Source organism: Solanum stenotomum, unplaced genomic scaffold (assembly GCF_019186545.1).
Source record: "Solanum stenotomum isolate F172 unplaced genomic scaffold, ASM1918654v1 scaffold33796, whole genome shotgun sequence".
Lineage (NCBI taxonomy): Eukaryota > Viridiplantae > Streptophyta > Magnoliopsida > Solanales > Solanaceae > Solanum > Solanum stenotomum.
In genome coordinates this window covers 1712-73800 of record NW_026032633.1, presented here as the reverse complement: position 1 = coordinate 73800, position 72089 = coordinate 1712, and the positions used below count along the sequence as shown (strand labels likewise).

At 35.4% G+C, this 72089-nt stretch overlaps 4 protein-coding genes across 4 annotated transcripts; 3 read left to right on the top strand and 1 right to left on the bottom strand.

Annotated features, from left to right (window-relative positions):
- Window positions 1-2181: 2181 nt before the first annotated feature.
- LOC125852321 (ethylene-responsive transcription factor 9-like) lies at window positions 2182-2727 on the top strand. The gene has a single exon (XM_049532073.1). It carries the CDS (start codon window positions 2182-2184, stop codon window positions 2725-2727), a length of 546 nt encoding a protein of 181 aa, XP_049388030.1.
- A 20081-nt stretch (window positions 2728-22808) lies between these two features.
- LOC125852320 (ethylene-responsive transcription factor 9-like) lies at window positions 22809-23159 on the top strand. Its single transcript, XM_049532072.1, has one exon. The coding sequence runs from the start codon at window positions 22809-22811 to the stop codon at window positions 23157-23159; it is 351 nt and encodes a 116-aa protein (XP_049388029.1).
- Window positions 23160-37475: 14316 nt separating this feature from the next.
- Window positions 37476-41151, top strand: LOC125852318 (ethylene-responsive transcription factor 9-like). Its single transcript, XM_049532071.1, has 2 exons — window positions 37476-37653; window positions 40874-41151. The coding sequence occupies exons 1-2, from the start codon at window positions 37476-37478 to the stop codon at window positions 41149-41151; spliced, it is 456 nt and encodes a 151-aa protein (XP_049388028.1).
- A 19753-nt stretch (window positions 41152-60904) lies between these two features.
- Window positions 60905-62494, bottom strand: LOC125852317 (uncharacterized). The gene has a single exon (XM_049532070.1). The coding sequence runs from the start codon at window positions 62492-62494 to the stop codon at window positions 60905-60907; it is 1590 nt and encodes a 529-aa protein (XP_049388027.1).
- Between the last annotated feature and the right edge of the window lie 9595 nt (window positions 62495-72089).

The following is a 72089-nucleotide window of genomic DNA, read 5'->3' as shown; positions in this document are numbered from 1 at the left end:
TTTCATTTAATTTGTATAATATTGATTCTTTAGAAGTAAGTTCAAGATGATAATGTCATAGCTAGTGTGCATCTTGACCCATTTTTTATATCCCTTTGTATTTGTTGGTGTGCATTTTATTGGAATATGATTGTTTTTAATTTGGGAGTAGATTTTGAGTTGTATTCAGATTCATATTGTCACTCCTCGAGTCTACACCCTAGACGTGGCCGACACGGGAGAACCAATGTTGGTCCCCAAGCTAACCCCTGGGCTGACTCATTAATCAGTGAAAGACTTATGTCATTCCCCGAGCCTACACCATGGGCGGGACTGGCACTCGAGAACCATTGCTGGTCCCAAGCAAACCCTTGGCCTGACTTACTTACTCAGCGAAAGACTTTACTCAAGATAAATATACTTTAAAAGAATAACTGAACTGCTCAATAAATAACTTAGAATGTAACAAATAACATTCACTACCAAAGTGGCAACTCAAGTCTCAACTTAACTGAAAAGGGAAAGTAAAGACTCATGAACTAACATCAACTAACTATGTCTATGAAGCCTCTAAACAACTGATATGGACGTCGGGTCAAGACCCACGACGTCCTAATGAACTACAATACTAAAATCAATAAAAAGGATCCTCCGGAAAGCTAGGAGGCTCACCAACTGACTCTGAGTGCTCAACTGGATCAACGATGCGCAGGATGCTGACCCTGGTTATCAGCGTCTGCATCATAAAACGATGCAAGCCAACTGGCATCAGTACATTGAATGTACGAGTATGCGAGTTAGAATGCTAAACATAACACATGCTTGAAAAGAATCTGAAAGAAACAACTTACCTTGGCTTTACTCAACTCATGAATAACTTAACTCAATATAAAGCAATAAAACACATCCAATCTATAAGAAAGCTTTTTAAAACAGTACAAACCAACTCAGTTCTGTAAAGAAATGCAATAACAAACTCAACTTTACTTATATAATAAAGTAATATAATTTCTGTGGGAGTTTCTCTAATCGACAACCACCACTATGAACCTAAGTGGTGATACAACGTCTTACCCACGCTGCCAGAACTGTCATATAGTTTGCCATCATATAGAACGCTTAACTAAGTGGATCCACTACTCACCTCTTTTAACAACAACAAAAAACTAAAAAAACTATAGTACTCACAATGAAGTATGCATTGAAAAAAAATGTTTGCAATGAGATCTTCTTCATGAACTTATATTTCTCCTTCTTGATTTCTGACCTTAGAAAATTCAACAATCTTAGTTTGCAACTTTTCAATTAATTATAAGAATCATTTTGCAACTGAAATAAATAAATAAGAAAGAAGGTGACACCATCTAGTAGAACAAACGGAATGGAAATAACTCCTCAATAAGGAATTAGGAAATGCAAAATACATAGTCTACTTTTATAAGTCAAGATATTCTATTATTAAAAAATATTCCTAGTAATTTGACAAAACCTGTATTTTTCTTTTTTACAAAACGTTATTAAATTTTAACCTATCAAATACAAAATGCAAATTAAACTTAATATATATTTGTAAATGGATTAGTGTTTCACCAAAAAAATCTTTATGAATTTATTTTGGATCTCCTTATTTCATTGAGTTGAGAAAATATTTTAAAAACAAGAAGGAAAAAATTATACATATCTTTTCCTTTATTTGATGAGAGTGGGTGGGGTGGGGTCTATTGGAAAAATAGAAAAAGATACTTAATAAAACATGCAATTTTATAATGTCAGTCATGTATTAAGAAATAAAACAAAATTAAATGTGAATATATCATTCACACTTATCAGAATAAAATAGAAAAATATTGTTTTAACTAAGAGTATATTTAGTTCAAGGGATGAACTTTTTGTTTGTTTTGGAAAAAAAGTAAATTTAAAAATTACTGGTAGCCTAACGAATAATAAACGGAATGAGATTTATTATTTTTACTATTTTTTTTGGAAGAGTCAATTTATTTTTTATTTTCAAGCAACTTATATCTTCAATGTATTTTACTAAAATAACTCAAATGCCATGTAAATTAATTACTAGACCAAATGTATCCCCTGAGAAACGACTATATAAATCCGTCTTCATCATCCTTTTTCACTCACTAAGTCTTCTCTATATATAAAATATTCCTTCCATATTTTCATATTAAATTTCGTCTATATTTTCAGATGACAGAGGGAGGAAATTGCATTGTAGTTGTAGTAACAACGACTGTCACCGCAAATGAGGTTCCATATAGGGGTGCGAGGAAGAGGTCACACGGGAAGTACAAAGCTGAATTTACAAACCAAAAATTATGTGTCTGGCTTGGGAACTTTGATACACAAGAAGAAGCCACAAGGTCTTATGATAAGGCTGCCAGAATGTATCACGATGCTAAATCCAAACTTAATTTCCCGATGTCAAATGAGGATAACCTAGAAAATGGCATTGTAGCTATAGTGACAATAGTTGTAACCCCAACTGAGATCCGATATAGGAGTGTTGGGAAAATTCCATGGCGTAAGTACAAAACTGATATTACAAATCAGAAAGTATGTGTCTGGCTTGGGACCTTTGATAGAAAAGAAGAAGCTGCCAAAACTTATCCTAAGGCGATGAGGATGTATCGCGGCCTTAAAGCCAAAATCAATTTCCCGACATTAAATGAGGATAACCTAGAAAATGAGGAGCTCAATCTTGAACTCATCCTTGTTCTATCAGGGAGAAAATGAAACTATATGACACATCAAGTATTGATTGCAGTTATTAGAAGCAACAATTTAATTTCCATTTTTTAATTTTGGAAGAACAAAAATATCAGGAAACTTAATTATTTCTTGTTCGTAATTGTATAAATCATTTTTTTCCATTATAGAATTCAGTTGAATGAATTTTTATTTGGTTGCATTGTTTATTTTCCATGTTAATCCCCTTTCTGTGCTCTTCTTCTATTATATATTTCTTTTAATTAGTATAATATTGATTCTTTAGAAATAACTTCAAGATGCTAACGTCAATAGCTAGTGTGCATCTTGACCCATTTTTTATATTCATTTGTATTTGTTGTTGTGCATTTTAATGGAATGTGACTGTTTTTAATTTGGGAGTAAATTTTGAGTTGTATTCAGATTCATATTGTCACTCCCCGAGTCTACACCATAGACGTGACCGACACTGGAGAATCAATGTTGATCTCCACGCTAACCCTTGATCTGGCTAATTACTTAGTGGAAGACTTACTAAAGAACATAGGAACTCAATTACTGCATTAACTCATAAAGCCGGTCTCAATAGAAGTCTGAAAGTATATAATTAAACACAAAAGATTTACTTCAAGTCTCAAAACATCACAAAGGAAGATAAGGAAAAGACTCCTCAAAACTTTTGTCTATGAAGCCTCTAAAATACTATGATGGAAGTTAGGTCAAGAACCATGACATCCTAAATAAACTGAAATCTAAATGTGTAACCCTCTGAAAGGCTAGGAGGCTCACCAAAGCTAGCTGGAATGCGACTAGATTAACAAAGCGTCGGTTGATGATCCTGAGTACCTGTATCTGCATCATCAAATGATGCAACCCAAATGGTGTTAGTACATTAAATGTACAAACATGTAAGTGGAACACTAAAACATAACATATAACTTGAACTAATAGAAAGGAAGACATACTCACCTCGTCTCAACTCAACTCAAGAATACTTAACTCAACTCAGCTCAAGAATACTCAACTCCACCCTGTATAGATGCAAAAATAAAAGATGCAAGATGTATAAAGCTTTTAAAACTGTTGATAACAACTCAATGTATATAAAAATACAATAATAGACTCTTTACTCTTATTTGTGAGATTCTCTAACCGACAACCATCACTATGAGCAACGTGATGATGCATCGCCTCACCCACGATGCCAGAACTATCATATAACTTGCCGGAGTATAGGACATCCTCAACTAAGTGGTTCCACTAAGCTATTCTTAAAAGCAATAAGGGATCATATAAAAAGTATGATCTTTTACCCATATTAACATACATGGGTTATGAGGATTTTGAGTTGTATGAACTCATCCCCATATCGGTGCTCTGTACTACTTCCAGTAATATATATAGCTCAGGCTCATATGTTTAAAAACATAAATCCTCCTCAATTTGAGATAACAAGAGACAAAACTTAAAACTCTTCATGAACTCGTTTAGAATCAAGGTTTCTTCTCATTTTAAATGTAAAAATATATATACTTAGGAATACTTAGTTCCCTTATAATTATTTTGAAAAATGACACTCAACTTTCCTCATCATATTCATTTACTCAAGTCTTAAAACAAGCTATAAATAATTGAAGAAGACTTCTCAAAAGGACTTTCTCGAACTTTACTCTTAATATTTACTTTGAATTTGAAATGTGAATTCAAGAGTTATGATTAGCATATGTAGGATCTCTCAATGATTAATGAAGACTTAGATAAGTAGTAATAAGAAGAGAGCAAAGAAACGATTCAAAGGAACGCATACGGGTTGAAAGACGGAGGTGGAAGGGGCCTAACACCCTGGTGCAATAGTGGCACACCGCGCCATCCCTAAATTGCTTAAGGCTGGTTTGGGGTGCACTGCAGGCTCAGGGTGCTAGCCCATTTGACGCTACCGGGGGGGGGGTGTAACACCCCTAAATACTAACCAAGAGTCCATGTCGATTTACCATTGCTTAATTACTAGAATATGTTTTAGTCTCATTTTGGGAACTTGAAGTGTTGTGATAATTGCCAACTTGCTTAGCATAAATTCTTATCGTAATTTAAGGATTTATGATGGGGTGTTTAGGTAATATCCTAATTAGAATTATGTATAAATTTAAAAGGAAGGTAAGGGATATACATATAGGTATATATGTATGCTTTTTGGGCAGCCAACTTTTTGTTTGGGCAGCCCCTTTTGGTGACATCTGTACAGGTGATAAGTATCACCTTTGTAACTATATATTTTCACACCTCCTTCAATTAAATTCATTTCCCTCAAGTCTAAGAACATTAGAACCTTAGCTAAACAGTTTATTCTTCAAAATCACAAAAAAACGTGGCCCTTTTTGGCTGGAATTCAAGAACACACACTTCTTGTTGGTAAGTGACAAAATCTGTTTCTAAGCTGGGTAGTGTTTGGTATTTTATGCATATCTCTCTCTCTAGAACTTAGTTTACAGTGAGTAAATATGATTTGGAAAGATAATTCATATACCTACAAGTCGTATGTTTATGTCAAACTCTAATTCAGCTGTTATAGACTCGAAATATGGGACGCAACATAGAACAAGTTCTGTCCAGATTTTGGAATTACAAATTCTGTATGAACAGCTGTTAGTGGTTTGACTATATCTTGTTGTACAAAATATATTTTGCGGTGATTCTTGTTTGTTTGCAACCCTAAGAGATGTATATACATATTTCATGAAGGTTATAAAGTCTAGTTTTGCTGTTTTCCATTTCAAATCTAAGTTGCAACATGAGGTACTAGGCTGGCCAGAATCACTGTTTTGGGAGCATTGTTGTGTTTGTGCAGGCTAATTTTACTTGTGATGATGATCCTATTTTACATCAATATTATTGAGCTGCTAGGGATTAAAGAATTTGTTTAATTGTATTTTAAAGGTTGTATATACTCGTGAACAAGTTGAGGACATTGATACATTGGTTGGACTGTTTCTTTGTTAAAGCACTGAGGTTTGTGTATAAACTTGTACTTGCACTCTTTTAACCTCTAGTATATTTGAAATTGGATCTTGGTACCTTGGTTACCTCTTGTCACTTTGCATTGTTGTGTTGGTATCCTTTGAGACGTTAAAGATGCTTGTGTAACTCACCCACTTGTACGGATTGTTTGATCACTTGGCACTCTTGTTGGGACCTCGTCCTTCTTGTGGCTGTGACTTTGTCACTATTGGCATGCCTCTTGATTCGGATCATTTGCCATCTTGACTTTGGATTTTTAGTCCGTCTTAAGAATGGAAGTTGTCCATTTTTAAGTACGAACTAGAAAGCCATTTTTAATATGGTTCTTGGTTCTCTTGATTATTGGGCTTTGACCCTTCTTGATACAGGGCGTTAGCCCTTCTTGATTCTTGCTTGTGCTTGGTGTGAGGACATGATGTACATATTGGGCGAGCCTTGTTGTTGAATCTCTTGGAAAATGATGCTATAAACGTTCTTGACATTTGGGTCTTTAAATATCGAGCTTGATACTCTTTATATATTGTTTACTTGATTTATTAATTATGTTCAATTATGTTACCCATGACTTGAGAAGGTTTGTTTTGTGAATCGGATGACTCCGAAACTATAGTTTTGCACCACTAAGCTATATGCTTAGCGATAGTTGTTTCTATCGTAGGGGAATGATCGAGTGGATGCATGAAGCTGGCCATTGGAGATGAAAATTTTGAGAGCCTTAAGGAAGATCACATTTGCATACAGACATCTATATTTTGTATAAACCTTGGGACTTGTACATGATCTATGTGTTGTATATTTACATGAAATTTTGAGGACTAAATTGATCATGTTGCTATGGGTTGTAATATAAGTATGGCTCTATGTTTTGACCTTTTGGGGTGTGTAAGCCCAAGTCTTGTAATATATTAAATTTATCATTAATTTTGTATGATTGTGTGAAGCATGAAAGATCTAGTTCGGGTACTTGGAAGTTGGTGGTATTCTTTACATCATTTTCGTCTAGTGTGAGGGCAATATATGTATAAAAATCTCGTAAGTTATTGGCTTATATTATTTCGGAAGGGTCGTTATAGGGGGAGGGCGCTGCCCCAGCCTATTCCGAAAATGTTTTGACAAATTTTTCTTCTCGATTTTTGGTCCAAATTCACCTAGAATCGATTAATTTCTTCCAAACTCCCTTAGATTCATAAACCTAACATAATTCCTGGAAAACCCACTCAAATCACATCATGAACAACACTAAAACGCAAGACCCTCACCTCAATAACTCAACAAAACTCCATTGTTAAAGAATAAAGCACAAAACCTCAAAAATTTCTCAAGAATTCAAATCAACCAACCTGAAGAATGAATTCATGGATAAAAATCACATGCTCCGGAGATGGTTGCGGATATGAGTAGCAGAATGAGTGTTTTTGTTGCTGGGTTATCCCGTCTATCAAACAAAGAGGGAATTGCAGCCATTCTTATTGGGGACATTGATATAGCAAGGTTCATGGTCTATGTGCAGTAGGTTGAGGAAGAGAAGCTGAAGGATAGAGAGAAGTCTAGAAACAAGAAAGCGAAGACAGGGAATGAGTCAGGGCAGTAGAGAAATAATGTGAACCGGTCTTCTTTCCAAAAAAAGCAAAATGAACCTGCTCCATCATCTGCTAGTGCACCTACACCCAGAAAAAAAGGTGAATATAATGGTCAGAATTCACAGAACTTCCGAGCTAGACCTGCACAGTCTCAGGGTAGTGTGGCACAAGAAGGTAACTGGGATCCTACATGTGCTAAGTGTGGTAAAACTCACCAAGGTAAGTGTCGCGATGGCTCCACAGGTTGTTTCAAGTGTGTACAAGAGGGTTACTTCATGAAAGAGTGCCCTAAGAACCGGCAAGAAAATGGGAATCAGCGCAAAATCCCAATCTTCATCAGTTGCTCCACTAGACAGGGCTGCACCTAGAGGAGCTACTTCTGTTACTGGCGGAGGGAAAAAGTGGCTTTATGCGATCACTAGTCGTCAAGATCAAGAGAACTCTCCAGATGTTGTCACTGGTATGATCAAAGTCTTTACTCTTGATGTTTATGCTTTGCTAGACCCAGGAGCAAGTTTATCTTTTTTAACCCCTTATGTTGCAAATAATTTTGATGTTCTTCCTGAGAAACTCGGTGAAACCTTTTGTGTTTCTACACATGTTAGGGGAGTCTATTCTAGCTGAGCGAGTATATCGTGATTGTGTCATTTCCATCAATCAAAAGAGTACCATGGCTGATTTAGTTGAGTTAGACATGGTAGATTTTGATTTCATTCTTGGTATGGACTAGCTTCATTCCTGTTATGCCTCAGTTGATTGTAGAACTCGAGTTTTCAAGTTTCAATTTCTAAACGATCTAGTCTTAGAGTGGAAAAGTAGTTCAGCAGTGCCTAAGGATCATTTTATTTCGTACCTTAAGGTAAGAAAGTTAGTTTCCAAGGGGTGTGTCTATCACTTAGTCCGAGTTAATGACTTTAGTGTTGAGATACCTCATATTCAGTTAATATCAGTAGTAAAAGAGTTTCTAGAAGTCTTTCAAGATGATCTTCCCGGAGTTCCTCCTAAGAGAGAAATAGACTTCGGTATAGACATTCTTCCAGACTCTCGTCCCATATCTATTCCTCCATATATAATGAAACCAGGAGAGTTGAAAAAGCTAAAAGAGCAGTTGAAATATCTCCTAGATAAAGGTTTCATTTGAACAAGTGTCTCACCTTATTAAGCTCCGATATTATTTGTGAGGAAGAAGGATGGTTCCCTTAGGATTTGTATAGATTATCGTCAGTTGAACAAGGTTACCATCAAGAATAAATATCCTTCTTTGTGAATTGATGATCTTTTCGATCAGCTTCCGGGTGCTACTTGTTTCTATATGATAGACCTCAGATCAGGCAACCATCAGTTAAGAGTAAGGGAATGTGATATTCGAAAGACAACATTTAGAACCCGTTATGGTCATTATGAGTTCTTTGTTTTGTCCTTTGGTTTGACCAATGCACTTGTAAGATTCATGGACCTTATGAATAGAGTATTCAAGCCTTATTAAGATATGCTTGTTATCGTGTTCATTGATGACATACTAATCTATTCGAGGAATGAGGAAGATCATGCTAGCCATCTCAAAATAGTTCTCCAGACTCTAAAGGATAGAGAGTTGTGTGCTAAGTTCTCAAAATGTGAGTTTTGGCTTGAGTCTGTGGCATTCTTAGGCCACATTGTGTCTGGAGAGGGAATTAAAGTTGATACTCAGATTATAAAGGCAGTGCAGAATTGGCCTAGACCCACATCTCCAACTGATATTAGAAGTTTCTTAGGGTTGGCTGGCTATTATAGAAGGTTCGTATATGGGTTCTCATATATTTCGTCTGCTTTGACCAAGTTAACTCAGAAAATAGTGAAATTTCAATGGTTTGAAGCTTGTGAGAAAAACTTTCAGGAATTGAAAAAGAGGATGACTACTGCCCAAGTATTGACCTTATAGGAAGGTACTTAAGGTTTTGTCGTATATTGTGATGCATCTAGAGTGGTTTTGGGTTGTGTGTTAATGTAGAATGGAAAGGTTATAGCTTATGCCTCCTGACTGTTGAAAGTTCATGAGAAGAACTACCCAACCCATGATCTAGAGTTGGCTGTCGTAGTATTTGCTTTGAAAATATGGCCCCATTATCTTTATGGTGTTCATGTAGATGTGTTCACCGATCACAAGAGCCTTTAGTATGTGTTTACTCAGAAAGAGCTTAATCTCAGACAAATGAGGTGGTTAGAATTATTCAAGGATTATGACATGAGTATTATTTACCACCCAGGTAAGGCTAATGCTGTTGCTGATGCCTTGAGCAGGTTGTCTATGGGTAGTACCGCCCATTTTGAAGAAGATAAGAAAGAGCTAGCGAGAGATGTGCATAGATTTGTATGTTTGAGAGTTCGACTAATGGATTCCACAGAAGGAGAAGTAGTGGTGATGAATGAGGCTGAATCATCATTAGTATCTGAAGTTAAAGAGAAGCAAGACCAAGATCCTTTTTTGCTTGAATTGAAGGCAAATGTTCATAAGCAAAAGTACTGGCTTTTGAATAAGGGGAGATGGTGTATTGAGGTATGAAGGTAGATTGTTTGTACCAAGGGTGAATGAACTCCAAGAGATGATTATGGAGGAAGCTCATAGCTATAGATATTCTATCCATCCAGGTTCCACAAATATTTATCGCGATTTGAGAGAAGTCTATTGGTGGAGTAGTATGAAGAAGAGCATTGCATAGTTTGTTGCTAAGTGTCCGAATTGTCAACAAGTTAAAGTAGAGAATCAAATGCCCGATGGTTTGACTCAAAATGTAGAACTTCCAGTATTTCATATCTCCATGTTAAAGAAGTGCATGGACGATCCTTTGTTGATTATATCAACTAAAGATATTGGGATCAAGGATAGCGTATCTTATGAGGAGATACCTATTCAGAATTTAGATTGCCAAGTTTGCAAGTTCAGAACAAAGGAGGTAGAATCAGTCAAAGTTCTTTGGAGGAACCAATTTGTTGAGTAAGCTGAGGAAGATATGAAGAATAGATATCCACATCTCTTTGAACCCGGAGAAATTCCAGATCAAGGTACTAATTCTCTTCTTAGTACTCCATAATTTATATACTTGATGTGTTAGATTTGCTTGTTGGTTCTTTGAACTGAATGATTGATGTTACACCCTTAGCCTAATAAGAGTAATCTCATTCGAGGTCGAATGTTCCCAAGGGGGAGATATTATAACACGTCACCTTTTGAAAGAACTAAAAGGAGTTAGAATTGGAAATACTCATTTTAGGAAAGAATGAAAATCTAGAAATTGTTAAGTTATGTTAAGTTTGAGTTTTGTGTCAACTTCGAATGAGCATAAATTCTAGATCAAGATGAGTTAGGTGTTCTTCCAGATACTGTAGGAAATATCTTGGAATTATTTTTCCAACGCCGCCGAGTTTGCATGATTTCAAGTTCGTATGAGTGAGATATGCCCATTTGAAGTTGGGCTATTCAAATAAGGAAACTCTAAACCGGATTTTGGAAAAGTAATGTCACGCCCCGATCCTACACCCTGGACGTGGCCGGCACTCGAAGACCATTGCTGGCCCCCAAGCGAACCCTTGTCCTGGCTTTTTTAATTCAGCGGAAACTTAACTCAACAACATAGCTCAACGCAATGCAAGGTTATAAAATAACCCAACTGATAAAAAAATCTGGCCAAAAAGGTAACTCGAGTCCCAAAATAGAATATTTACATATATACCTAGATGAGAGACTCAAAACCAACTGACTGACTGTCTATGAAGCCTCTAAAATACTGAGATGGATGTTAGGACAGACCCCACAACATCCTAATAAAACAAAACTAAGAGACCAAAATAATCGAGTCCTCCGGACTGCAAAGAGGCTCACCACTGACTCTGGAGTACTCAGCTGGATCAACGGTGTACCGGATGCTGGCCCTAGGTACCTGTATCTGCATCATCATAAGATGCAGGTCAACTGGCATCAGTACATTGAATGTACGAGTATGCGAGCTGGAAAGCTAAACCACAACTTAAGCTTGAAAGGAGTACAAAGGAACTCTTACCTTGGCTCTGTTTAACTCTTGAATAACTGAACTCAATATATAAAGCAATACGACACATGCAATATATAAAGCTTGTAACCAGTGTAAACAACTTAGCTTGTTAAAGATAAAACAATAACAGCTCAACTTTACTTATATAAAAGTAATATAACTTTAGTGGGAGATTCTTTAACCGACAATCACCACCATGAGCCCTAGTGGTGATACAACGTTTTACCTCACGTTGCCCAAGGACCATCCTATACCTTGCCGTGATATAGGAAGCTAACTTTACTAAGTGGATCCACTAGCTTAATCTTATGAATTCATCTAAACAGTATGACCCGGTAACTCCCATATTGACGCATGGTTCTTATGGAGAGTTGAGTTTATATGAACTCGTGTCCCCAATTTGGTGCTCAAGACTACTCCCAAAAATACTTAGCTCATAAGTGTTTTAAACACATCTTTCTTTATTTGAGATAATTACTCAAAACTTTGCCCGAAGGCTCACTTGGAAACAATGTTCCTTTTTCTTGAAAACTAGCCCAAAGGCTCTTTTGGAAACATAGTTCCTTTCTTACTCAAATGTAAAAAACATTTAGAAACTTCTTTGGGAATACATAGTTCCCTAATACTTTTGAGAAATGAACTCAACTTTAACCTCTTTACTCTTTACTTGACTTGAAACTCTTGACTCTTTACTCTTTACTTGACTTGAAACTCTTAACTTGACTTGAAACTTGAGCCTTAAAATGAAGTTAAAACATTCAACAAAGACTCTTGGAAAGCTTTAAAGACTTGCTTTGACTCCCTTCTTGAACTTCTAGACTCAGCTCTTAACTTCCCTTGACTTGGAAACTTACTCTCCTTGAATTGGAATCATGGATTCAAGGTGTTTGATCACGTGTTATGGACGAGTTCTTGACGTTAAAATGTACCCTGGGGGTGTTGGAAACAACTAGGGAATATAGGTACAACACCTAGGAACATGTATGAGAAAGTGGGGAAGGAATGGGAAAACTTGGCGCTCTGAGCGGCGCAGAGCGCCAGACCTCAAACTTCAGAGAGGTCTGGTTGGGGCTCTGGTAGGGGCGGCGCCCCAAGGGCTGGACCTCAGAGTCCCTCTTGGGGCACACTGGCTGGCGCGACGCCCTAGCCCTTTTCCCCGAAAACTTGACTTTTCTACTCCTTTTCTCCAACTCCTAAACCTTCTAAACTTCAAAACTTTATCCCCCAAACACTTAGGATCATCAAAACCCTTAACATACACTAGATTCAACTCAAAAACACCACCGGAAACATACACCAAACCAACAAGAACTACAACACAACACAACTACAACTTCAACAATTCCAACCAACAACTTCAACAAACATATTCAATATTTTCTCGAAATTAAACGAGCTTAGCGTGTGGGGGAAAGAATCAACCCAACACTATGAACTCACATACCTAATAGGGATCACCCCCGACGATATCCACGACGATCTTTGACGAAAACTTGCTTTTAGTTCTCCTGTCTCTCATTTTCTCTCAAGAACCCTAACTCTTACTCTTTTAAAAAGGGAAAAACTGATCACAAATCAGTCTTACAACTTAATATATATCCAAAGACAAGGCTAGGGAAAAGACCAAAATACCCTTACAAATTTTCGGACGGATTCCCTGCCAACTTCCCAACTTTCAAAGGGCATAACTCGCTCATACGAACTCGGAAACGAGCAAACTCAATGGCGTTGGAAAGACCAATCCACGAACTTTGCAAACATAACTGGGACTACACCTAGATCATCCTGAGCTAGGAGTTATAACTGTTTAAAGTTGGCCAAAAACTCATTATTTTCCATACTTAGCCAAATTTTCCAGATTTTTTTGAAATCTTCACATTTTTCCAAAAATGACTATTTCCAATTTCAAGCTTTTTCAAAGTTATTTCAAATTGTCAGATGTTACAGGTAATTTAGTCTTTTCCTTACCCAATTATTTTAATTCGTTTTTAGGAGTTTATTTGGGGTCTATTCAGAAATATATCAGTTTATTGGAAATTCACTCTAGGGCTTGGAGAAAAGAGAAAAGAGGAGAAAGGAGAAGAAAGTTCAAGATTCGTCGAATTCTTACAGTTTTCCAAAAGTCTTTTACAAACGTTTTAACTTTGTTTTAAGACTTAAGCTTTGAGTTGATTAAAGAATAAGAGTAAAATTTCATTTCTTGAAAGATTATAGGGGAACTATGTATTCCCAAGAGTTGAAATGTTTTCACATTTGAGTAAGAAAGGAAACACTGATTTCCAAGAGAACTTTTAAGCTAAGTTTTGAGTAATTATCTCAAACCAAAGAAATAGTTTTGTTTTAAAAACATATGAGCTAAGTACATTTTGAGATTAGTATTAAGCACCAATATGGGGACGCAAGTTTATAATAACTAAAGCTCCATAAACCATGTAGCCATCATGGGTAGATATATCATACTTTTTAGATTTGTCCTTAGAGCTTTTTGGTATAGACTAGTGAATCCATTTAGTTAAGGCGTTCTATATGATGGAAAAGTATAGGACAGTTCTGGCAGTGTGGGAAGACGCTGTATCACCACTTAGGCTCATAGTAGGGGTTGTCGGTTAGAGAAACTCCCACAATATTATATTACTTTATTATATGAGTAAGTTGAGTTGTTATTGCATTTCTTTAACAAATTGAGTTGCTTCCTACTGTTTTAAAATCTTTCCATATATTGCATGTGTATTGTTGCTTTATATTGAGTTAAGTTATTCATGAGTTGAGCAAAGACAAGGTAAGTGTTCCTCTCATATTCTTTTCAAGCGTACGTTAGGTTTTAGTATTCCCCTCACATACTTGTACATTAAATGTACTGACATCATTTGGCCTGCTTTATTGTTATGACCAGGATCATCATCCAGTGCTTCGTTGATCCAGTTGAGCACTCAGAGTTGGTTGGTGAGCCTCCTTGCTATCCGAAGGACTCGGTTTTATCATTTATTTTAGTCCTCTAATTGTTAGGATGATCGGGGGTCTTGTACTGACATCCCTCTTTGTTTTAGAGGCTTCATAGACAGTCAGACAATTAGTTACGAGTCCTTTAGCTTTGTATTTCAGACGTTTTTCTATGAGACTTGAGTAGCCATTTTGGCTAGTTTGAATGCTTTCTTTAAAGACATTCTAAGTTATTTCATAAGTTCCTTATTTGAGGTATTTGTGATGTTTAAGTCTTCCGCTGAGTAAGTAAGCCAGACCAAGGGTTCGCTTGGGGCCATCAATGGTTCTCGAGTGCCAGTCCTGCCAAGGGTGTAGGTTCGGGGCATGACATTATGAATCAATAAAATGAATAATTTGATATTCTTCTTTAATTTATATCAATATAAAGTATTTTTTTTAAAAAAAATAACGGCCCATGTCCATGGGTATTTAAAATTCAATAAATGTTAAATAAAGAAAGTTTTAAATAAAAATGCAATAAAATAATAACATAAAGTGACAATGAAACAAAAATATCCTATGTGAAAGATAAACAAAAAGAAGGAAGAGAGATTATTTTTTCCTTACATATAATGTTATATAATTTATAATTTAGGATTTATTTTAATCAATTAAATCTTAGCCATTAAATTTAATTTATGTCATCTGTTAATAATCTAAACAAGAATTTGAGAAAAATAAAAATATTAGAACTTTGATTTCAAGCAGGACCCAAAGGTACACGGTTACACCACATGTCGCCCTACTTATTTAAAAAAAATTATTGTTTGACTAAAGATGATGTTGTAACTAAATTAATAAATTTCCTTTTTAGCAATTTACTTACCTTTGAGTATTTTCTAATTGGGTATGAACTTATGATTAATGAAAATATTATTTTTTGATATGCAAACTTAGAGGACATTAAGAGAATTTCCCTAGTTAAAATTCATATAATCTTAGTCATGTTGTAAAACTAATGCAAAATAAGACAAGAAATATAGAAGATGAAAGTAATAGAAATAGGGAGACAAGAGATGAGAGCTTTTCTTATTATTCCAAGTCTTCAAGTCTATACAATATGAACCCTTATGCCTCTATGTATAGTGTAACATAGGGGCATACAAAAGGTTAGTCATAAACATGACATTAACATGAATATAATGGGGAGGTTATGGAAGTGAAAGGTTACCAGAATAATGGTTATAAAGGTAGAGGTTATAGAAGTTATGGTTATTTTCATAATGAAGGAAAGTAATGGAGTAACTTCTTGATGTAGTGGACATCCACAATATATTATTTTATAACACTCCCCTTTGAATGTCCATAGATAATATGCCTCGTTAAAACCTTACTAGGAAAAAACCCCGTGGGAAAAAATCTTAGTGAAGGAAAAAGAGTACTCATATCTTTTAGTACGCTTTGAATGTTGCCTTGTTAAAAATCTTACCTGGAAAACCCAATTGGGATAAAACCATGATTAAGGAAAAGAGTATAACACGTATTTTTCTCCCCCTGATAAAAACTTTACTTGATATTTCGGAGACGATGCATTTCAATCTTATATCACAACTTCTCAAATATTGATGTTGGCAATTCTTAGTCAATAAGTTTGCAAGATTATCACTTGAATGGGTCTTTGAACGTCTATCTCACCATTTTGTTGAAGATCATGTGTAGAAAAATACTTTTGGTGAAATATGCTTTGTCCGACCTCCTTTGATTGTATCCTCCCTTCAATTGAGCTATATATTATTTCCGTATATGGTGGTTAGAATATCCTTTGCCAAAGGAAAATCACATATTTTCTGAATATGATAGATCATGATTCCAACCATACACACTCCCGACTTACTTCATAGATCAATATTATTTCTGTATGATTTGAAGAAGTGGTTACCAATGTTTGATTCTTTGAATGCCAAGATATTGTTGTGCCTCCATATGTAAACAAATAGCTCTTTTGTGATCGAGCTTTATGCAGATCAAACAAATATTCTGCATCTACATAATCAAATCATTTCTAACTCAGAGATTGATCATTTCAATTTTATACGTTGCTCGTCTTTTCTTCTCAAAGAAAATCACACATCTTCTATGTGTTGAGTCACTTGGTTTGTTAGTTTCTTGGCATAACTTGAATGATAATATGACAATCCCCACACATAACTTTGTATATATATCAAATAATCTTCTAGCATTTGCATAACCAACAATCTGTAAGTGCATCAATTGCACTAATAAATGACATTTTAAATCATTTTCATGATGTTGAAAATATTCTCTCTGTGTTAAGCAATCTCAGAACCATTGGATAGTCAATGGAATTGTTTTAAGACCTTTTAAATCCTTCAAGAATTTTCATATAACCTTCATCGTCTAGTTAGACATGATAATCAGTTATTATACATATTCAAGTATTTTATCTATTGTCAGATTGAAATAAGTCTCATTGCATCCACCACTGGAGAACATATCTCCATTTAACAATGTCAGGACTTATGCGAAAACCCTTTATTCCCTGAGGCACAAACAATACTTTATATCTTACGATTATACTTTCGCACAATGATTCATTTGTACCCCACTGACATATATTTTGATCTCTGAACTATAAGTTCAAAAACATCACTTTTCTAAGTGAAACAAAATATAGTTGAATAGTGCATTTTATTTAGCCAATCATTTATCTATCCACATTATATGACAAATTCGAATTTAAGATCCTCGTAACCACTTATAGCATTGAGTGCTACTTCATATCAAAGATACCATCGACGGTCATTTGACTCGGTTCCAATACGACATAACTTATCAAGATCTCTTCATTTTCATCATTTTCAGGTACCTGAACCTTTGTCAAAGTTTTATGAAGTGTTATGGCATAGTGCTCTTTCAAAGCACTTACCTCATTATCATGACCATTTTGATAATTTGCTCCTCTCCTTCCTCAAGGAGTTTTACGTTTGAAATCGATTGGTCTATCACGCTTCTGGCGTACCATAGACTTTGTCCTCCAAGGACTATTTATTGGAGCATTTGTAGCTTAATTAAAATATTGGGTCAGCAAATACATCTGGCAAATTATTTGCAACATTTCGCAAATGAATTATCTCTAGAACTTCAAGTTCACATTTTTTTTAACGAGGATCTAGAGAATTCACCCACACATAATTTCAGCTACTAAACATATCTCCCCCTAATGTTAGGAAATATAACATTCACCCCCAACCTCATTTGGGAATCTATCTTTGTGCGTGGTGGAGCAATAAAATCATATGTGCACACATCAAATATTTAGATGGAAATTATTTGGTTCTTGACCCTGAACCAATTGTGATGGGAGAACCTTGTTGACTTGATGCATACACGTTAAATAAACTCATCTCATACCAAATTTTATTTAAGAGATTTTTTCTCATAATCATTGGTCTAGCTATAATTGGAGGCATACAATTTTTGCTAAACCAACCAACATTATCAACATAATTTTATAGTTTCGAACTGTACTCTTAATTTAACAATTCGAGCAATCAACCTTACAAAAACCAATTTGTAAGTTGACACAAATGCACATGTGACCATACCATAGATGTATCTATTAAATCATAATAGTGAACGGTCCACATGGCAGGTGAACATGCCCATATTCACCTTTCTATATGTTTCAAATAATTTCAGGGGATACAATCCCAACCTGAGTTGATACAATTATCATTTTGTCATAAGAACAAGCAACAAAAGAGAATCTTGAAGAATCTTTTATTTCTTCAAACATATAGCCACATGAATTCTCAACTTCTTTTGCATCACTCTGAACCAGAATGGCCAACCGGTTATGCCAACTGATATTTATTCTAGTAAACTTCTAGTTTACTTTTGCATGTGATTCCTTCATCATGCTCATAATTTTATTCAACAAACAAGAGAAAGGCGGGTAACCTTTTATGTAAATATTCATAACCCGCTTTGATTGTAGTAATCTGAAGATATTTAATCTTTCAATAATTTATAGTCTCAATATAATAATTTTCAATTCCTCCGAAACTTAAAAAGTTTCTTTTGAGACTTACTACAATCCCAATAGTATGAACAATTTCATTTCAGGTAGTAACAAATCGTCTCTTTCGGAACTCTCAATTAATTTTGTGTACTACCATAAATTTCACAACACCATTTTTATGGTGACCATCTCCTTCAAGGAGAAAATTATTATTATTGTCATGGTTAAAATTATTACATGCAAGACTTATTTCTTGACAATCAATGACAAATTTGTGTTGCCACACAACAACATTTATTTTGATCATGGCCACAGCCTTTATAGAAAATATTTCTTTCTTTCTTTTGTCCCCCGATAGTTCATAATAAAACATACCACAATATTTGTGTAATACTCAAAGTATATGACCACAATGACCGTTTATGTCAAAATGTTTCCTTTCAATCTCTCAAACCTCCCGTAGAGGTGAGATGTGACGTTCATCTAACAATACATGAACATGTTATCCATACGAACACAAGTCACATTTTCTTCAAGAAATGGACTATAATCATTTGTACATTCTCCATAAGTTTTTATTAGAAACTCATTGTCATGCTTTGGCATTATCAAATTTATGTGACTCACCTCAACATCACTTTAAGAGGTCAAATGTACCAATTGTACTACCACTTTGTATTCCTTTATTTTGATAGAGGATTTACAAAACTTTTCAAATTGGGTTGCACCAACAACAATGTGCCCAACAACCTCTCATACCACTTTGATGGATAAACATTACCTTCACATTTGAAGGACCATCTTAAGAAACAATGTGTCCAATAACCTTTTATACCACTTTAATGGACAAAATTATCTTTACATTTGAAGGAATATCTTAAGAACCCATAATGTTCTTCCTTTTAATTACCACAATGATGACCATTAACATTTTACCACACCCATATTCATACATTCAACCGCTTGTCATTTTTCAGACATATTATGCACTGCTACCACATTCACATAAGAGAATGGAGCAAATTAATTGGGCAAGTTTTATGACTTTCAATCAAAAGTATACAACTTTATGTTAGTCACCATCATATCATCACTATAGTGCATTAGGACTTAAACCCATTGTCTTACCCATATAAAAATGTCTTTGGTCATAAATCAATGAAACTTAAACCCAACTTCGTATTATCATGGTGCATCGAGACTTTAACTCTGTGTCTTACCCACTTGGTGCGGTGAAATTTGAATTCACCGTCTTACCCTCAATCAATGTCTTGATAAACCAAATACGTTACCAAAAAAATAATTATCGAAAACTATAAATATAATCTGAATTTGACTTAAAGTATAAGAAAAATGAACAAAATCAATTAATTAGAGCAACATGTTAGAATCATATAAAAGCCCCAATTTAAAATAAATTAAAACATTTTAATAATCCCTCTCAACATTGTTATGAAGATTATCATAATTTACTAACCATTTTAAAATAACCACAAAACAAGCTTTATTAGTACAAATAACATATAGGATATGAAGTATACCACGCAACCGAAAAATTACTAGGAAAATCACCTACCATTGATTCTTGACGGATAATGAGCAACTCGTGCTGGTAACGCGTTGTAAAACTAAAGCAAAATAAGACAAGAAATATAGAAGATGAAAGTAATAGAAATAGGGGGACAAGAGATGAGAGCTTTTCTTATTATTCCAAGTCTTCAGGTCTATACAATATGAACCCTTATGCCTGCATTTATCGTGTAACATAGAGGCATACAAAAGGTTAGTCATAAACATGACATTAACATGAATATAATGGGGAGGTTATGGAAGTGAAAGGTTACAAGAATAATAGTTATAAAGGTAGAGGTTATGGAGGTTATGGTTATCTTCATAATGGAGGAAAGTAATGGAGTAACTTCTTGATGTAGTGGACATCCACAATATATTATTTTATAACAAGTCAACAATTCAAAAATTATTTTTCCAAATATTATTAATAATTAGTTGACCAAATTAAATGTATCTCTGAAAAATGGCTATATAAACCACTCTCTCCCTTGTCTTTTAAATCATAGAGTCTTCTCTATATACAAAACATTCGTTTAGTTTTTTCAAATCGCAAAGAAAAAAAATGACGATGTGACGGCGACGGTGGTAGTTGTTCCACCAAACGAGGTGCGGTATAAAGGTGCGAGAAAGAGGCCATGGGGGACATATGGAGCTGAGATTACAAACCCCATCAAGAAGGTACGAGTCTGGCTTGGTACTTTCAAAACAGAGGAAGAAGCTGCAAGGGCCTTTGATTCGGTGGCAAGGATGTATCACGACCCTAAAGCCAAACTTAATTTCCCGCCGACAAATGAGGATAACCTCGAAAATGCTAATAATATAAGAACTTAATTATGTCTTCTTTGACGTATCATTTTTCAGTGTTTTGTTTTTCTACATAGAATTATGATTCGGTGAATTTTTATGGTCCAACTTTTTGAGATTGTAATTTGTCTTTCAGTTTGATCTTACAGTAGCAAACTCTTATTTAAGTTTATTGAATTTTAGATCTTCCAAACGAATTAATAGTAGATTGATATTGGAATAGTCATATAGTTAACTAGACAAACAACTATTAAAGTCACCACGAAAATAATGAATTAAATATCTCATAAGATCACTCAATTTTGGAAATTTATCTAGCAAAGTCATTGAGCTTTGTTTTGTTTCAATAAAATCACTTAACTTTGGCTATTGTATCAATAAAATCACTAAACTAAATTTTACATTAAAAAATCTAATATGACATATAAAATATTTGTTTTATGACATATGATTATAAATTTCACAAATAAATAAAAATAATATAAAAAACTTATTAAGGAGTTTTAACGGACAAAAAATATTATAGATTTTAATTCATATGGTAAGAAATTAACAGATGAAAATTGTATTATATTTAAAACGAAGAGTTTTTCGACCCTGTTCACGTTATTGGTGAAACTAACGCAATTAAAAACTTAAAATTTGCAATAATTTCAACTGATAATATCAATAATTCCCCTGATTATTCACCAATCTACAACAATTGGTCCATTTTTTTTTCATTCAGAAAATCACCTATTATGATATATATATATATATATAATATTTATTTTACTGATATAGTTGTTTCGTAAAAGAAAATTTAATTTTCTTAAAATTTTATTTATTTATGGGGTCTATAGTTATATATGGCATAAAAAGATATTTTAATTATTAGGTTAGATTTTCTTCTAACGTAAATTTAGATGAGTGATTTTATTGATAAAAAAGCCTAAGTAGAATAATTTTATCGATATAAAAAAAAATTTGACGACTTTGTTAGATAAATTTTTAAGTCGAGTGATCTTTTGAGATATTAACTTCGAGACTATATAACTATAGTACTCACCTCTTTTAACCACAAAAAAAAACTAAAAAAACTATAGTACTCACAATGAAGTATGCAATGAAAAAAATGTCTGAAATGAGATCTTCTTCATGAACTTATATTTCTCCTTCTTGATGTCTGGCCTTTGAAAATTCAACAATCTTAGTTTGCAACTTTTCAATTAATTATAAGAATCATTTTGCAACTGAAACAAATAAGTAAGAAAAAAGGTGACACCATAGTTTACTTCTGCATAGTCAAGATATTCTATTATTAAAAAAATATTACTAGTAATTTGACAAAACTTGTATTTTTGTTTTTACAAAACCTTATTAAGTTTTAACCTATCAAATACAAAAAGCAAATGGAACTCAATATTTGTAAATGGATTAGTGTTTCACCAAAAAAAATCATTGAAACTTTATTTTGGATCTCCTTATTTTATTGACTCGAGTAAACATTTTAAAAACAAGATGGAAAAAATTATATATATTTTTTCTTTTATTTTACGACGGTGGGTGGGGTGTGGTCTGTTGGGAAAATAGAAAAAAAAAACTTAATAAAACATGCAATTTTAAAATGTCAGTCATGTATTAAGAATTAAAATAAATTAAATATGAATATATCATTCAGACATATCAGAATAAAATATAAAAATATTGCTTAACTAAAAATGTATTTAGTTCAAGGAATGAACTTTTTTGTTTGTTTTGGAAAATAATGTAAATTTAAAAAATTAAAGGTAGCCTAACGAATAATAAACTAGGAATGAGATTTATTATTTATACTTTTTCTTTTAGAAGAGTCAATTTTTTTTTCATTTTCAAGCAACTTATATCTTCAATTCATTTTACTAAAATAACTCAAAAGCCATGTAAATTAATTACTAGACCAAATGTATCCCCTGAGAAACGGCTATATAAATCAGTCTTCATCATCCTTGCATAGTAGTTGTAGTGATAACTACTGTCACCCCAAATGAGGTTCCACATAGGGGTGTGAGGAAGAGGTCACGGGGGAAGTACAAAGCTTAATTTACAAACCACAATGTATGTGTCTGGCTTGGGAACTTTGATTCACAAGAAGAAGCCGCAAGGGCTTAAGATAAGGTTACGAGAATGTATCACGGTGCTAAAGCCAAACTTAATTTCCCGATGTCAAATGAGGATAACCTAGAAAATGGCATTGTAGCTATAGTGACAATAGTTGTAACCCCAACTGAGATTCGATATAAGGGTGTTAGGAGAATGCCATGGGGTAAGTACAAAGCTGATATTACAAATCAGAAAGTACGTATCTGGCTTGGGACCATTGATAGAAAAGAAGAAGATGCAACCACTTGTTTTAAGGCGACGAGGATGTATCGCGACCTTAAAGCCAAAATCAATTTCCCAAAATCAAATGAGGATAACCTAGAAAATGAGGAGTTTAATCTTGAACTCACCCTTGCTTTATCAGCGAGAAAATGAAACTATATGGCACATCAAGTATTGATTGCAGTTATTAGAAGCAACAATTTAATTTCCATTTTTTATTTTTAGAAGAACAAAAATAACAGGAAACTTAATTATTTCTTGTTCCGAATTATATATATAATTTTTTTTCCGTTATACAATTCAGTTGAATGAATTTTTATTTGGTTGCATTGTTTATTTTCCATGTTAATTCACTTTATGTGCTCATCTTCTATTATATATTTCTTTTAATTTGTATAATTTTGATTCTTTAGAAGTAACTTCAAGATGATAATGCCATAGCTAGTGTGCATCTTAACCCATTTTTTATATTCCTTTGTATTTGTTGGTGTGCATTTTAATGGAATGTGATTGTTTTTAATTTGGGAGTAAATTATGAGTTGTATTCAGATTCATATTGTGACTCCCCGAGTCTACACCCTAGACGGGGCCGACATGGGAGAACCAATGTTGGTCCCCAAGCTAACCCTTGGGCTGACTCATTAATCAGTGGAAGACTTATGTCATGCCCCGAGCCTACACCTTGGGTGGGACTGGCACTCGAGAACCATCGTTGGCTCCAAGCTAACCCTTGGCTTGGCTTACTTACTCAGCGAAAGAGTTTACTCAAGATAAATTTACTTTAAAAGAATAACTGAAATGCTCAATAATTAACTTAGAATGTAACAAATAACATTCACTGCCAAAGTGGCAACTCAAGTCTCAAATTAACTGAAAAGGAAAGTAAGGACTCATGAACTAACATCAACTAACTCTGTCTATGAAACCTCTAAACAACTGAAATGGACGTCGGGACAATACCCACGACGTCCTAATGAACTACAGTACTGAAAGCAATAAAAAGGATCCTCCAAAAAGCTAGGAGGCTCACCAACTGACTCTGAGTGCTCAACTAGATTAATGATGCGTTGTATGCTGACCCTGGTTACCTGCGTCTGCATCATAAAACAATGCAGGCCAACTGGCATCAGTATATTGAATGTATGAGTATGCGAGTTAGAATGCTAAACATAACATAGGCTTGAAAAGAATATGAAAGAAACACTTACCTTGGCTTTACTCAACTTATGAATAACTTAACTCAAATATAAAGCAATAAAACACATGCAATATATAAGAAGCTTTTTAAAATAGTAGAAAGCAACTCAGTTTGTTAAATAAATGCAATGACAAACTCAACTTTACTCATATAATAAAGTAATATAATTTCTGTGGGAGTTTTCTTTGACTGACAACCACCACTATGAGCCTATGTGGTGATACAACGTCTTGCCCACGCTGCCAGAACTATCATATACTTTGCCATCATATAGAACTCTTAACTAAGTGGATCAAATAGTCTATGCTAAAATTCACTTAAGTATTTATCTATAAAGTATGATCATTTACTACGCATGATGTCTACATGGTTTATGGAGACATGAGTTATCTGAACTCAAACTAGTCCCCATATCGCTGCTCTATACTACTCCCAAAATACTTAGCTCATATTTTTAAAAACATAACTTCTTTCTTTGGTTTGAGATAATTATTCAAAACTTAGCTTAAAAGCTCTCTTGGATTCGATGTTCCCCTTCTTGCTCAAATGTGAAAACATTTACTCTTTAACTGAAAACTAGCTCAAAGGCTCTTTTGGAAATCAAGGTTTCCTTTCTTCTTTAAATGTGAAAACATTTACTCTTAACTGAAAACTAGCTCAAATGCTCTGTTGGAAATCAAGGTTTCCTTTCTTCTTTAAATGTAAAAACATTTTTCTCTGTGAGAATACATAGTCCCGATATACTCTTTTGAAGAAATGAACTTCAAACTTTACTCTTTACTCAACTCAAAACTCAAGTCTTAAAACAAAGTTAAAACATTTATAAAAGACTTTTGGAAGACTCTATGAACTTCTCTTGACTTGGCTCTTAACTTCTCTTGACTTGACTCTTAACTTTCCTTGAATTGAATTATGGATTCAAGGATTGTGATATGTGATAGAAAAGATTTCATGATGTTTATGAGTGTTTTTAGATAGTTAATCAAGAGAAAAGATCAAGAAATCACTTTCTCGAAGCAAGTCCGCGATGCGGAGATGCACTTAAATATTTGATCGTGAAATTTATTTTTGAAACAAAAAGGAGTCCGCGACCTCTCCGCGACATGGAGAGAAACTTTTCACACAGAAGGAACAGGTCCGCGTCGCGGACCTGGTACCTATTCGTTGTCCGATTTTCTTCATTGTTTTCTAACTCCAATTCACCTAATTCCGATTATTTTTATCAATCCCTCTATAGATTCAAATACCCAGTATATGCACACAAGATTCTAACTTGAACAACTCAAGGAAACAAAGGCCAATTTCAAGAACACCATTCAAGATTCATCAACTTTCAACTTTCTAGAACGAATTTCGTTGAAATAAACATGTTTGGCGCGTGGGAGAACGAACCCAACGCTATGAAAGTCTCACATACCTCTTTAGGAATCAACCCTTGATGAAATCCACAAGCTAAACCTTCAAGAACAACGAACTTTGCTATTTCTCCTCTTTTCTCCTCTTGCGTTCTTTCTCCAAAAATCCTAGCGTAAATTTCCAATTGTCTAAACTGAACCAATTTAGTTTAGATCCCAACTTAATTGCAAAAAACGAAATTAATTAATTGGATGGTGAAAATACCATAATGCCCTTCTAAAATCCGGATTGGACTTTCCTTATTTGAACAACCCAACTTCCAATGGGAATAACTCACTCATACAAACTCGAAATCATGCAAACTCTGCAGCGTTGAAAAGGTTATTCCAACATCTTTCCTATGATATCTGGAAACACACCTAACTCGTCCTAAGCTAGGAGTTATCATCGCTTGAAGTTGACCAAAAACTCAAACTTTACTTAACTTAAACAATTTTCCAGATTTTTATTATTTCCAAAAATCACTCTTTATAATTCTAGCTCTTTCTAGTTCTTTCAATTTTGCGAGATGTTACAACTTACTAAAGAATATAGGAACTCAATTACTGCATTAACTGATAAGGTGTCAATAGAAGTCTGAAAGTATATAATTAAACATAAAAGATTTATTTCAAGTCTCAAAACATCACAAAGGAAGATAGGGAAAAGACTCCTCAAAACTTTTGTCTATGAAGCCTCTAAAATACTATGATGGAAGTCAGGACAAGACCCACGACATCCTAAATAAACTGAAATCTAAATGTGATGCCCTCCGAAAAGCAAGGAGGCTCACCAAAGCTAGCTAGAATGCGACTAGATCAACAGAGCATCGGTTGATGATCCTAAATACCTATATCTGCATCATTAAATGATGCAACCAAATGGCGTTAGTACGTAAATGTACAAACATGTAAGGGGAACACTGAAACATGGTGTTAGTACATAAATGTACAAACATGTAAGGGGAACACTGAAACATAACATATAACTTGAACTAATAGAAAGGAAGACATACTCACCTCGTCTCAACTCAATTCAACTCAGCTCAAGAATACTCAACGCAACTCCACCCTATATAGATGCAACAATAAAAGATGCAAGATATATAAAGCTTTTAAAACTGTGTATAACAACTAAATGTATATAAAAATACAATAATAGACTCTTTACTCTTATTTGGGAGATTCTCTAACCGACAACCATCACTATGAGCAACGTGATGATGCATAGTCTCACCCACGATGCCAGAGCTGTCATATACCTTGCCGGAGTATAGGACATCCTCAACTAAGTGGATCCACTAAGCTATGATTAAAAGCAATAAGGGATCATCTAAAAAGTATGATCCTTTACCCATATTAGCATATATGATTTATGAGAATTTTGAGTTGTCTGAACTCATCCCCATATCGGTGCTCAGTACTACTTCCAATAATATATATAACTCATGCTCATATGTTTAAAAACAAAAATCCTCCTCAATTTGCGATAACTACTCAATAGGTTCTCTTAGAAAAGACAAAACTTAAAACTCTTCATGAACTCGTTTAGAATCAAGGTTTCCTCTCATTTTAAATGTAAAAATATATACACTTAGGAATACTTAGTTTGCTTATAATTATTTTGAATAATGAAACTCAACTTTCCTCATCATATTCGTTTACTCAAGTCTGGAAACAAGCTATAAATAATTGAAGAAGACTTCTCAAAAGGACTCAAAAGGATTTTCTCGAACTTTACTCTTAATATTTACTTTGAATTTGAAATGTTAATTCAAGAGTTATGATTAGCACATGTAGGATCTCTCAATGATTAATGAAGACTTAGATAAGTAGTAATAAGAAGAGGGCAAAGAAACGATTCAAACGAACGCATATGGGTTGAAAGACGGAGGTGGAAGGGGCCGAACGCCCTGGCGCAATAGTGGCACACCGCGCCATCCCTCTNGGGGGGGGGGGGGGGGGGGGGGGGAGGCAGCCTATTCGGAAAATGTTTTGACAATTTTTTCTTCTCTATTTTTGGTCTTAATTCACCTAGAATTGATTAATTTCTTTCAAACTCCCTTAGATTCATAAACCCAACATAATTCCTGGAAAACCCACTCAAATCACATCATGAACAACACTCAAACGCAAGACCCTCACCTCAAGAACTCAACAAAACTCCATTGTTAAAGAATGAAGCACAAAACCTAAAAAATTTCTCAAGAATTCATAATAATCAACCTGAAGAATGAATACACTGATAAAAGGTTGCGGAGATGAGGAGCAGGATGAGTGTTTTTGTTGCTGGGTTGTCCCGTCTGTCAAGCAAAGAGGGAAAGGCAACCATGCTTATTGGGGACATTAATATAGCAAGGTTCATGGTCAATGTGCAGCAGGTTAAGGAATAGAAGCTGAAGGATAGAGAGGAGTCTAGAAACAAGAAAGAGAAGGTAGGGAATGAGTCTGGGCTGTAGAGAAATAATGTGAACCGGTCTTCTTTCTAACAAAAGCAAAATGGACCTGGTCCATCATTTGCTAGTGCACTTGCACCTAGAAACAAAGGTGAATATAATGGTCAGAATTCATAGAACTTCAGAGCTAGACCTGCACAGTCTTAGGGTAGTGTGGCACACGGAGGTAACTGGGATCTTGCATGTGCTAAGTGTGGTAGAACTCATCCAGTTAAGTGTCGCGATGGCTCCAAAAGTTGTTTCAAGTGTGGACAATAGGGTCACTTCATGAAAGAGTGCCCTAAGAACCGGCATGAAAATGGGAATTAGGGCAATAAAGCCTAATCTTCATCAGTTGCTCCACCAGACAGGACTGCACCTAGAGGAGCTACTTCCGTTACTGACGGAGGGGCAAACTGCCTTTATGCGATCACTAGTCGTCAAGATCAAGAGAACTCTCCAGATGCTGTCACTAGTATGATCAAAGTTTTTACTCTTGATGTTTAAGCTTTGCTAGACCCAGGAGCAAGTTTGTCACGACCCGAGAGCACCCCCAAGTCGTAACATGCGTATTCGACCTCTCGGAGGTCTCATACAAGCCCTTAGCATTCATCACATTAGATATGTAAAATAGTGCGAAATTAAAAACTCTTTAAATAAAATCCCATAAGACTCAAAAGTCACTTTTAAAACATCATTCAAAAGTACACAAGCGGAATACTAAGTCTCTTAGCCATCTTAGACATAAACGTGAAAACATACTAGGGACACGCCCCTTTACAATCAAAAGAAGTCTATTACAAGAATCTTATCATAAAACTAGAATAGAAATGTCTTGCCCTCGACATATGAGGACATACCACAAAATCTAGGAAGAACTTCAAATCCCAAGTTACTACAAAGCCCGCTCACTTGCCGGAACCTACACTTGTAGAAAATAGAGAAATATGGAATTAGCACAATTAAGTACTAAGTATGATGACCATGCAAAAACATGCCAAAACGGACATTTACAAGGAATAAATGCTTTCATATTAATTTGATAAAACCTTCACTTCACAAGTATAAGAGACATAATACAAGTCAATGTTCACATATAAAACCATAGCCAACAATATACATACTCAACATATATTCATATACAACCCATGCTTAACTTTAAAAGAACACACACCATTTCATTACCGTAGGACCTCTACCTAATATAACCTTAAGACACACTTGAGTGAGACAAGAAGTGACCGCCCATACAACCTCTTCAAGCACACTTAAAGTGTTCCTCAAGATTACCTTAGATAAGGACATTTCCTTTATAACATAACATCAATAGACCAACATTCTTTAAGAAACCATTTAGGAGACATTCAAGCACATAAGGGGACTTTCACATAATAGTCGTTAGACTTAGGGAATTCACTTTAGTATTTTCAAAGCCTACTCGTGCCATGTGTAGATAGCATCCCATACTACTACCTACACGTTGTAGAACCTATCCAATAACTAGAGTGCATATCCCACATGATGGGAATAGGCATAACCGACATAGACCATACTAGCTAGGCATGGAATCCGGAGTCTATCCTACTCCGTAAAGGTTGTTCTACTTGCCAAAGGTAGAACTAGTAAGCAACCCATGTAGGCACATGGTTTAGGGGATGTCCAAGGAAGTTCATTGTGCCTAATCTCATACTCAACTAGGCCACCTTCCTAACCACATCCACTCGGTGCTAGCCTTGTTTCCCATAGAGTATTCAATCACATATGTACTTAGAGAGGGTTCCTTTTCTAGTTCAACCAACTCATAGTACCTCTTCCCAAGAAAGGCCCCATCTCTAAGTCATGGCCAATCAAGGTTCATAAGGATAGCTCATTTGACTTTCTTAGATAAGGATTTTCATGCCGTTCCGGCTCCATCCATCTCTAAGTCTATCATCTCACTCAAGAAGGGAACTTCGCCCTAAGGCCCATCCTTCAAGGTTATACATTTACTTAGGAAAGCTAGACTTATGAAAGGGCACCATTTCTTAGTTTTGCCGATTCAAGTCTTGGCCTAGAATTCCTCTTTTAGCATTTATAGAAAGGGCACCATTTCTTAGTTCTAGCCCACTTCACACATTCATGCATTCAAGACTTTAAGTAACAAGGAGAGACACTTTAGTCTACCAACCAAGTCACAACATTATCATCTAAGGATACTTCATAATCCAACATCATTTCATATATACATCATGAGAAAAATCATACTTTAAATCACAATGCTATCCACTTTACATAGGATCATCACAAGATCACATAAACTCATTCACATCATACCTTCACACATAAAGCTTCACATAAAACTTTACATATAGCTTCATATAGGACTTTACATATAGCCTCATTTATATATATAATATACAATACAATAACACTTTGTACAAGATCACCTTATAACCATAAGAATACCTTCATATAGTACAATAACATTTCATAACTTGATAACACTTTAATTCAATAGATAATGCATTCAAGTCCATGTTCATAATACATTCCATAATTAAACACCTCCACCATAAGTGGATCAAACTAAGCAAGAATAATTTTATCCATAATAAGAGATTAAGCCAACTTACCATCCTCCAAAGCCATAATCAACAACACTCAAGTCCCAACCATTTTACTTACCACAAGAGAATTCATCCATAACTTGCCCATAAGGCCATAACTTTCAATTCATCCATACACCATCAATTCATCATAGATAGATGTAGAAAATCATAAGAATCACTAATACAATCCAATCCAAACACAATTTCATAAACTTGAATCATAAGCAAAAGACCCACTTCATAAGCAAATTTAGGAATTTAGGGAAAACATGGGTTCTTCAAGGAATTCCATACGAAATCATCTTTTAAAAAATATTAATTCATCAATATAATGGCTTAGAACACGTTTTGCCTATGAACTCATGCTTAGATTAGAATTTGAGATTTTTGTTCTTTGAAACACTTTTGAAACCCTTTTGATTGGACTCCTTGAAAGAAAGATTCATCAAGGATCAAGGGTCACCATACCTCTAAGTTGAAAGCCCACGAAAAATTGAAGAAGAAAGAACTCAAAATCTTCAACCCTAGCTCCAACTTCTTCTTCTTCTTCTGCCTCTCTTCTTCTCTTCTTCACTCAAGAACCCTAACTTTACTCTTTTAAAATGGAACAAAATGATCCACAATCAGCCTAACACAATAATATAACCTCAAAAGAAAAGATTTGTGAAATGACCAAAATGCCCTTAAATTTCCGGACGGACTCCTTGCCGACTACCCAACTTTCAAAGGGCATAACTCACTCATACGAACTCAGAATCGAGCAAACTCGGTGGTGTTGGAAAGATCGTTCCAAGGTCTTTCCAAACATAACTGGAACTACTCCTGGATCATCCTGAGCTAGGAGTTATGATTGCTCAAAGTTGGCCAAAAATTCACTGATTTCCCACACTTAACCAAATTTCCAGGTTTTGAACTTAGCCAATTTCTAGATTCAGAACTTTTTTTTCCAAAAGTGACTACTTCCAATTTATGCTTAAACTTTAAAAATTTATACGTTAGGCTCTAGTTTCACCTATCTATTTTTAGGGTCGCTACAAAGTTTGTCTTTTGTCACCCCTTATGTAGCAAATAATTTTGATGTTCTTCATGAGAAACTCTGTGAAACCTTTTGTGTTTCTACACCTGTTAGGGGAGTCTATTCTAGTTGAGCGAGTATATCGTGATTGTGTCGTTTCCCTTAATCACAAGAGTACCATGGCTGATTTAGTTGAGGTAGACAGGGTAGATTCTGATGTCGTTTCAAGTTTCAGTTTCCAAATGAGCTAGTCTTAGAGTGGAAAAGTAGTTCAGCAGTGCCTAAGGGTCATTTTATTTCGTACCTTAAGGCAAGAAAGTTAGTTTCCAAGGGGTGTGTTTCTCGCTTAGTCCGAGTTAATGACTCTAGTGCTGAGATACCTCCTATTCAGTTAATATCAATAGTAAAAGAGTGTCTAGAAGTCTTTCTAGATGATCTTTTCGTAGTCCCTCCTAAGAGAGAAATAGACTTCGGTATAGACATTCTTCCAAACACTCGTCCCATATCTATCCCTCCATTAAGAATGGCACTAGGAGAGTTGAAAGAGCTAAAAGAGCACTTGAATATCTCCCAGAAAAAGGCTTCATTTGACTAACTGTCTCACCTTGCGGCGTTCCAATCTTATTTGTGAGGAAGAAGGATGGTTCCCTTAGGATTTGTATAGATTAGCGTCAGTTGAACAAGGTTACCATCAATAATAAGTATCCTCCTTCGAGAATTGAGAATCTTTTCGATCAGCTTCAGGGTACTACTTGTTTCTTTATGATAGACCTCAGATCAGGCAACCATCAGTTAAGAGTAAGGGAATGTGATATTCCAAAGAAAACATTCAGAACTCGTTATGGTCATTATGAGTTCTTTGTTATGTCCTTTTGTTTGACCAATGCACCTGCAACATTCATGGACCTTATGAATAGTGTATTCAACCCTTATTTAGATATGTTTGTTATTGTGTTCATTGATGACATACTAATATTCGAGGAATGAGGAAGATCATGCTAGTCATCTCAAAATAGTTCTCCAGACTCTTAAAGGATAGAGAGTTATGTGCTAAGTTCTCAAAATGTGAGTTTTGGCTTGAGTCTGTGGCATTCTTAAGCCACATTGTGTCTGGAGAGGAAATTAAAGTTGATACTTAGATTATGGAGACAGTGCTGAATTGGCCTAGACCCACATCTCCAACTGATATTAGAAGTTTCTTAGGGTTGGCTGGCTATTATAGAAGGTTCGTATAGGGGTTCCCATCTATTTCATCCCCTTTAACCAAGTTAACTCAGAAAATAGTGAAATTTTCAATAGTATGAAGCTTGTGAGAAAATCTTTCAGGAATTGAAAAAAGAGGTTAACTACGGCCCAAGTATTGACTTTACCAGAAGGTACTCAAGGTTTTGTCGTATATTATGATGCGTCTAGAGTGGGTTTGGGTTGTGTGTTAATGTAGAATGGCAAGGTTATTGCTTATGCCTCTTGACAGTTGAAAGTTCATGAGAAGAACTACCCAACCCATGATCTAGAGTTGGCTGCCGTAGTATTTTCTTTCAAAATATGGCGCCATTATCTTTATGGTGTTCATATAGATGTGTTCACCGATCACAAGAGCCTTTAGTATGTGTTTACTCAGAAAGAGCTTAATCTCAGACAAAGAAGGTGGTTATAATTACTCAAGGATTATGACATGAGTATTCTTTACCACCTTGGTAAGGCTAATATTGTTGTTGATGCCTTGAGCAGGTTCTCTATGGTAGTACCCTCCATTTTGAGGAAGATAAGAAATAGCTAGCGAGAGTATCTGAAGTTAAAGAGAAGCAATACTAAGATCCTATTTTGCTTGAATTGAAGGCAAATGTTCATAAGCAATAGTAATGGTTTCTAAACAAGGGGGAGATGGAGTATTGAGGTATCAATGTAGATTGTGTGTACCAAGGGTGAATGAAGTCCAAGAGATGATTATGGAGGAAGCTCATTGCTCTAGATATTCTATCCATCCAGGTTCCACAAATATGTATCGCGATTTGAGAGAAGTCTATTGGTGGAGTAGTATGAAGAAGGGCATTGCATAGTTTGTTGCTAAGTGTCCGAATTGTCAACAAGTTAAAGTAGAGAATCAAATTCCTAAAGGTTTGGCTCAAAATATAGAATTTCCGAAATGGAAGTGGGAGATGATCAATATGGACTTCATCACTGGTTTACGAAGGTCTCACAGATAGCATGATTCAATTTGGGTGATTGTTGATAGAATGACCAAATCAGCCCACGTTTTGCCGGTAAAGACTACCCATTCAACAGAAGATTGTGATAAGTTGTATATTCAAGAGGTGGTAAGACTTCATGGGTTTCCGGTCTCCATTATTTTAGACAGAGGTGCGCAATTTACTGCACAGTTTTGGAAATCATTCCAAAGAGGCTTGGGTTCTAAGGTGAACTTAAGTATTGCCTTTCATCCTTAGAAAGATGGGCAAGCAGAGCGCACTATTCAGACCTTAGAGGATATGTTAAGGGCTTGTGTGATTGATTTCAATGGTAATTGGGATGATCACCTACCTCTTATTAAATTTGCTTGCAACAATAATTACCACTCTAGCATCCAAATGGCTCCTTATGAGGCTCTTTATGGAAGAAGATGCAGATTTCCTATTGGGTGGTTTGAAGTTGGTGATACTGAGTTAATAGGACCAGACTTAGTTCATCAAGTTATGGAGAAGGTGAAAGTCATTCAAGAGAGGTTGAAAACGACGCAGAGTCTTCAGAAATCCTACACAGATGTTAGGAGAAGGGAGTTAGAGTTTAAAGTAGATGATTGGGTATACTTGAAGGTTTTACCCATGAAGGGTGTTATGAGATTTGGTAAGAAGGGGAAGGTTAGTCCCCGGTATATTGACCCTTACAGCATATCTAAAAGAGTTGGTAATGTAGCTTATGAGTTGGAGCTACCACAAGAGTTAGCCGCGGTTCATCCGATATTTCATATCTCCATGTTGAAGAAGAGCATGGACGATCCTTCGTTGATTATACCAACTGAAGATATTGGGATCGAGGATAACTTATCTTATGAGGAGATTCATGTTCAAATTCTAGATCACCAAGTTCGCAAGTTCAGAACAAAAGAGGTAGCATCGGCCGAAGTTCTTTGGAGGAACCAATTTGTTGAGGATGCTACTTTGGAAGTTGAGAAAGATATGAAAAAGAGATATCCACATCTCTTTGAACCCGGAGAAATTCCAGATTAAGGTACTAATTCTCTTCTTAGTACTCCATAATTTATATACTTGATGTGTTAGATTTGCTTGATGGGAGTTTGAACTGAATGATTGATGTTACACCCTTAGCCTAGTAAGAGTAATCTCCTTCGAGGACGAATGTTTCCAAGGGGGAGATATTGTAACACCTCACCTTTTGAAAGAACTAAACAGAGTTAGAATTGGAAATAGTCATTTTAGAAAAGAATGAAAATCTGGAAATTTGTTATGTTAAGTTTGAGTTTTTGGTCAACTTCAAATGACCATAACGCCTAGATCAAGATGAGTTAGGCGTTCTTCCAGATACCATAGGAAATATATTGGAATTATCTTTCTAGAGCCGTGAGTTTGTGTGATTTCGAGTTCGTATGAGTGATATATGCCCATTTGAAGTTGGGCTGTTCCAAAAAGGAAAGTCTAAACTAGATTATGGAAGGGTAATCTAGTCTTTTCCTTACCCAATTATTTTAATTCATTTTTAGGAGTTTATTTGGGGTCTAATCAGAATTATATCAGTTTAGAAAATTGGAAATTCACTCTAGGGCTTGGAGAAAAGAGAAAAGTGGAGAAAGGAGAAGAAAGTTCAAGATTCGTTGAATTCTTAGAGTTTTCCAAAAGTCTTTTACAAACGTTTTAACATTGTTTTAAGACTTAAGATTTGAGTTGACTAAAGAATAAGAGTAAAAGTTCATTTCTTCAAAGATTATACGGGAACTAAGTATTCCCCAAGAGTTGAAATGTTTTCACATTTGAGTAAGAAAGGAAACACCGATTTCTAAGAGAATTTTTAAGCTAAGTTTTGAGTAATTATCTCAAACCATAGAAATAGTTTTGTTTTAAAAACATATGAGCTAAGTACATTTTGGGATTAGTATTGAGTACCGATATGGGGACGCGAGTTTATAATAACAAAAGTCTCCATAAACCGTGTAGCCATTATGGGTAGAGATGATCATACTTTTTAGATGAGTACTTAGTGATTTTTAGCATAGAATAGTGGATCCAATTAGTTAAGGATTTCTATATGACAAAAAAGTATAGGACAGTTCTGGCAGCATTGGGAAGACGCTGTATCACCACTTAGGCTCATAGTGGTGGTTGTCGATTAGAGAAACTCCCACAGTATTATATTACTTTATTATATGAGTAAGTTGAGTTGTTAATGCATTTCTTTAACAAATTGTGTCGCTTCTTATTGTTTTAAAATCTTTCTGTATATTGCATGTTTATTGTTGCTTTATATTGAGTTAGGTTATTCATGAGTTGAGCAAAGCCAAGGTAACTGTTCCTTTCAGATTCTTTTCAAGCTTACGTTATGTTTTAGTACTCCCCTCGCATACTCGTACATTCAATGTACTGACGCCATTTGGCCTGCATCATTGTTATGACCAGGATCATTATCCAGCGCCTCGTTGATTCTGTTGAGCACTCAGAGTCGGTTGGTGAGCCTCCTTGCTATCCGGAGGACTCATTTTTATGATTTATTTTAGTCCTCTAGTTGTTAGGATGATCCGGGGTTTTGTACTGACATCCCTTTTTGCTTTTGAGGTGTCATAGACAGTCAGACAGTTAGTTATGAGTCCTTTAGCTTTGTATTTTAGATGTTTTTCTATGAGACTCGTGTAGCCATTTTGGCTAGTTTGAATGTTTTCTTTCAAGACATTCTAAATTATTTCATAAGTTCCTTATTTGAGGTATTTTTGATGTTTAAATCTTCTGCTTAGTAAGTAAGCCACACCAAGGGTTCGCTTGGGGCCAGCAATGGTTCTCGAGTGCCAGTCCTACCCAGGGTGTAGGCTCGGGGCGTGATATTATGAATCAATAAAACAAATAATGTGATATTCTTCTTTAATTTATATCAATATAAAGCATGTTTTTTAATATATAATGGCCCATGTCCATGGGTATTTAAAATTCAATAAATGTTAAAAAGAGAAACTTTAAAATAAAAATGCAATAAAATAATAACATAAAATGAGAATGAAACAAAAATATCCTGTGTGAAAGATAAACAAAAAGAAGGAAGAGAGATTTATTTTTCCTTACATATAATGTTATATAAATTATAATTTAGGATTCATTTTAATCAATTAAATCTTAGCCATTAAATTTAATTTATGTCATCTGTTAATAATCTAAACAAGAATTTGAGAAAAATAAAACTAATAGAACTTTGATTTAAAGCAGGACCCAAAGGTACACGGTTACACCACATGTCGCCATACTTATTTTAAAAAAATTATTGTTTGACTAAAGATGATGTTGTAACTAAATTAATAAATTTCCCTTTTAGCAATTTACTTACCTTTAAGTATTTTTTAATTGGGTATGAACTTATGATTAATGAAAATATTAATTTTTGATATCCAAACTTAGTGGACATTAAGAGAATTTCCCTTGTCAAAATTCATATAATCTTAGTCAACAATTCAACACTTATTTTTCAAAATATAATTAATAATTAGTTGACCAAATTAACTGTATCTTTGAGAAATGGCTATATAAACCACTCTCTCCCTTGTCTTTTAACTCATAGAGTCTTCTCTATATACAAAACATTCTTTTAGTTTTTTCAAATGGCAAAGAAAAAAAATGACGATGTGATGGCGACGGCGACGGTGGTGGTTGTACCACCAAACGAGGTGCGGTATAAAGGTGTGAGAAAGAGGCCAAGGGGGACATATGGAGCTGAGATTACAAACCCCATCGAGAAGGTACGAGTATGGCTTGGTACTTTCAAAACAGAGGAAGAAGCTGCAAGGGCCTTTGATACGGCGACAAGTATGTATCACGGCCCTAAAGCCAAACTTAATTTCCCGCCGACAAATGAGGATAACCTCGAAAATGCTAATAATATAGAAACTTAATTATGTCTTCTTCGATGTATCATTTTTTAGTGTTTTGTTTTTCTACATAGAATTATGATTCGGTGAATTTTTATGGTCCCACTTTTCGAGATTGTAATTTGTCTTTCAGTTTGATCTTAAAGTAGCAAACTCTTTTTTATGCCTATTGAATTTTAGATCTTCCAAACGAATTAATAGTAGATTGATATTGGAATAGTCATATAGTTAACTAGACAAACAACTATTAAAGTCACCACGAAAATAACGAATTAAATATCTCATAAGATCACTCAATTTTGGAAATTTATCTAGCAAAGTCATTGAGCTTTGTTTTGTTTCAATAAAATCACTTAACTTTGGCTATTGTAACAATAAAATCACTAAACTAAATTTTACATTAAAAAATCTAATATGACACATAAAATATTTGTTTTATGACATATGATTATAAATTTCACGAGTAAAGACATAGAGACACAATCAAAGTTGTCCTGTATTTGCATAAAGACACCTAAACTTTCAAAGTGTCCTATCACCCCACAAAACTATTTAATATCGTTGTAAATGGGCCATTTTGACCCATTCCCTCGTCTATTTAGTGGCGCGTGTAGCGCACTCCCTATGATGAGAAAAGACCCGACCCGACCCTGTTCTTTGAAGAAAGTCATTTCTCCTTTTCTTTTCTTATTTCTCAACTTTCCCTAAAATCTAAAGAAATAGAAAAGTTTTCTCGTCGTGTTGTTGTTGATAATCTTCTTGTTTATGTGTCTTCGTGAAGATTCTTGGAGATTGAAGGTCTAACATGTTAGGGCTCTACATCATATGATGAAAATCTTCTCTTTTTTTTTTATTATTATGATTTTAGGGATTATTAAAATTTTCTTGTAAAAGTGTTGGAATCGAGCTCCTATTGTTGCCATTGTTAAGATATTGTTAGGATATTATAGTTTTTCGTTGTTACAGGTTGATTTTGCTATGGGAAAAATCATGGAATCAAAAAATTAGGGCTATTTTGGGTTTAAAATTGGGGAAGATGACATAAATTGATTATATAATTAATAATAAAGAAAGAAAATGACACGTGACACTTTTAAATTGGTCCATGGCAGTAAAAACACGGAATGACGCGCCTCATGTGCGTGGTAACAACCCAGACGAGGGAATGGGTCAAAATGGCCCATTTACAACGATATTAAATAGTTCTGTAGGGTGATAGGACACTTTGAAAGTTAAGGTGTCTTTATGCAAATACGGGACAACTTTGATTGTGTCTTTATGTCTTTTCTCTAAATTTCACAAATAAATAAAAATAATATAAAAAACTTATTAAGGAGTTTTAGCGACAAAAAATATTATAGATTTTAATTCATATGGTAAGAAATTAACAGATGAAAATTGTTTTATATTTTAAAGGAAGAGTTTTTCGACTCTGTTCACGTTATTGGTGAAACTAACGCAATTAAAAACTGAAAATTTGCAACAATTTCAACTGATAATATCAATAATTCCCCTGATTAATCACCAATCTACAACAATTGGTCCCTTTTTTCTCATTCGGAAAATCACCTATTATGATATATATATATATATATATATATAATATTTATTTTACTGATATAGTTTTTTCGTAAAAGATATTTTAATTTTCTTAAAATTTTATTTATTTATGGGGTCTATAGTTATATATGGCATAAAAGATATTTTAATTATTAGGTTAGATTTTCGTTTAACGTAAATTTAGATGAGTGATTTTATTTATTAAAAAGCCTAAGTTGAATAATTTTATCGATATAAAACAAAGTTTGACTACTTTGTTAGATAAATTATTAAGTCGAGTGACCTTTTGAGATATTAACTTCGAGACTATATAACTATAGTACTCACCTCTTTTAACCACAAAAAAAAAAAAAACTAAAAAAACTATAGTACTCACAATGAAGTATGCAATGAAATAAATGTCTGCAATGAGATCTTCTTCATGAACTTATATTTCTCCTTCTTGATGTCTGGCCTTTGAAAATTCAACAATCTTAGTTTGCAACTTTCCTATTAATTATAAGAATCATTTTGCAACTGAAACAAATAAGTAAGAAAGAAGGTGACACCATAGTCTACTTGTGCATAGTCAAGATATTCTATTAGTAAAAAAATATTAATAGTAATTTGACAAAACCTTTATTTTTTTTTGTACAAAACCTTACAAAGTTTTAACCTATCAAATACAAAAAGCAAATGGAACTCAATATTTGTAAATGGATTAGTGTTTCAACAAAAAAAATCTTTAAAACTTTATTTTGGATCTCCTTATTTTATTGGCTTGAGTAAGCATTTTAAAAACAAGAAGAAAAAAATTATATATATTTTTTCTTTTATTTGACGAGGGTGGGTGGGGTGTGGTCTGTTGGAAAAATAGAAAAGAATACTTAATAAAACATGCAATATTATAATGTCAATCATGTATTAAGAAATAAAATAAAATAAAATATGAATATATCATTCACACATATCAGAATAAAATATAAAAATATTGCTTAACTAAAAATGTATTTAGTTCAAGGAATGATCTTTTCTGTTTGTTTTGGAAAAAATGTAAATTTTAAAAATTACAGGTAGCCTAACGAATAATAAACTAGGAATGAGATTTATTATTTCTACTATTTTTTTTAGAAGAGTCAATTTTTTTTTTTCATTTTCAAGCAACTTATATCTTCAATGTATTTTACTAAACTAACTCAAACTCCATGTAAATTAATTACTAGACCAAATGTATCTCCTGATAAACGACTATATAAATCAGTCTTCATCATCCTCTTTCACTCACTGAGTCTTCTTTGTATATAAAATATTCCTTCCATATTTTCATATTAAATTTCTTCTATATTTTCAGATGACAGAGAGAGGAACTTGCATTGTAGTAGTAGTGACAGCTACTGTCACCCCAAATGAGGTTCCATATAGGGGTGTGAGGAAGAGGTCACGGGGGAAGTACAAAGCTTAATTTACAAACCACAATGTATGTGTCTAGCTTGGGAACTTTGATACACAAGAAGAATCCGCAAGGGCTTATGATAAAGCTACGAGAATGTGTTACGGTGCTAAAGCCAAACTTAATTTCCCGATGTAAAATGAGGATAACCTAGAAAATGGCATTGTAGCTATAGTGACAATAGTTGTAACTACAACTGAGATTCGATATAGGGGTGTTAGAAAAATGCCATGGGGTAAGTACAAAGTTAATATTGCAAATCAGAAACTACGTGTCTGGCTTGGGACCATTGACAGAAAAGAAGAAGATGCAACAAATTATGTTAAGGCGACAAGGATGTATCGCGACCTTAAAGCCAAATTCAATTTCCCAAAATCAAATGAGGATAACCTAGAAAATGAGGAGCTCAATCTTGAACTCACCCTTGCTTTATCAACGAGAAAATGAAACTATATGGCACATCAAGTATTGATTGCAGTTATTAGAAGCAACAATTTAATTTCCATTTTTATTTTTAGAAGAACAAATATAACAGGAAACTTAATTATTTATTATTCTGCATTGTATATATAATTTTTTTTCCATTATAGAATTCAGTTGAATGAATTTTTATTTGGTTGCATTGTTTATTTCCCATGTTAATTCACTTTATGTGCTCATCTTCTATTATATATTTCTTTTAATTTGTATAATCTTGATTCTTTAGATGTAACTTCAAGATGATAATGTCATAGCTAGTGTGCATCTTGACCTATTTTTTATATTCCTTTGTATTTGTTGGTGTGCATTCTAATGGTATGTGATTGTTTTTAATTTGGGAGTAAATTTTGAATTGTATTCAGATTCATATTGTCACTCTCCGAGTCTACACCCTAGACGTGGCCGACACGGGAGAACCAATGTTGGTCCCCAAGCTAACCCTTGGGCTGACTCATTAATCTGTGGAAGACTTATGTCATGCCCCGAGCCTACACCTTGGGTGGGACTGGCACTCGAGAACCATTACTGGCCCCAAGCGAACCCTTGGCCTAACTTACTTACTTAGCGGAAGACCTTACTCAAGATAAATATAACTTTAAAGAATAACTGAGCTGCTCAATAAATAACTAAGAATGTAACAAATAACATTCACTGCCAAAGTGGCAACTCAATTCTCAACTTAACGGAAAAGGGAAAGTAAAGATTCATGAACTAACATCAACTAACTCTGTTTATGAAGCCTCTAAACAACTGAGATGCACGTCAGGACAAGACCCATGACATCCTAATGAACTACAATACTGAAAGGAATAAAAAGGATCCTTCGGAAAGCTAGGAGGCTCACCAACTGACTCTGAGTGCTCAACTGGATCAACGATGCGTTGGATGCTGACTTTGGTTACCTGCGTTTGCATAATAACACGTTGCAGGCCAACTGACATCAGAATATTGAATGTACGAGTATGAAAGTTAGAATGCTAAACATAACATAGGCTTGAAAAGAATATGAAAGAAACACTTACCTTGGCTTTACTCAACTAATGAATAACTTAATTCAATATAAAGCAATAAAACACATGCAATATATAAGAAATCTTTTTAGAATAGTAGAAAGCAACTCAGTTCGTTAAAGAAATGCAATGACAAACTCAACTTTACTCATATAATAAAGTAATATAATTTCTCTATGATTTTCTCTAACTGACAAACACCACTATGAGCCTAAGTGGTGATACAACGTCTTGTCCACGCTGCCAGAACTGTTATATACTGTGCCATCATATAGAACACTTAACTAAGTGGATCCACTAGTTTATGCTAAAAAGCACTTAAGTATTCCTCTAAAAAGTATGATCCTTTACTACCCATGATGTCTACACAGTTTATGGAGAGGTGAGTTATCTGAACTCAAACTCGTCCCCATATCGCTGCTCTATACTACTCTCAGAATACTTAGCTCGTATGTTTATAAACATAACTTCCTTCTTTGGTTTGAGATAATTACTCAAAACTTAGCTTAAAAGCTCTCTTGGAATCGATGTTCCATTTCTTGCTCAAATGTGAAAACATTTACTCTTTAACTGAAAACTAGCTCAAAGGCTCTTTTGGAAATCAAGGTTTCCTTTCTTCTTTAAATGTGAAAACATTTTACTCTTTGGGAATACATAGTCCCGATATACACTTTTGAAGAAATGAACTTCAAACTTTACTCTTTACTCAACTCAAAAATCAAGTCTTAAAACAAAGTTAAAACATTTATAAAAGACTTTTGGAAGACTCTATGAACTTCTCTTGACTTGGCCCTTAACTTTGCTTGACTTGACTCTTAACTTTCGTTGAATTGAATTATGGATTCAAAGATTGTGATTTGTGATAGAAAAGATTTCATGATGTTTTTCAGTGTTTTTAGATAGTTAATCATGAGAAAAGATCAAGAAATCATTGTTTGGAAGCAAGTACGCGATGCGGAGATGCACTCAAATATTTGATCGTGAAATTTATTTTTGAAACAGAGGAGTCCGCGATCTCTCCGCAACGCGGAGAGAAACTTTCACATAGAAGGAACAGGTTCGTGTCGCGGACCTGGTACCTGTTCCTTGTCCTTTTTTTCTTCCTCGTTTTCTAACCCCAATTCACCTAATTCTGATTCTTTTTATCAATCCCTCTTTAGATTCAAATACCCAGTTTATGTACACAAGATCCTAACTAAAATAAATCAAGGAAGCAACATTATAACCTCAAGGAACTCCTTAATCTCAACTCAATTCAAGAAGGAAGGCCAATTTCAAGAACACCATTCAAGATTATCAACTTTCAACTTTCTAGAATGAATTTCGCTGAAATAAACATGTTTGGCGCGTGGGTGAACGAACCCAACGCAATGAAAATCTCACATACCACTTTAGGAATCAACCCTTGTCGAAATCCACAAGTCAAACCTTCAAGAACAACGAACTTTGCTCTTTCTCCTCTTTTCTCCTCTTGGGTTATTTCTCCAAAAACCCTAGCATAAATTTCCAATTGTCTAACCTGAAACAAGTCAGTTTAGACCCCAACTTAATTGCCAAAAATGAAATTAATTAATTGGATGGTGAAAATACCACAATGCCCTTCTAAAATCTGGATTGGACTTTCCTTATTTGAACAATCCAACTTCCAATGGGCATTACTCGCTCATACGAACTCGGAATCGCGCAAACTTAGCGGCGTTGAAAAGATTATTCCAAGATCTTTCCAATGATATCTGGAAACACACCTAAGTCATCCTTAGCTAGGAGTTATGGTCGTTTGAAGTTGACCAAAAATCCAAACTTAACTTTACTTAACCAATTTTCCAGATTTTTATTATGTCCAAAAATAACTCTTTCTAATTCTATCTCTTTCTAGTTCTTTCAATTTTGCTAGATGTTACAACTTACTGAAGAATATAGGAACTCAATTACTGCATTAACTTACAAGGTCTCAATAGAAGTCTGAAAATATATAATTAAACATAAACGATTTACTTCAAGTCTCAAAACATCACAAAGGAAGATAGGGAAAAGTCTCCTCAAAACTTTTGTTTATGATAACTTAACTCAACTCAAGAATACTCACCTCAACCCTGTATAGATGCAACAACAAAAGATGTAAGATGTATCAAGTTTTTAAAACAGTTAATAACAACTCAATGCATAAAAAAATACAATAACAAACTCTTTACTCTTATTTGGGAGATTCTCTAACTGACAATCATCACTACGAGCAACGTGATGATACATCATCTCAACCACACTGTCAGAATTTTCATATACCTTGCCGAAGTATGGGACATTCTCAACTAAGTGGATCAACTAAGCTATGCTTAAAAGCAATAAGGAATGATATAAAAATTTATGATCCTTTACCCATATTAGCATACATGGTTTATGAGGATTTTGAGTTGTTTGAACTCATCCCCATATCAGTGCACACTACTACTTCCAATAATATTTATAACTCATGCTCATATGTCTAACCTACATGTTTACCATTCTATATCAATACACAAATAAGACCCACTCTGGGCGCATAACAATAGATGACAAAACCTTTTGTACATTGCGGTAGGATCAATATTGGAGCAGTGGTTAATTGATTTTTCAATTTCTAAAATTTTTTCTCACAAGCCTTAGACCATTGAATCTTAACATTCTTCTAGGTCAACTTAGTCTTTGGGGATGAAATATATGAGAAACCCTCTAAGACCCATCTTTAGTAACCCACCAAATTAATGAAACTCCTTATGTAAGTTGGGATGTGGGTCTGAGCCAATTCTACACTACTTCAATCTTTTGAGTGTCAACTAGAATACCCTTGTCATACACAATGTGGCCTAACAATGTGTAATGACACAAAGAACACTCTAGATGTGACATGACGTATAAGACCCCGAGAGACCTTACTTTTTGCCACTAACAAATTTTATTAGCTGAATTTTTGTTTGGTTGTTTGATCGGAAAAATAAAAGACATGAAGGAACCTTGTGGATTGAGGGAAGTTGTTTCGTCTTTCATTTGAAGCTAAAATAGCAAATTAACACATACTACATTACATGGGATTTTGGCATACTATACATAGTACTCTATTATCTTTTGACTTCTCATGAAAAATGTGTTTTTATGTGTAACACCTAGCCTTTTGAAAGAACTAAAAAGAGTTAGAATTGGAAATATTCATTTTTGGAGAGAATGAAAACCAAGAAATTTTTGCCGAGGGCCTGTGCACCCCCGGGATTAGTCGGGGCTCAAAGAGACTCGGACACCCGGTGCAAATCAAAAAAAAAAAAAAAAAAAAAAACCAAGAAATTTTTTAAGTTATGTTAAGTTTGAGTATTGGGTCAAATTCAAATTACCATAAATCCTAGCTCAAGCTGATTTAGGTTTGCTTATAGATACTGTAGGAAATATCTTTCCAACGCCGCCGAGTTTGCGCGATTCCGAGTTCGTATGAGTGAGATATGCCCATTTGAAGTTGGGTTGTTCAAATAAGGAAAGTCTAAACCGGATTTTGGAAAGGTAATTTAGTCTTTTCCTTACCCAATTATTTTAATTCGTTTTTAGGAGTTTATTTGGGGTCTAATCAGAATTATATCAGTTTAGAGATTTGGAAATTCACACTAAGGCTTGGAGAAAAGAGAAAGGAGAAGAAAGGAGAAGAAAGTTCAAGATTCGTTGAATTTTTGGAGAATTGCGTGTGGATTTCGTCAAGGGGTGATCCCTACGAGGTATGTGAGTTCACATAGCGCTGGGTTTGTTCACCCACGCACCAAACATGTTTAATTCAGTGTAATTTTCGTCCTAAAAGATTGAGGATTTGATGTTCTTGAGTTGTGTTCTTGAATTGCTTTCATTCTTGAACTTATATGGGATTGATGAGTTTTCTTGAGACGTCTTATCGATTTTAAGCTTTGTTTCGAGTTAGATTCTTGTGTACCTGTTTTGGGTATCTTAATCTAAGAAGATATTGAGAAAAGGAATTGAGTTTAATCGAATTAAGGTCAGAAAACGAGAAGAAAATTCGTCAGGAACTCACCTGGGGAGGGCTTGGTGTGGCGCGCCCCATCTGCGCCAGAGAGGCTGGGCCAATGCACCAGCAGTGCACCCAAAACGAGTCTCTGAACTTTGGAGACAGGTGCGGTGCGCCAGCAATGCGCCAGGGCCGTCCCCCAACCCATTTTTCATCATTTAGCCGTTTAAGTCCTTCTAAAGTGTACTAACACTTCCTATTGCTTCTAACTACTCTAAATGACTTCTAAACACCTAGAATCATCCGTAAACTTGAATCATAACCTTGAATCCATAATTCATATTCAAGGAAAGTTAAGAGTCAAGTCAAAAGGATAAGAGTTATGTCAAGAGAAGTTCTTAGAGTTTTTCAAAAGTTTTTTTACAAACGTTTTAACTTTGTTTTAAGACTTAAGCTTTGATTTGACTAAAACATAAGAGTAAAAGTTCATTTCTTCAAATATTATACGGGAAATAAGTATTCCCAAGAGTTGAAATGTTTTCACATTTGAGTAAGAAAGGAAATACCAATTTCCAAGAGAGCTTTTAAGCTAAGTTTTGAGTAATTATCTAAAATCAAAGAAAGAGTTTTGTTTTAAAAATATATGAGCTAAGTACATTTTGGGAGTAGTATTGAGCACCGATATGGGGACGGGAGTTCATAATAACTCAAGTCTCCATATACCATGTAGCCATCATGGGTAGAAAGTATCATACTTTTTGGATGAGTCCTGAGTGCTTTTTAGCATAGACTAGTGGATCCACTTAGCTAAGGCGTTCTATATGACAACAAAGTAAATGACAATTATGGCAGTGTGGGTAAGACGTTGTATCACCACTAAGGCTCATAGTGGTGGTTGTCGATTAGAGAAACTCCCACAGTATTATATTACTTTATTATATGAGTAAGTTGAGTTGTTATTGCATTTCTTTAACAAACTGAGTTACTTCCTACTGTTTTAAAAGCTTTCCATATATTGTATGTGTATTGTTGCTTTATATTAAGTTAAGTTATTCATGAGTTGAGTAAAGCCAAGGTAAGTGTTCCTTTCAGATTCTTTTCAAGCTTAAGTTATGTTTTAGTATTCCCCTCGCATATTCATACATTCAATGTACTGACGCCATTTAACCTGTATCGTTGTTATGGTGCAGACACAGGTAACCATGATCATCATCAAGTGCCTCGTTGATCCAGTTGAGCACTCAAAGTCAGTTGGTGAGCCTCCTTGTTATCCGGAGGACTCTTTTTTATCATTTGTGTTAGTTCTCTAGTTGTTAGGATGATCGGGGGTCTTTGTCCCGACATCCCTCTTTATTGTAGAGGCTTCATAGATAGTCAGATAGTTAGTTATGAGTCATTTAGCTTTGTATTTAAGATGTTTTGCTATGAGACTTTAGTAGCCATTTTGGGTAGTTTGAGTGTTTTCTTTAAAGACATTCTAAGTTATTTCATAAGTTCCTTATTTGAGGTATTTCTGATGTTTAAGTCTTCCGCTGAGTAAGTAAGTCAGACCAAAGGTTCGCTCGGGGCCAGCAATGGTTCTTGAGTGCCAGTCCTGCCCACGGTGTAGGCTCGGGGAGTGACATTATGAATCAATAAAATGAATAATGTGATATTATTCTTTAATTTTATATAAATATGAAGTATTTTTTTAAATAAAAAATGGCCCATGTCAATGGTTAATTAAAATTCAATAAATGTTAAAAAGAGAAAGTTCAAAAATAAAAATGCAATAAAATAATAACATAAAATGAGAATGAAACAAAAATATCCAGTGTGAAAGATAAACAAAAAGAAGGAAGAGAGATTATTTTTTCCTTACATATAATGTTAAATAAATTAAAATTTAGGATTTATTTTAATCAATTAAATCTTAGCCAGTAAATTTAATTTATGTCATCTGTTAATAATCTAAAAAAGAATTTGAGAAAAATAAAAATAATAGTACTTTGATTTACACTAGAATACAAGGTTACACCACATGTCGCCCTACTAATTTAAAAAAAAATTATTGTTAGACTAAAGATGATGTCGTAACTAAATTAATAAATTTCCTTTTTAGCAATTTACTTACCTTTGAGTATTTTTAATTGGTTATGAACTTATGATTAATTAAACTATTATTTTTTGATATGAAAACTTAGTGGACATTAAGAGAATTTCCCTAGTCAAAATTAATGTAATCTTAGTGAACAATTCAACAATTATTTTTCCAAATATAATTAATAATTAATTGACCAAATTAAATATATCTCTGAGAAATGGCTATATAAACAACTCTCTCCATTGTCTTTTAACTAACTGAGTCTTCTCTATATACAAAACATTCTTTTAGTTTTTTCAAATGGCAAAGAAAAAAAATGACGATGTGACGGTGACGGCAACGGCGACGGCGGTGGATGTACCACCAAACGAAATGCGGTATAAAGGTGTTAAAAAGAGGCCATGGGGGACATATGGAGCTGAGATTAAAAACCCCATCAAGAAGGTACGTGTCTGGCTTGGTACTATCAAAACAGAGGAAGAAGCTGCAAGGGCCTTTGATACAGCGGCAAGGATGCATCATGGCCCTAAAGCCAAACTTAATTTCCCGCTGACAAATGAGGATAACCTCGAAAATGCTAATAATATAGTAACTTAATTATGTCTTCTTCGATGTATCATTTTTCACTGATTTGTTTTTCTACATCGAATAATGATTCGATGAATTTTATGGTCCAACTTTTCAAGATTGTAATTTGTCTTTCAGTTTGATCTTAAAGTAGCAAACTCTTATTTATGCTTATTGAATTTTAGATCTTCAAAATGAATTAATAGTAGATTGATACTGGAATAGTCATATATTTAACCAGACAAAAAACTATTATAGTCACCACGAAAATAACGAATTAAATATCTCATAAGATCACTCAATTTTAGAAATTAATCTAGCAAAGTCATTGAGCTTTGTTTTGTTTCAATAAAATCACTTAACTTTGGCTATTGTATCAATACAATCACTAAACTAAATTTTACATTAAAAAATCTACTATGACAAATAAAATATTTGTTTTATGCCATATGATTATAAATTTCACAAATAAATTAAAATAATATAAAAAACTTATTAAGGACTTTTAACGGACAAAAAATATTATAGATTTTAATTCATATGGTAAGAAACTATCAGATGAAAATTGTTTTATATTTAAAATGAAACGTTTTTCGACCATGTTCACGTTAATGGTGAAAGTAACACACTGAAACACTTAAAATTTGCAACAATTTCAACTGATACTATCAAAAATTCCCCTGATTAATCACCAATCTACAACAATTGGTCCGTTTTTTTTTCTTTCAGAAAATCACCAATTATGATATATATATATATATATATATATATTTATTTATTTATTTATTTATTTATTTTACTAATATAGTTTTTTCATAAACGAAAATTTAATTTTCTTAAAATTTTATTTATTTATGGGATCTATAGTTATAGATGGCATAAAAGATATTTTAATTATTAGGTTAGATTTTCTTTTAACGTAAATTTAGATGAGTGATTTTATTGATCAAAAAGCCTAAGTTGAATGATTTTATTGATATAAAACATAGTTTAATGACTTTGTTAGATAAATTTTTTAAGTCGAATGACCTTTTGAGATATTAACTTCGAGATTATATAACTATAGTACTCACCTCTTTTAACCACAATAAAAAAACTGAAAAAACTATAGTACTCACAATGAAGTATGCAATGAAAAAAATGTTTGCAATGAGATCTTCTTCCTGAACTTATATCTCTCCTTCTTGATGTTTGTCCTGAACTTATATCTCTCCTTCTTGATGTTTGACCTTAAAAAATTCAACAATCTTAGTTTGCAACTGAAATAAATAAATAATAAAGAAGCTGACAGCATCTAGTAGAACAAAAGAAATGGAAATAACTCCTCAAGACGGAATTAGGAAATGCAAAATACTTCGTCTACTTGTGTGTAGTCAAGATATTCTATTATTAAAAAATATTCCTAGCAATTTGACAAATCCTGTATTTTTCTTTTTTACAAAACATTATTAAATTTTAACCTATCAAATACAATATGCAAATGAAACTCAATATATATTTGTAAATGGATTAGTGCTTCACCAAAAAAATTCTTTAAAACTTTATTTTGGATCTCCTTATTTTATTGACTTGAGTAAACATTTTAAAAACAAGAAGGAAAAAATTATATATATTTTTCCTTTATTTTATGAGGGTGGGTGGGGTGGGGTCTGTTAGAAAAATAGAAAAAAGATACTTAATAAAACATGCAATTTTATAATGTCAATCATGTATTAAGAAATAAAATAAAATAAAATGTGAATATATCATTCACACTTATCAGAATAAAATATAAAAATATTGCTTAACTAATAGAATATTTAGTTCAAGGGATGAACTATTTTGTTTTTTTTGGAAAAAAAATAAATTAAAAAAATTACATGTAGCCTAACGAATAATAAACTCGGAATGAGATTTATTATTTCTACTATTTTNGATTTTATTGATATAAAACATAGTTTAATGACTTTGTTAAATAAATTTTTAAGTCGAGTGACCTTTTGAGATATTAACTTTGAGATTATATAAGTATAGTACTCACCTCTTTTAACCACAATAAAAAAACTGAAAAAACTATAGTACTCACAATGAAGTATGCAACGAAAAAAATGTTTGCAATGAGATCTTCTTCATGAACTTATATTTCTCCTTCTTCATGTCTGACCTTAAAAAATTCAACAATCTTAGTTTGCAACTTTTCAATTAATTATACGAATCATTTTGCAACTGAAATACATAAATAATAAAGAAGCTACACCATCTAGTAGAACAAAAGAAATGGAAATAACTCCTCAAGAAGGAATTAGGAAATGCAAAATACATAGTCTACTTGTGTATAGTCATGATATTCTATTATTAAAAACTATTCCTAGTAATTTGACAAAACCTGTATTTTTCTTTTTTACAAAACGTTATTAAATTTTAACCTATCAAATACAATATGCAAATGAAACTCAATATATATTTGTAAATGGATTAGTGCTTCACCAAAAAAATTCTTTAAAACTTTATTTTGGATCTCCTTATTTTATTGACTTGAGTAAACATTTTAAAAACAAGAAGGAAAAAATTATATATATTTTTCCTTTATTTGATGAGGGTGGGTGGGGTGGGGTCGGTTGGAAAAATAGAAAAAGATACTTAATAAAACATGCAATTTTATAATGTCAATCATGTATTAAGAAATAAAATAAAATAAAATGTAAATATATCATTCACACTTATCAGAATAAAATATAAAAATATTGCTTAACTAATAGTATATTTAGTTCAAGGGCTGAACTTTTTTGTTTGTTTTGGAAAAAAAGTAAATTTTAAAAATTACAGGTAGCCTAACGAATAATAAACTCGGAATGAGATTTATTATTTCTACTATTTTTTTCGGAAGAGTCAATTTATTTTTTATTTTCAAGCAACTTGTATCTTCAATGTATTTTACTAAAATAACTTAAATACCATGTAAATTAATCACTAGACCAAATGTATCCCCTGAGAAACAGCTATATAAATTAGTCTTCATCATCCTTTTTCACTCACTAAGTCTTCTCTGTATATAAAATATTCCTTCCATATTTTCATATTAAATTTCATCTATATTTTCAGATGACAGAGAGAGAAAATTGCATTGTAGTTGTAGTAACAACGACTGTCACCCCAAATGAGGTTCCATATATGGGTGTGAGGAAGAGGTCACAGGGAAAGTACAAAGCTGAGTTTGCAAACCAAAAAGTATGTGTCTGGCTTGGGAACTTTGATACACAAGAAGAAGCCGCAAGGGCTTATGATAAGGCTACGAGAATGTATCACGATGATAAATCCAAACTTAATTTCCCGATGTAAAATGAGGATAACCTAGAAAATGGCATTGTAGCTATAGTGACAATAGTTGTAACCCCAACTGAGATTCGATATAGGAGTGTTAGGAAAATGCCATGGGGTAAGTACAAAACTGATATTACAAATCAGAAAGTACGTGTCTGGCTTGGGACCTTTGACAGAAAAGAAGAAGCTGCAAAAACTTATCTTAAGGCGATGAGGATGTATCGCGGCCTTAAAGTCAAAATCAATTTCCCGAAATTAAATGAGGATAATCTAGAAAATGAGGAGCTCAATCTTGAGCTCACCCTTGCTCTATCAGGGAAAAAATGAAACTATATGACACATCAAGTATTGATTGCAGTTATTAGAAGCAACAATTTAATTTCCATTTTTTATTTTTAGAAGAACAAAAATAACAGGAAAATTAATGATTTCTTGTTCATAATTGTATATATAATTTTTTTTACATTATAGTATTCAGTTGAATTAATTTTTATTTGGTTGCATTGTTTATTTTCCATGTTAATCCCCTTTCTGTGCTCATCTTCTATTATATATTTCTTTTAATTAGTATAATCTTGATTCTTTAGAAATAACTTCAAGATGCTAATGTCAATAGCTAGTGTGCATCTTGACCCATTTTTTATATTCCTTTGTATTTGTTGTTGTGCATTTTCATGGAATGTGATTGTTTTTAATTTGGGAGTAAAATTTGAGTTGTATTCAAATTCATATTGTCACTCCACGAGTCTACACCCTAGGCGTAACCGACACTGGAGAATCAATGTTGATCTCCAAGCTAACCCTTGGTCTGGCTAATTACTAAGTGGAAGACTTACTGAAGAATATAGGAACTCAATTACTGCATTAACTCATAAAGTCTCAACAGAAGTCTGAAAGTATATAATTAAACATAAAAAATTTACTTCAAGTCTCAAAACATCACAAAGGAAGATAGGGAAAAGACTCCTCAAAAATTTTGTCTATGAAGCCTTTAAAATACTATGATGAAAGTCAGGACAAGACCCACGACAACCTAAATAAACTGAATCTAACTGTGAACCCCTCCGAAAAGCAAGGAGGCTCACCAAAGCTAGCTGGAATGCCACTAGATCAACAGAGTGTCGGTTGATAATCCTGAATACCTGTATCTGCATCATCAAATAATGCAACCCAAATGGCGTTAGTACAATAAATGTACAAACATGTAAGGGGAACACTGAAACATAACATATAACTTGAACTAATAGAAAGGAAGACATAGTCACCTCGTCTCAACTCAACTCAACTAAACTCAGTTAAAAAATACTCAACTCCACCCTGTATAAATGCAAGAATAAAAGATGCAAGATGTATAAAGCTTTTAAAACTGTTGATAACAACTCAATGTATATAAAAATACAATAATAGACTCTTTACTCTTATTTGGGAGATTCTCTAACCGACAACCATCACTACGAACAACGTGATAATGCATCATCTCACCCACGATGCCAGAACTGTCATATACCCTGCCGGAGTATAGGACATCCCTAACGAAGTGGGTCCTGTTGCTCCCCAGTATACACGCAAGTGTACGTGGTCGCGTAAGTAATATAGATTCTTGAAGAAACGAGTTATCGTTCCCAAGGGACTTATAATTAATTTATATTTACCACTTAATTCTACAAATAAAAGTAAAAGTAATCTTTTCAAAAAGTTGATGATTAATTGTTAACTACTACTGATTATAGACTAAATGAAAGTAACTAATTGTGAACAATTTTGATATAATGTTTCAAGCAGGTTTAAAGCAATTCCAGGGCTGTAGCATCCACTGAATATCATGTATCATATTATTGGCATAGAACTAATTTCAGTTGTCAAGTTACTGGTTTACAGGGTTAATTGTATGAGCCGGGCTACACATCTCTAGTCACCTACTCCAATTAGCTATCTAACTACATCGTTGAGCGGGGATAAATAAACTAACTGGCGAGCATTTATATTTCATCCTGTTTCGTAACCAAGCGAGTTGTTCATCCGGGCGTCACTCCTGAACACAAATCACCTTGACTTAACGGGTCGATCAAGCTCTCTATATTCTCTAGTCTATCCAACCTCTCCTCTCTCGATTTTAAGGTTAGACACTAAATTTATCTCTAGATAGCCAGTCAAGAAATACTAAAACAAGAATATAGAAGTAACTCATAATGACAACCAAGAATTAATTCATAACACCTCAAATAATCAACAATTCATTCGTAGCTACAGCCCCAGAACTAGGGCGTTTTAGCTACTCATGCTATTAGAAAACAAGAAAGTACAATTGTTCATTCAAATTCTGGAAAATAGAAGAGTTAAAGGATTAAGACCTGTTACGAACTTGAATTCTTGCCCTTGCACACTAAATCAAAAGTCGAAAAACTAAGACCCAATCCCAAGCCAACAAGGAGTCCTATTTAGTTGAATGTTTCTGGAAAATTCGGCATCATGGTGGGGCGTCGCGCCTCTCATCGCGCCTGAAACTTGCCTCTGAACTTTTTACCCGGGCGCGTCGCGCCTCTCAGAGCGCCTGAGTGGCGTCTCTGAAATTTGGCCCTTGGCGCCTTGCGCCTAGCAGTGCGCCTGGCCCTGGGGTCTTCATCCTTGGCCATTTTATGCTCTTTTACATCTCTTTTCTTCAAGTTGACTCCAATTCCCTTGAGAGTTCCTGAAACAACTAATCATGTGTGTAAGTGTACAATCATCACAAGTTACACCAAAATTTAAGCTAAGGACTAGAGATCATCTTTCAATCTTATTGACTTATGGGCAATTATTGGCAACTTGGGCATGTAAATATGCCTAAGATCACCACCCCACACTTAGAACTTTGTTTGTCCTCAAACAACCTCCAGACTATCAACCCTTGGACGTATGAACCCACCTCAAAATCAACCAAACATTTTTTTTATCATGATCTTGTAGTTCACAATGGGTGCAATAATTTCACAACATTTACACCAAGTACAACACATGCTCAAAGAGTGACCCTTTTATTATTTTATTTTTTTCGGGCTAATGCAAACTCATACAAACATATCAATTCGGTAATCTTATATATGCCATGAATGCCCTTACTTGTTCTTGTTTAGTAAAGCCTTTCACTCAAACAACTTGCAATATCAACAAGGCCTATTTTTCGACAGTCAACTCACCCTCACAAAAGAAGTTCTTACTTTTCTCAACATGCCATAGGCTTGCCAAAAGTGTATTATGACTTCCGCACATATTTCTCAAGGAATCAAGAGGACTTTCATTAGGTTGTAATGTAGGCTTGAGGTAAGGAAGGAAATATTTAGGAATCATTTTAGTGACTACACCTCCCTAATGCACATGTCATTATTTAGCCAACAATTTTCTTTATAGATCTTTCATCCTAGTACACACTTCATGACTATTAACCCTTTTTGTTGCTCCACATTTGCCCTTTATTTCTTTTCCATCATTTTTTTAAAAAAATGTCTTTGCACTAGCCACCCAAACTTTAGATTTTTGACATCCGAGTAAGGTACACATTATCCTTGATAGGATCAGGGCCAATGTTTTGAGCAGAATTCTAAATTAGCCACCCTCACGTTTAGTTGAGGTGCACATTGTCGCTAAGGACCAGAGCCAAAATAGAATTTTCTTTTTCACACAATGTAGCACTTCACTCTTTGCTATTTCAACCAACATTTTCCAACCCTTATTCTTAACATAGTGCATTAAAGACTTTTCACGGGATCAAAAGACTTGGTATCAAGCAACGAGTTTTTGGCTTATCATGTGGTTTATCAATAAACATAAAGGCTCAATGAGGCTTCACTAAGGATGATTTCAATGGTAGGCATACACGTAGAGTTAAGAATTAGTTGTTTCAAAGAAGCGCCTCAATCACATTCCTTAAGTCATATACGCTACTAGTTCAACACACACAAGGCAAGTGTTCTAGATATCAAGTTAAGAAATAACTAATCAATTCGCACCACACATGGCATTATGACACATATAAGAGTATATCAACCAACATGCTCTTACAACTTGCATTACGGTATCATTACACAATTAAGCCCATTTATTTTTATTTGGAGTCAACACTAAGAACACATGCTTGGGACTACTCATGACATTTGGCTAACCTCTTCGGACATAGTTTCAAAAGGGCAAGGTTGGTTTCTCAATCCTACTCTTCTATGTGACTAATATTTCCTTAAGACGGTCGTCATCCATCCATCATTGGAAACTGTCACTCCTATGACGACTCTTAAAACTCAATGAAGCCATAAACTAGTTCTAGTCGGTTCAAAGGGACAATCCTCAGTAAAAGTACCGAAAACAAACGCTGAGGAACCTAATTTTTTTTAAAAAAACTTTAACTAAAAGCTACCACTAGACTCGATAAAGCAGTAAACAACTATATACAACAGAGACATATTACCCCACCCCACACTTGAAAAGTAAGCATTGTCCTCAATGCATAATTAAGGCAAAGTATAGAGTTAGGAATACTCCCTCAGACCGCTAGGCCTCGGCGTCACCGTCATCGAACACCATAAAGGCATTTGCTTCATCAGCGACATCAGCAACCTCTTCCTCATCATCTATAGCCTCGTCAGTAGTAGGCTCATCATCATCCAATGGCTCTACAAAGGCAGGACCAGTCTTGCACAAAAAAGTGGCACTCTCAGACAACAGATATCGTTCCGCCATAGTTTCCATCTCAGCATCAGTAACTGGACGCCCTCCTATGCGCAACTACAGCACTGCCATACCAAACATTCTTGCCATGACGCTATCATCACGGGCTTGCCTCTTTTGGGCAAACAAGACAGGTCCATGTGACAGATCTAGTGCCTTAGTTTTGGTCACATCGACTAACTTACTCGTCAGGTCCAGGCGATACGCAACAGTCATGTCCACTGCCTCCTCTTCAATACCCTCACCCCTCAGAAAACGGGTGATGAACCCCCCATAACAGAATCTCCACCACATATTATTTTGAAATTTCATCATATTTTGCCTCATAATTGACCAAACATTAATGGGCATACCTTTCATCAGCATGCAAACTAACACCATCCTATCCCAAGTTACCTCAGTTAAATGTTTAGCAGGCAACAACACACTACACACTAATTTCAGCCACACCTGAGCAACCTGATTAAAGTTAGCAAAATTGAGGGTATTATGCCTCCCAGTATCCTTACTCCTTTCCCACCTAGCAGTCGAATCAACCCCACACAAGGTATGTCGGATATCCCTATAAGGAGGTTTATCCTTCAAGTTATTAAACTCATCAGGGTCACAATTCGGGGTTCCTAACAACTCATTCAAAATTCGGGCAGAAAACCTGACATCTTTCCCCCTAACCGGCACAATTTTATATTTTGTTTCAGTTAACCAATTTGCATAAAATTCTCTCACTAACGTCAAATTGCAATCTCTTGGATCATCAAACATGAAACGCAAACCCAAATCATTAACAGTCTGATATATAGCAGGAAATTGTGACTGTAACCGTACCTCATTCACAAATTCGTCGCCCATATACTTCGTCTCTTGTTGACATGCAAACCAGTCCAATCCATACCTTTCTACAGCCTTTTTGCCAAATTTTTGAACCGGTTTCTGACCGCTAGATGATCGGGATGCTTCGCCCTTTCTACTTCGCTTAGACCCCGCCACATTCTTCACCTTAGGTGCCATTGAAACATGTTAAGAAGAGAAAACTAAAGGGAAGATTAGAATAAATGGGGGAGTTCGGATTGGTTATTGAGGAGAGGAGAAAAAATATGGTTTGAGGAGGATGGTTTAGAAGTGAAAGAGAAGAGGGGAAGTGGAGGATTTATAGTTAGTGGTGGGGAAGAAGAAGAGTTTGGATGGGAGTAAAAATGGAGGAAGTAGAAGATGAAATGTGAGAAGAAGAAGAAGAGTTGGAGAGAAGTTAGGGGGTTTTGGGCGGTTTGTATGAGAATGGGGGAGAGAATTGGGAGTTTGTAGGGATTTAAGAGGAGTGGGTCGGGCTTTCTCCGGGTAAAAACCCAGATTTTAAAAAATTTGGGCAGGGACGCGATAGGGGTGCGATGCGCCAGTATAGCGCTTGAAAAGGCGCTCTAAACTTATATGCCAGGCGCGGCGCGCCTGCCAGTGCGCCTGGCTACAGTTAATTTTTTTTTTTTTTACAATTAATGAAAGTAAAATCTTATCTAACTATAACTAACCTACATTCTAAGAATTGAAACTACGCTAAAATAAAAATTTTCAAGAATTCAAAGACATACTATCTATTTGTTACATTTTGTTCATAGGTTGCCTCCCATGTAGCGCTTGATTTAACATCGCGGCACGACGCAACTTGGATCATTCATCATTTAGCTCAAGAGCTTCTCGATCATGATCGAATCCTCACTGAAATAGTGCTTCACTCTTTGCCCATTGACCAAGAAAGTAGGGCCAGTCTCACCTTGAAGTTCAACTGCCCCATGTTGAGTCATTCTAACCACTTTGAATGGACCACTCCACTTCGACCTTAGTTTTCCGGGGAATAACCTTAGTCTAGAGTTGAAAAGTAGTACATTATCTCCTGGATTGAAGGTACGAGCTACAATGTGCTTGTCATGTCACCTCTTTGCCTTTTCTTTGTATAGCTTGGCATTCTCATAAGCATGAAGCCTAAACTCCTCAAGTTCATGCAGCTGATTCACTCTCTTTTTACCGGCTAGCTCGGGGTGTAAGTTCAGCTTCTTAATTGCCTAATATGCTTGATTCTCTAATTCCACCGAAAGGTGACATGTCTTCCCAAATACTATGTGACAGGGAGAAGTCCCTATTGGTATCTTGTACGCAGTCCTATATGCCCACAACACATCATCTAGTTTATCAGACCAATCTTTCCTTTGAGCATTCACCATTTTTTGCAAAATTTGCTTCACCTCTCTATTTGACACCTCCACTTGACCACTTCTTTGAGGATGGTAAGCTGTAGCAACCTTATGACGAATACCATACTTAGCAAGAAGATTCTTAACAAGTTGGTTAATGAAATGCTTACCTCCATCACTTATAATTGCCCTCGGAGTGCCAAAGTGAGTGAAGATGTGCTTCTTGATGAACTTTATCACCACCCTTGAATCATTCGAAGGAAGAGCTACAGCCTCCACCCATTTACTCACAAAATCCACAGCCACAAGAATGTATTGGTTGCCACTAGATGGTGGGAAGGGACCCATGAAGTCAATACCCCACACATAAAATATTTCCACCTCCAAAAATAATACTGAGTGGCATCTCATGTCTTCTTGAAATAGTACCCAACCTTTGGCATTTATCACAACCCTTCACAAAAGAAATAGAATCTTTAAATAAATAGGGCCAAAAGAAACCAGATTGTAGTACCTTATGAGCAGTACGCTCTCCTCCATGGTGACCTCCATATGGACTAGTATGACAACTCTCAAGCACTTTGTGAACCTCAGATTCCGAAATGCACCGTTTCACTACCCAATCTACGCATTGCTTAAACAAGAATGGTTCATCCCAAATGTAGAACTTGGCATCATGATTGATCTTTTTCTTTTGTTGGGTGGTTGCACCCGGAGGATAATCGCCACTTACTATCAAATTCACAATGTCAACATACCATGGTACTTGAGAGATATCTAGTGCCATCAATTGTTCATCCGGAAACTCTTCCCGAATTTGCTCACCTTCGTTCACATGTGAAAAATCCTCCAACCTAGATAAGTGATCTGCTATTTGATTCTCAGTACCTTTCCTATCTTTGATCTCCAGGTCAAATTCTTGGAGAAGCAATATCTATCGAATTAGCCTTGGTGTAGCATCCTTCTTGTTGAATAGGTATCTAATAGCTGCATGGTCAGTAAAAACAATCACTTTAGTACCTACCAAATATGATCTGAACTTGTCAAAGGCAAACACTAGAGCCAGCATTTCCTTCTCAGTCACTGTGTAATTAGCTTGTGTAGCGTCAAGGGTCTTGCTTGCATAATAGATCGAGTGGAACAATTTATTCTTTCTTTGTCCCAGCACTGCACCTACTGCTACGTCGCTTGCATCACACATGAGTTCAAATGGTAATTCCCAATCAGGAGCAATTAAGATGGGAGCTTCAATTAAGTTCCTCTTCAACATTTCAAAAGCTTTTAAGCAAATCTCATCAAAGTCAAACTTTACCTCCTTCTCCAAGAGACTGCACATAGGTCTTGCAATCTTGGAAAAATCCTTGATGAAACACCTGTAAAAACCTGCATGACCAAGAAAACTACGCACACCTTTTACAGAAATAGGAGGAGGCAATTTCTCAATAACTTCTACCTTAACCTTATCAACCTCCAAACCAGATTTAGACACCTTGTGTCCCAACACTATCCCCTCTTTTACCAAGAAATGACACTTTTCCCAGTTCAGCACTAAGTTAGTGTCCTCACATCTAGCAAGTACTTTATCAAGATTTTGGAGACATACCTCAAAAGACTTCCCAAAGACAGAGAAATCATCCATGAATACCTCTACAAAGTCTTCCACCATATCATGTAAAATGTCCATCATACACCTTTGAAAAGTTGCTGGTGTATTGCAAAGTCCGAATGGCATACGTTTGAAAGCATAGGTACCATAAGGACGAGTGAACGTGGTTTTTTCCTGATCCTCGGGTGCAATCAAGATCTGGTTGTAACCGGAATACCCATCTAAGAAACAATAGTACTCCTGTCCTGCTAGTCGGTCAAGCATTTGATCAATGAAGGGAATGGGGTAGTGATCTTTTCAGGTAGCATTATTTAGTTTCCGGTAATCCATGCAAATTCTCCACCTGGTTACTGTTCTAATAGGAATCAACTCATTCTTTTCGTTCCTTACCATTGTCATACCTCCCTTCTTAGGAACACATTGTACCGGACTTACCCACTTACTATCAGAGATTGGGTACACAATTCCAGCATCTAGCCACTTTATTACCTTTTTTCTCACCACTTCTTTCATCAAAGGATTTAGTCGCCATTGATGTTGTGCACTTGGCTTGTGATCCTCTTCCATGTAGATTCTGTGCATACATAACGCTGGACTAATCCCATGGATGTCAGCTAGCTGCCATCCAATAGCTCTCTTTCTCCGCTTTAGAATCCGCAATGCCGCTCCAACCTGAAATTCAGACAACTCTGCAGAAAGTATAACAGGCAAAGTTTCATTAGTACCCAAGAATGCATACCTGAGGTGAGCCGGCAATGTTTTCAGTTCCAGCTTTGGGGCCTCCTCAATGGAGGGTTTTGGTGGTGGCCCTAACTCACGCTCTAATGGTTCTACTCTCCGCTTGTGAGGCTCCACCAATGCCAGATTCAGACATGTTTCTCTCTCTTGAGCCTCAGTGCCTTCATCTCTCTTATGACTTACTAACACTCTTCCTAATGGGTCGTCAGGCACAACTGAATATGCATCTACTAGGCGATCAACCACAGTAATAGCAAACAATTCTTCATAAATAGAAGGTAATTTTAGAGTGCGGTAAACATCAAATACCTCGACCTTATTGTGTGCCTTCATGGTTAATTGACCAGCTGCTACATCAATCAATGCCTTACCTGTGGCCAAAAAAGGACGTCCCAAAATGAATGGAACTTCAGGATCGAGTTCAAAGTCTAATACCACAAAATCTACCAGAAAAATCAATGAACCTACTTGCACTAACACATCTTCTACCACCCCCTCTGGCCTAGCAATGGATCTATCGGCAAGTTGAAGAATAACAATGGTTCTTTTTGGACTACCCAAAGATAAAGGCATTAAATTTATACTAGCCCCCAAATCACACAACCCCCGGGCATGAACACTTTGGCCAATTGTAATCTGCACAGTAAAGCTGCTCGGATCTTTTAACTTTTTGGGCAGTCTCTTTTGAATCCTTGAGCTACACTCCTCAGTAAGTGCCACGGTTTCATATTCTGTGAGCCTCCTCTTGCTAGCCATAATGTCCTTCACGTATTTAGCATACTTCGGTATACCCTGCAAAATATCAACCAAAGGTAGATTAATATGAACCTGTTTAAGGAGAGAGAGAAACTTACCGAAGCATTCATCCTCATTCTGCTTTTTGAGCCTTTGTGGAAATGGAGGCGGTAATTTCTTTTGAGGAATGGATACCTCAACATTGGAGCTTTTTACTACCTCTTCCACCTTCTTTGGTTTGTTACTTTCCTCAGTGTCTCTCTTATTTGGAGCTAGTTCTTCTAAGTGCAGCCCACCTCTAGTACTTACCGCATGCAATTGCTTTGGATTGGGCTCAGTATCACTGGGTAGCACACCTTGGGGACGCAATTTCAGAGAATTGGCCACTTGCGCAACTTGTTTCTCTAAACTCATTTGGGACATCTGGATGTTTCTAATGTTCTCGTCCTACTTATCTATTCTAGCATTTAATTTGGTCCCTATTTCAGTCATGAGCTTTTGGATTAGCTCTTCATTGGTCATCCCCCATTTTTGTGCACTAGTAATTGAGCTTTGGTTAGGATTGTAGTACTGTTGCCCAACCCTTTGAGAACGGTATTGGTTAACCCCTTGCGTCTGATTTTGGTTATGATTACCACCCCACGAGAAGTTAGGACGGTTCTTCTAACTGGGATTGTAAGTATTACCATAGTTTTGTTGCACTCCGCCCCTCTGCGCATTACCCACATAGTTTACGAAATCCGGGTTTGCCTCACATTGCTCGGTTTCATGAGTTCCACTACCACATACTTCACACCAATTTGCTGCCTGTTGTACTACGTTTACCGGAACCTGATTTAGAGCTATTCGTTTAAATTGCAATGTAATGTTATGTTGCATTGCATCTAATTTGGCATTTATGGCAGTAGCTTGGTCTACATCTAAGATCCCTGCATCCTTTTGGGTTGAATTTCTAGACATTTCACCCTCATACCCTTGGTTCCCTTCAGAGAGTTTATCGAGTAAGGCGAAAAACTCTTCACTTGTTATGGATAGGGCCTGTCCACCTGCTGCGCTATTAAGAAGAGAACGAGCATTATAGTCTAAACCTTCAAAGAAAGAGTGACAAAGTACCTCATTGGTTTGCATGTGGTGCGGGCAATCATTCAACATTTTTTTGAAGCGTGCCCATGGTTGGTACATGTCCTCTCCTTGCCTTTGAGCAAAGTTTATTATCTCACCCCTCAGCTTGGCGGTTTTCTTGGATGGAAAAAATCGACTCAAGAACTTCTTTGCTAAATCATCCCAAGTAGTGATGGAGTTTGGTGGCTCAGAGTCTAACCAATGCCTTGCAACTCTTAGCAATGAGTATGGGAACAAAGTCAACCTTACATAGTCTGATGAGACTCCAATTGGGATGTATGTATTGGTAATGTCTATGAAATTTCTAAGATGGACTTGAGGATCCTCATGGGGGAGACCAGTGAATTGCCTATTAGTATGAAGGATATGCACCATCTTCTGCTTTAGTTCAAATCTACCCCCCGGTGGAGGTTTCCTAATACTGGATGCCAAGTTTGCTGTAAGTGGGACTGCCACATCACGGACTGGTCTTGCGGGAACAACAGGCGGTCCTCCTTGGTTATTCGGGTTCCTTGGGTTATTCACGTTTTCCGGGTTATTCACATTGTCTTGATTATCATCATCAATGTTTCCTGAAATACCTAACCCCAATTCTCCTTGCGTTCCTGATTCATTTTTCTGCGCTGGCGTAAAACACTTTCCGGTTCGTTGTAAGGTTGGACAAGATCTCCTTTTCGAGCCAGACCTGAAAGTCAAGTACCTGCAATACACAAGCTAAGATCAAGTATTTAATATCTGAATATATTGTTGTAGACTTAAGAAGTTTGAATATAAATCAATTTTTAAGTCCCCGGCAGCAGCGCCAAAAACTTGTTGCTCCCCAGTATACACGCAAGTGTACGTGGTCGCGTAAGTAATATAGATTCTTGAAGAAACGAGTTATCGTTCCCAAGGGACTTATAATTAATTTATATTTACCACTTAATTCTACAAATAAAAGTAAAAGTAATCTTTTCAAAGAGTTGATGATTAATTGTTAACTACGACTGATTATAGACTAAATGAAAGTAACTAATTGTGAACAATTTTGATATAATGTTTCAAGCAGGTTTAAAGCAATTCCAGGGCTGTAGCATCCACTGAATATCATGTATCATATTATTGGCATAGAACTAATGTTTGTTGTCAAGTTACTGGTTTACAGGGTTAATTGTATGAGTCGAGCTACACACCTCTAGTCACCTACTCCAATTAGCTATCTAACTACATCGTTGAGCGGGGATAAATAAACTAACTGGCAAGCATTTATATTTCATTCTGTTTCGTAACCAAGCGAGTTGTTCATCCGGGCGTCACTCCTGAACACAAATCACCTTGACTTAACGGGTCGATCAAGTTCTCTATATTCTCTGGTCTATCCAACTTCTCCTCTCTCGATTTTAAGGTTAGACACTAAATTTATCTCTAGATGGCCAGTCAAGAAATACTAAAACAAGAATATAGAAGTAACTCATAATGACAACCAAGAATTAATTCATAACACCTCAAATAATCAACAATTCATTCGTAGCTACAGCCCCAGAACTAGGGCGTTTTAGCTACTCATGCTATTAGAAAATAAGAAAGTACAATTGTTCATTCAAATTCTGGAAAATAGAAGAGTTAAAGGATTAAGACCTGTTACAAACTTGAATTCTTGCCCTTGCACACTAAATCAAAAGTCGACCGTTACTAATGAACCCTATGGATCTATTTATAATAATTAGAAAAACTAATACCCAATCCCAAGCCAACAAAGAGTCCTATGTAGTTGAATGTTTGCTGGAAAAGTCGGCATCATGGTGGGGCGTCGCGCCGCTCATCGCGCTTGAAACTCGCCTCTGAACTTTTTACCCGGGCGCATTGCGCCTCTTAGAGCGCCTGAGTGGCGTCTCTGAAATTTGGCCTTTGGTGCCTTGCGCGTAGCAATACTCCTGGCCCTGGGGTCTTCATCCTTGGCCGCTTTTCATGCTCTTTTACATCTCTTTTCTTCAAGTTGACTCCAATTCCCTTGAGAGTTCCTGAAACAACTAATCATGTGTGTAAGTGTACAATCATTACAAGTTACACCAAAATTTAAGCTAAGGACTAGAGATCATCTTTCAATCTTATTGACTTATGGGCAATTATTGGCAACTTGGGCATGTAAATATGCCTAAGATCAGGTCCACTAAGCTATGATTAAAAGCAATAAGGGATCATCTAAGAAGTATGATCCTTTACCCATATTAACATACATGGTTTATGAGGATTTTGAGTTGTATGAACTCATTCCCATATCAGTGCTCAGTACTATTTCCAATAATATATATAACTCATGCTCATATGTTTAAAAACATAAATCCTCCTCAATTTGAGATAACTACTCAATAGGTTCTCTTACAAGATACAAAACTTAAAACTCTTCATGAACTCGTTTAGAATCAAGGTTTCCTCTCATTTTAAATGTAAAAACATATACACTTAGGAATGCTTAGTTCCCTTATTATTTTGAAAAATGACACTCAACTTTCCTCATCATATTCATTTACTCAAGTCTTAAAACAAGTTATAAATAATTGAAGAAGACTTCTCAAAAGGACTTTCTCAAACTTTACTCTTAATATTTACTTTGAATTTGAAATGTGAATTCAAGAGATATGATTAGCATATGTAGGATCTCTCAATGGTTAATGAAGACTTAGATAAGTGGTAATAAGAAGAGAGCAAATAAACAATTCAAAGGAACATATACGGGTTGAAAGACGGAGGTGGAAGGGGCCTAACACCCTAGCACAATAGTCAAACACCACGCCAACCCTCAGTTGCTTGAGGCTGGTTTGGGTTGAACTGTAGGCGCTGGGCACCAGCCCCTCTAACACTATGGGGGGTTAGCCTAGTTCGAAAATGTTTTGACAAATTTTTCTTCTCAATTTTTGGTCCTAATTCACCTAGAATCGATTAATTTCTTTCAAACTCCCTTAGATTCAAAAACTCAACATAATTCCTGGAAAACCCACTCAAATCACGTCATGAACAACACTCAAACGCAAGACCCTCACCTCAAGAACTCAACAAAACTCCATTGTTAAAGAATGAAGCACAAAACCTCAAAAATTTCTCAAGAATTCAAATCAACCAACCTCAAGAATGAATTCCTGGATAACAATCACATGCTTCGGAGATGGTTGCGAATATGAGGAGCAGGATGAGTCTTTTTGTTACTGGGTTTAACCGTCTGTCAACCAAAGAGGGAAAGGCAACCATGCTTATTGGGCACATTGATATAGCAAGGTTCATGGTCTATGTGCAGCGGGTTGAGTAAGAAAAGCTGAAGGATAGGGTGGAGTCTAGAAATAAGAATGCGAAAACAGGGAATGAGTTTGGGCAGTAGAGAAATAATGTGAACCGGTCTTCTTTCCAACAAAATAAAAATAGACCTGCTCCATCATCTGCTAGTGCACCTGTACCCAGAAACAAAGGTGAATATAATGGTCAGAATTCACAGAACTTCAGAGCTAGACATGCACAGTCTCAGGGTAGTGTGGCACAAGGAGGCAATTGGGATCCTGCATGTGCTTAGTGTGGTAGAACTAACCTAGGTAAGTGTCGTAATGGCTCCACAGGTTGTTTTAAGTGTGGACAATAGGGTCACTTCATGAAAGAGTCCCTTAAGAACCGGCAAGAAAATGGGAATCAGGGAAATAAAGCCCAATCTTCATTGGTTGCTCCACCAGACAGGGCTGCACCTATAGGAGCTACTTCTGTTACTAGCGGAGGGGCAAACTACCTTTATGCGATCACTAGTCGTCAAGATCAAGAGAACTCTCCAGATGTTGTCACTAGTATGATCAAAGTCTTTACTCTTGATGCTTATGCTTTGCTAGACCCAAGAGCAAGTTTATCTTTGTAACCCCTTATGTTGCGAATAATTTTGATGTTTTTCCTGAGAAACTCTGTGAAACCTTTTGTGTTTCTACACTTGTTTGGGGAGTCTATTCAAGCTGAGCGAGTATATCGTGATTGTGTCATTTCCATCAATCACAAGAGTACCATCGATGATTTAGTTGAGTTAGACGGGGTAGATTCTAATGCCATTCTTGGTATAGACTGGCTTCATGCCTGTTATGCCTCAGTTGATTGTAGAACTCGAGTTTTCAAGTTTCAGTTTCTAAATGAGTTAGTCTTAGAGTGGAAAAGTAGTTCAGTAGTGCCTAAGGGTCATTTTATTTGGTACCTTAAGGCAAGAAAGTTAGTTTCCAAGGGCTGTGTCTATCACTCAATCTGAGTTAATGACTCTAGTGTTGAGATACCTCCTATTCAGTTAATATTAGTAGTAAAAGAGTTTCTAGAAGTCTTTCTAGATTTTTTTCCCGGAGTTTCTCCTAAGAGAGAAATAAACTTTGGTATAGACATTCTTCCAGACACTCGTCCCATATCTATTCCTACATATAGAATGGCACCAGAAGAGTTGAAAGAGCTAAATGTGCAGTTGAAATATCTCCTAAATAAAGGCTTCATTCGACCAAGTGTCTCACCTTGGGGCGCTCCGATCTTATTTGTGAGGAAGAATGATGGTTCTTTTAGGATTTGTATAGATTAACGTCAGTTGAACAAGGTTACCATCAAGAATAAGTATCCTCCTTCGAGAATTGATGATCTTTTCGATCAGCTTCAGGGTGCTACTTGTTTCTTTATGATAGACCTCAGATCAGGAAACCATTAGTTAAGAGGAATGGAATGTGATATTCCAAAGACAACATTCAGAACCCGTTATGGTCATTATGAGTTCTTTGTTATGTCCTTTCGTTTGACCAATGCACCTACAACATTCATGGACCTTATGAAAAGAGTATTCAAGCCTTATTTAGATATGCTTGTTATCGTGTTCGTTGATGACATAATAATCTATTCAAAGAATGAGGAAGATCATGCCAGCCATCTCAAAATAGTTCTCCAGACTCTAAAGGATAGATAGTTGTGTGCTAAGTTCTTAAAATGTGAGTTTTGGCTTGAATCTGTGGCATTCTTAGGCCACATTGTGTCTGGAGAGGGAATTAAAGTTGATACTCATATTATAGATGCAGTGCAGAATTGGCCTAGACCCACATCTCAAACTGATATTAGGAGTTTCATGGGGTTGGCTGGCTACTATAGAAGGTTCATATAGGGGTTCTCATCTATTTCGTCCCCTTTGACCAAGTTTACTCATAAAACAGTGAATTTTCAATGGTTTGAAGCTTGTGAGAAAAACTTTCAGGAATTGGAAAAGAGGTTGACTATTGCCCAAGTATTGACCTTACCAAAAGGTATTCAAGGTTTTTTCGTATATTGTGATGTGTCTAGAATGGATTTGGGTTGTGTGTTAATGTAGAATGGCAAGGTTATAGCTTATGCCTCCAGACAGTTGAAAGTTCATGAGAAGAACTACCCAACCCATGATCTAGAGTTGTCTGTCGTAGTATTTGATTTGAAAATATGGCGCCATTATCTTTATGGTGTTCATATAGATATGTTTACTGATCACAAGAGCCTTTAGTATGTGTTTACTCAGAAAGAGCTTAATCTCATACAAAAGAGGTGGTTAGAATTACTCAAGGATTATGACATGAGTATTCTTTACCACCCAAGTAAGGTTAATGTTGTTGTTGATGCCTTGAGTAGGTTGTCTATCGGTAGTACCGCCCATTTTGAGGATGATAAGAAAGAGCTAGCAAGCGATGTGCATAAACTTGCACGATTAGGAGTTCGACTAATGGATTCCACAGAAGGAGAAGTAGTAGTGATGAATGGGGCAGAATCATCATTAATATCTGAAGTTAAAGAGAAACTAGGCCAAGGTCCTACTTTGCTTGAATTGAAGGCAAATGTTCATAAGCAAAAGTAATGAATTCTGAACAAGGGGAAGATGGTGTATTGAGACATCAAGGTAGATTGTGTGTACCAAGGGTAAATGAACTCCAAGAGATGATTATGGAGGAAGCTCATTGCTCTAGATATTTTATCCATCCAGGTTCCATAAATATGTATCGCGATTTGAGAGAAGTGAATTGGTAGAGTAGTATGAAGTAGGGCATTGCATAGTTTGTTGCTAAGTGTCCGAATTGTCAACAAGTTAAAGTAGAGAATCAAATGCCCGATGGTTTTGCTCAAAATATAGAACTTTCGAAATGGAAGTTGGAGATGATCAATATGGACTTCATCATTGGTTTACTAAGGTCTCGCAGACAACATGATTCGATTTGGGTGATTGTTGATAGAATGAGCAAATTAGCCCACTTTTTGCCAGTAAAGACTAACCGTTCAGTAGAAGATTATGATAAGTAGTATATTTAAAAGGTGGTAAGATTTAATGGGGTTCTGGTCTCCATTATTTCAGACAGAGGTGCGCAATTTACTGCATAGTTTTGTAAGTCATTCCAAAAAGGCTTAGGTTCAAATGTGAACTTAAGTACTGCCTCAGACAGATGGGCAAGCAGAGCGCACTTACTCTTCAGACCTTAGAGGATATGTTGAGGGGTTATGTGATTGATTTTAAATGTAATTGGGATGATCACCTACCTCTTATTGAATTTGCTTACAACAATAGTTACTACCCTAGCATCCAAATGGCTCTTTATGAAGCTATTTATGGAATAAGATGCAGATCTCCTATTGGGTGGTTTGAAGTTGGTGAAGCTGAATTGATAGGACCAGACTTAGTTCATCAAGCTATACAGAAGGTGAAAGTAATTCAAGACAGGTTGAAAATGGTGCAAAGTCGTCAGATATCCTACACCGATGTTAGGAGGAGGGAGTTAGAGTTTGAAGTAGATGATTCGATATACTTGAAAGTTTCACCCATGAAGGGTGTTATGAGATTTGGTAAGAAGGGGAAGGTTAGTCCCCGGTATATTGACCCTTATAGAATATCCAAAAGAGTTGGTAATGTAGCTTATGAGTTGGAGCTGCTACAAGAGTTAGCCGCGGTTCATCCGGTATTTCATATCTCCATGTTGAAGAAGTGCATGGACGATCCTTCGTTGATTATACCAACTGAAGATATTGGGATCAAGGATAACTTATCTTATCAGGAGATTCATGTTCAAATTCTAGATCGCCAAGTTCGCAAGTTGAGAACAAAAGAGGTAGCATTAGTCAAAGTTCTTTGGAGGAACCAATTTGTTGAGGAAGCTACTTTGGAAGCTGAGGAAGATATGAAGAAGAGATATCCACATCTCTTTGAACCCAGAGAAATTCCAGATCAAGGTACTAATTCTCTTCTTAGTACTCCATAATTTATATACTTGATGCGTTAGATTTGCTTGATGGGTGTTTGAACTGAATGATTGATGTTACACCCTTATCCTAGTAAGAGTAATATCATTAGAGGACGAATGTTCCCAAGGGGGAGATATTGTAACACCTCGCCTTTTGAAAGAACTAAAAAGAGTTAGAATTGGAAAGACTCATTTTAGGAAAGAATGAAAATCTGGAAATTTGTTAAGTTATGTTAAGTTTGAGTTTTGGGTCAAATTCAAATGACCATAACTCCTAGATCAAGATGAGTTAGGTGTAGTTCCAGATACCGTAGGAAATATCTTTCCAATGCCGCTGAGTTTGTGTGATTACGAGTTCATATGAGTGAGATATGCGCATTTGAAGCTGGGCTGTTCAAATACGGAAAGTCTAAACCGGATTTTGGAAGGGTAATTTACTCTTTTCCTTACCCAATTATTTTAATTCGTTTTTAGGAGTTTATTTGGGGTATAATCAGAATTATATCAGTTTAAAATATTGGAAATTTACTCTAGGGCTTGGAGAAAAGAGAAAAGAGGAGAAAGGAGAAGAAAGTTCAAGATTCGTCGAATTCTTAGAGTTTTCCATAAGTCTTTTACAAACGTTTTAACGTTGTTTTAAGACTTAAGATTTGAGTTGACTAAGAATAAGAGTAAAAGTTCATATCTTCAAATATTATATGGGAACTAAGTATTCCCATGAGTTGAAATGTTTTCATATTTGAGTAAGAAAGGAAACACCGATTTCCAAGAGGGCTTTTAAGCTAAGTTTTGAGTAATTATCTCAAATCAAAGAAAGAGTTTTTTTAAAAAACATATGAGCTAAGTACATTTTGGGATTAGTATTGAGCACCGATATGGAGACGCGAGTTTATAATAACTAAAGTCTCCATAAACCATGTAGCCATCATAGGTAGAGATGATCATACTTTATAGATGAGTCCTTAGTGCTTTTTAGCATAGACTAGTGGATCCACTTATTTATGGCGTTCTATACGACGAAAAAGTATAGTACAGTTCTGGCAGCGTAGGCAAGAGGTTGTATCACCACATAGGCTCATAATGGTGGTTGTCGGTTAGAGAAACTCCCACAGTATTATATTACTTTATTAAATGAGTAAGTTGAGTTGTTATTGCATTTCTTTAACAAATTGAGTCCCTTCCTACTGTTTTAAAAGCTTTCCATATATTGCATATGTATTTTTGCTTTATATTGAGTTAAGTTATTCATGAGTTGAGCAAAGCCAAGGTAAGTGTTCCTTTCAGATTCTTTTCAAGCTGACGTTATGTTTTAGTATTCCCCTTGCATACTCGTATATTCAATGTACTGACGCCATTTGGCTTGCATCGTTGTTATGACCAGGATCATTATCCGGCACCTCGTTGATCTAGATGAGCACTCAGAGTTGGTTGGTGAGCCTCCTTTCTATTCGGTGGACTTGTTTCTTATCATTTATTTTAGTCCTCTAGTTGTTAGGATGATCGGTGTCTTGTACTAACATCTCTCTTTGTTTTAGAGGCTTCATAGATAGTCAGATATTTAGTTATGAGTCCTTCAGCTTTGTATTTCAGATGTTTCACTGTGAGACTTGTGTAGCCATTTTGGCTAGTTTGAATGTTTCCTTTAAAGACATTCTAAGTTATTTAATAAG

What these genes read in the sequence shown, in the direction of transcription:
- LOC125852318 (XM_049532071.1), top strand. Translation starts at nt 37,476, where the DNA reads ATGGCGACGGCGACGGTGGTGGTTGTACCACCAAACGAGGTGCGGTAT. An exon ending in GGCCTTTGATACGGCGACAA is followed by an intron (nt 37,654 to 40,873) that starts GTATGTATCACG and finishes ATGGCATTGTAG; the next exon opens with CTATAGTGACAATAGTTGTA.
- LOC125852320 (XM_049532072.1), top strand. Translation starts at nt 22,809, where the DNA reads ATGTATCACGGTGCTAAAGCCAAACTTAATTTCCCGATGTCAAATGAG.
- LOC125852321 (XM_049532073.1), top strand. Translation starts at nt 2,182, where the DNA reads ATGACAGAGGGAGGAAATTGCATTGTAGTTGTAGTAACAACGACTGTC.
- LOC125852317 (XM_049532070.1), bottom strand. Translation starts at nt 62,494, where the DNA reads ATGAGTTTAGAGAAACAAGTTGCGCAAGTGGCCAATTCTCTGAAATTG.